Source organism: Dermacentor variabilis, chromosome 8 (genome assembly GCF_050947875.1).
Source record: "Dermacentor variabilis isolate Ectoservices chromosome 8, ASM5094787v1, whole genome shotgun sequence".
Taxonomy (NCBI): Eukaryota; Metazoa; Arthropoda; class Arachnida; order Ixodida; family Ixodidae; genus Dermacentor; species Dermacentor variabilis.
This window is the reverse complement of record NC_134575.1, coordinates 56,868,842-56,940,930: the sequence shown is the minus strand read 5'-3', so window position 1 is coordinate 56,940,930 and position 72,089 is coordinate 56,868,842. Positions and strand designations below refer to the sequence as shown.

At 43.0% G+C, this 72,089-nt stretch overlaps 1 long non-coding RNA gene across 1 annotated transcript; it reads right to left on the bottom strand.

Moving 5' to 3' along the window:
* Nucleotides 1–19,817: 19,817 nt before the first annotated feature.
* LOC142591040 (uncharacterized) lies at nt 19,818–46,130 on the bottom strand. Its single transcript, XR_012830313.1, has 4 exons — nt 46,082–46,130; nt 38,937–39,035; nt 33,305–33,410; nt 19,818–19,942 (listed from the first exon to the last, which is right to left on the bottom strand). It is a non-coding gene; the product is annotated as an uncharacterized LOC142591040 (long non-coding RNA).
* Nucleotides 46,131–72,089: the final 25,959 nt, after the last annotated feature.

Sequence of the window (72,089 nt, the reverse complement as noted above, 5' to 3'; positions counted from 1 at the left end):
TAATTTTTAACAGTCTCGGAAGAGAAGAGCTACTTGCGATAGGTAGCGAGGCACTGGAAGTGGTGAGGGATTACATCTACTTAGGGCAGGTAGTGACCGCGGATCCCGATCATGCGACTGAAATAATCAGAAGAAAAAGAATGGGCTGCGGTGCTTTTGACAGGCATTCTCAGATCATGAACAGCAGGTAGCCATTATCCCCGAAGAGAAAAATGTATAATAGCTGTGTCTTACCAGTACTCAGGTACGGGGCAGAAACCTGGGGGCTTACGAAAAGGGTTGTACTTAGACTGAGGACGACGCAACGAGCTATGGAAAGAAGAATGGTGGGTGTAACGTTAAGGGATAAGAAAAAAGCTGATTGGTTGAGGGAACAAACGTGAGTTAATTACATCTTAGTTGAAATTAAGGAAAAATAATGGTACATGGGCAGGACATGTAATGAGGAGGGAAGATAAACGATGGTCATTAACGGTTACGGACTGGATTCCAAGGGAAGGGAAGTGTAGCAGGGGACGGCAGAAAATTAGATGGGCGGATGAGATTAAGAAGTTTGCAGGGACTACATTCCCACAATTGGTACATGACCGGGGTAGTTGTAGAAGTATGTGAGACGCCTTTGCCCTGCAGTGGGCGTAACCAGGCTGAAGATGATGATGATTTATTCGCTCGAAATAAAAGATATTATGACATGTATAACCTTGTGAAATGTGGCGTGTATGCAAAATCAAGTCGGATAGCTGATGTTATGCTTATTGTTATGGTTGCTGCGAAAACGATATAAAAAGGACTGTATGCTCACCGATTCCTCGGAGTTGTGATGCTCATCTTGATGCGCCCTCGCTGAATTGTCAGAACCTGATGGGACTCCGGTCATTTCATTGCTTCGAGGAACGTAGATGATTTCTTCAGGATGCTGTTGTGCTTGCCTTTATGAGCAGTTAAGTTTGACATGGAATCGGTCTTCTGAATTTATCATAGTGTCAACACTGCCAGTTCAAAAGCAGAATGTTTTCGCTTGCCCGGGAGAGAGGGGGGGCAACCGGCTATATATATATATATATATATATATATATATATATATATATATATATATGTATCCTTTACTCAGCTCTTCACTTGAAGAAACTTCTCGTGACCTCGAATCTCCCATCCTTTTTACTGCCTGAAAAGATATGTGTTCCCACGTTGACGAACAGGTTTTAAAGCACTCAGCGAAAGTATTTGCCCTCTGAAATACACACATTTTCTTCGCGCAGCAAGTTTTTCACTAGCGGACAATCAGGACATGTGTCCGGCTTCTCCCCTGAAGTTACGGCTTTAGATAAGTATTTACGAGACATGTTAGGTTTCATATCTCGCGGGGTTTAATTATAAGTCGGAAAAAATTACGTCGCTGAAAACACCGGACATAGCTGTCCGTTGGCTGCGCCTACAAATGCCTCATTGAATTGACGGTTTTACATTGATAGTACTTCTGAAGATAGATTATTAATTATAATTACCTAATAAAATAACAGTAACGAAAACATTAGTGGCGGCTACTGTGTTGTACTGGAAATAATACGCGCTGGGTTTTGTTGGCGTAACCCAACTGCCGTTTTTAAAGTCTTGGTGCACTGTAGTTATTTGGGAACACTATGTATATATTTGCAACCTCTCTGTGCCAGTGACAATGTTTCCATCGCTAATAATTGTTTTAAATTATTAGTTTCTTTTCATAAGTCGTTATCATTGCTTACTGGAAAGAGAAGCAATACTAAGGCACATATCATTTACGCGCTATTCACAAGCCTCTGATAAAAGGCTGCCGAAGGAGTCACTGATGCCTGCAGGTTTTTTTCAACGTCAAAAACGCACGCAAACAAATTGGAAGGGATGTAAAAGTACAGGAACATACTCATTCTCTAAGCAGAGACTATCCATAGCTTTACAAGTAATTGGTAATTTGCTACCTCATTCTCTTTCAAATGTATACTGAAGTTCGACCTATGCATATATTTAGAGAGAGAGAGAGAAATTTATTTACAGAAAGGCAGAGAGGTCGGCCTGAGCTATAACTTGCTCTGGCCTGCTACTGTACTCTGGGGAAAAGGGACGGGAAGGGAAAGGGCTGATGAATGATGATGGTATAAGGAAGAAATGCGTATATACAAATTCACAGAGTTGTGGTATCTCTAAAGGCGTGCGTCCAGCCCAGTGGCTTGGAGGAAAGCTACAGCGGCTCTTGTTACCAGGGCTGCGCTGGTTGCATTAGGCCAAGGACCTTAAAGAAACTCGTCCGATAGCGGTCTCTCATGGATGTTTGCTATGGAAGAGACAAGTTGCTGTCGTTCTTGCGCGTACGCGGGACACACGCAAAATATATGTTCAAGTGTTTCTGGCACCTCACAGCATTCACAGTTTGGGCTAGTATCACAGGCACCTATCATATTTCTATAACGGTTGGTGAATGCGACACCAAGGCGAATCCGGTGCACCATGCTCGTGTGGTTTCTATTGAACTTGTGAGGCATACGAAATCTCATTTCTTGGTCCCATTATTGTAATCGCTTGTGTCGTCGATCTGGTTGGGCCCAGTGTTCCAACGTAGAGTTGCGGTTTACGCGACGAAGTAGGGCGTTTGTGTCTGTTCGTGAGAACGGAATGCGTACTTCACAAGCATTATCTAAAGCAGTTTTTGCTTCAGCGTCTGCCTGTTCGTTCCCTATCACGCCACAGTGTGATGGTATCCACTGAAAGGTGACATTGTGACCATTTCTAGTTGCGTGGTCGAGATACTCTGTAATTTCTATAGCCATAGAATAATATGGGCCCCGTCTGAGGACACAGTCAATCGTTTGCAGAGCTGGCTTGCAATCGCAGAATATCGTCCATGCGTGAGGACGCTCCTCGCGCATGCGCATGATGTTTACAGTGGAAATCTAAAACAATGTTGAAGTGAGAAAATACGAATGATACAGCCGCCAATGCATCTCCTTATGCCTTTGTCCTCCTATTGTCAGGATACCTGAAATACAGCGAAGTATCAATTAAAAGCCGTGCACGTCCGCACCAACAATAATGCAGTAAGCTATTAGCCACAATGAAAGTTTAAGTTAAGAGGTAAAGGCAAGTTAAAAGAAACCTCAAGAACATTACTGGTAACAAAACACCAGTAATGACACTTTGAGCAGCGGGTGGGCATATAGGCTTGGACATCGCCTGGGGGTGGGGGACTCAGCCCCCTCTGCAAAACTGCGAAGGGGGCTCGTTATCCAGAGGTGCCCCGACCCGCCGTTGTCGGCGCTTATGTCACAGTTAACAAATCACGTACTTTGAAAAATGGATGTTTACATATTATGCAAACAGTTTTCAGAGCTCATATAAAAGCGCAAACGTTCTGCTGCGTGGATGCAAAACGAAATTTTGCTACTACATGATTCGTCAAGGTACAACCAAGGATCAGACCTTACGGGTAAACATTGTCATAACCACGATCACAATGATCGTCATCATCATCAACATTAGAATAATGTAATGTTCACCGTAGGACGAAGGCCTCCCCCAGGGATCTCCAATTACTCCCGTTTTGCGCTAGTGGCTACTCAGTTATACCTAGAAATTTTTACATAGATAACTCGTAATTTTCTTCTTCCCTCCACAGCGCTCCATCTATTTTAAAACCTTTTTTATAATTTTCATTAACCACAGGTTACCTTCCCTACGTGGCTCCCCAAATAGTATACTGGGAATCGCGAACCTGTAACCACTGATTGACCGAAGGAACACTTCCTTATTAAGTTTATTCATCTAGCTTTAATACAGAAAACAAGGAATACAGCCGCGTAACTACTGTATTAAGGAAGCATCTCAAATTTCCCGCCTCCAACACAGCAGCATATTAGACCAATATTTACACGGACAAACTTTTCCAAAAACTAATATTTCTTTTGTGTGAAATAATGTAATATTTTTTGTGTGTGGTTGTGCACTTTCTTGCAGATATGAATGCATTTCCCGCTGCAATTATTGCGGCATTTGCACATAGGCAGCGTCCGAAGGTTTCCGCGTCGTGGGTCCTTGAAAATACAATAATTCGATCATATATTTAAGGGAATATATTTACACCGGCGCATTAAAATTACACAATTTTACGCGTCTCCCCTAGTGCAGATAATATATTGTCACAATACAAGATGCGTAACTAAATGTCATTAAGCATAGCCTGGGCCGTTCGCCGGAATGCCAAAAAGATCGAAACCGCCCAACAATGTCACATAGCACCAACCCCGGCCGCTTAGCGGCTATGCTGTGTTGGGCTGCTATGCACGAGGTCGCGGGATCGAATTCTGGTAGCGGCGGCCACATTTAAAAGGGGGATAAATGCACAAGCGCCGTTTTCAGGACATTGGGGGCACGTTAACGATCCCCTGGCTGTCAAAATTAATCTGAAGACCTCCCACTACACCGCGCCTCATAATGAAATCATGGTTTTGACACGTAAAACCACAGCATTCAACCGTCACATAGAGTTGAACTTACGCCTCGTCCTAATGCCTAGTTGGCAACCCGACAGTCTACCGGAGCGGGCTTTTGCTCAGGCTTCTATGCACCACAGACTCCGAGTGGTGGCTTTGGATAATCTATGCCAAAAGCCAGAGCAGCATTATATATACTGCCGCCTATCAGAATGAGTTCCGAGCATTGCTAAAGGGAAGCTGCTTTTGTGAGGATGGCAGCATTTGTTGCGGGAATCTGCTGATGTTATCCAAGTGGTTTCAGAATCAAATGAATGACTGTGTTTATTATCTTGATGAAAGGTTGTTCACGATATTGATGAAAGTATTTATTAGTTCCCTTGCTTATCAACCTATGTTCAAGGCTGTGTATCTACATATTGTGAAATTTGTTTTGGGATTACCAAACCAGGAAAGCATATACCTTTCTGTACTGTCAACATGCTGAAGCGACATGCTGAATCTCACGGGACACAAGGATGAACGCGAGAAGTATCATGCTTTGGAGGAAAGAAAAGCTACAGCCATGTCGGAAAAGGACAGACTAGCTGTTGTGAATGCTGCCTAGCCTTAGCTATGGTACTATTTTGTTCAGTATGAGTCAGAATGTGTGAGGCGTCGCCAAATTGCGCTTCTGGTCTATCATCTGGTAGCACATGTATTTGTGTGACCATTTCAGGCAAAGGATTTAGGTTTCACGATGGCCGCAATGAACACACCCCCTCCCTTTCGTCTTCTTCATCTGCAGCAATGGTACACTGTTAGCAGGATGGAGACTGCAATAACAAGGCATGCTGCCCTAAGGACACAGAATGTCCCGCTCCTTGGCAGAACAGTATATATCACTACATGAAAGAGGCACACAACCAAAAGCATGTTTCAGGAATTTCTGAAATAATAAAAAAATATTCTTTTCTTCGTCCCCAATTTTCGCAGCAACACCAGCTCGACCAGGAGGGAAAGCCACAACGGCTCGTTCCTGTAGCTCATATTGAATGCAATAGAGCACAAGCAGTGCATGGATCGGCAACGGTAACCAGTGCAGTAATACAGGACCATACATTTACCTGTGAAGCAGACAGTTTTCGCCCTGTTTTAAGCACAACGTTTATACCTCTATTCATCAAAGTTGTCATTGATCTCTACGAGATGCTTCTACTAGTACCTTCACATACATAACGGCTTAGAGATAGCACTGAAAGCCAAAGAAGAAAGTGCTACAAAGCACTCCCATTTAAAATAGTGTTTCAGCATGTACAAAAAAATAACGGCTTGTGTAGCTGTGCTTGCGGTTTCGTATATAAGCATGCACTAATTCCTAAATTTCTGTATGCTCAATTTATGGTCACTCACCTGCTTATACCCAGCAATTTATTTTATTTTTCACTCTGTGCTTGCACTGAATATCCCACAGGCAATGTAAGGTAAAATATCAGAATAACAATCAGCAAATCTAAGGTTACCTAAATGAACAGAATCCCTGCAAAATTTGAGACAAAATGTCAGAAGAAAAATATTTATTATTTTATTGCAGAGAAATGGTTACATAATAAACGTTGCACATTTAAAAAATAAAAATGAAGATGAGGAGTAAAACCATACCAATACAAAGGCACAAGCACCGAATAATGGCACAGGCTTGTTCAACTAAATTTTAAGCTGAAAAGTTGGTTTAAGTAACCTCACTATATACTGTCGCATGTTTTCATTCGAAAAGTACTGAATCTTATCATAATTTACGAAACCTACCTACCACACCTACCTACGAATAACCTACCATATAAGAAAGAACAAATCTGAGTGTGTCTATGTGAATAAAACATCACTATTAATGACTAGTGAGCACTGCACTAAAAGTAAACATGAAAACTAGTAACAGTAAAGACATTTCCTTGTATAAGCTGAAGTAACTGCAAAATATTGCAAATATCACAAAAACAGCCTAAAAAGTTGGCAGGTCAGAGCACTGACTGTTAGCTACAGTTGCACTTTACACAATAAATCAAGACATAAAAAGTCAAAACTAAACTGCAGGAAACTCATGTCTCTGCAGAGAGACCACTGAGGAACAAAAGGTATACCTTTCATCAATCCGTCTCATAGACTACTGGGCCTAATTAAACTTTAGACACATGACCCCTTGTGTGTCACAAACGCCCTACCATGTTCCCAATACCAATGCACGATAACCAGCCTTCGTGAAAGAATGACTTGCACTAATCTTTTGAAGAAGCACTGGTAAAAATGCTGCTTGTTCTCAACTTTCTGTTGTAACAGCACAATTGTGTGCAGTTGTGAACGTAGTTGTCTCTAGGGCTTATCACCATGTTTTAGCTGCACAGCTACCGTCTACCGAGCATCTGGTTCAAGACAGCTTGCATGTCAGAGTGTGTAGCCACACTGATGGCATAGCATTCTTTTTTCACCTTGCCAGTTGACAAAGCTTCGGCAGCTGCAATCACTTGCGGCTGCTCGTCAGAAATCACGTAGCAAAACTTTCAGAGTGCAGTGTGTGAGTCGAGAAGTGTAATTTGTGCTTTAATTCGGCAGCACCGCCGCAGTCACAACTGTTCATTGCAGGTCCTAAAGTTTCAACCACATCGATAAAATAATTTTGGACAGTTCCTTCAGTGCGATGGCAGGTGCTGAGCTGAAAGCTTTCTAGAGCCATGTATTATCAGCAGACAGTGCCACTACAGCCTGTAGCATATCTTTCAAGTGCTCCAGACAAGTAGACCGATTACATTGTAAACAGAGCATCTGGTGTCCATTTACCTAGAGGCAAGGCAGTCAATAGAACACATTTTGAGACAGGCATGCTGGAAACTCTGTCCCCTGAATTGCAAGTGCGATTTGGTATTTGAACAGCTGTAGTGTCCTTTACATCTAAATGAATATTGAATACATGGTAGTAACATGAAGATGACAAAAAGCTATCAACTCTGTGGCGAATCTGGGTGTAAGCTATTCTGTTGTAAAATATAGGTATATTTTAGGTAGGCATTGCGGCCAAGGCACTCCCAGGATGTATCAAACATTATTCATTGCAGAGCGGTAAGCTGTCAGCATTTCATATGGAGTGAGTAGTAATGACTCACTGTACTTTTAGGCTCAAGTGAATATGCACCTATTGTTTACGAAAGCTCTTTTTTACTCGGAGATGACAATTCTAGGATGGTTATATTTTTGAGGCTTTTTTCCCGCTATCGTTATTTTGAAGCGTGTATACTGTAGTCATGAAAACAAAAATGCTACAACTGGCGTGTGGCAAGTTTTACGTGTTATTTCCGGATGAGGAAACACATGATCAGACCATTTTAGAAGTGCTTCTTATGATCCTTCTATTTATTAGACTAGTCATATCTCCGTACACAAACGCTACTAATTAGGTCCCATTCTATGTCATCATTTTAACAAAAACTTCACTTAGTAATATACATGCTGTGATCAAATTTCTTTGTAAGACCACATTGAGCTGCTGTACAAGGTACCCACTATATTTAAAGTGAAGCTCCGGTTCTCCCAAACGAGAAGAAAGAAAACTGAGGGTCCCAGTTTTTATTAATCATAGGTGGAAGCAGCCAGGAAAGCCACATAGAAATTTATTTGTTATCTTCTACTGAAATCCTGTAATGGTAAATGGAAATAAAAATACTTAAAAAAACAGCCACAGGTGGAGAACGAACCTACAACCTATGCATTAGGCATGCGATTCACTAACCGCTGTGCTACCGAGGCAGCATTCAACCATCTAATGGTCCCTCAGATTGTCGACGCTGGAACGCGGCCGTAGTGCCACAGTGGTTAGTACATACATGCGTAATGTGAACGTTATGGGTTCGTTCCCCACCTACACCTGGATGTCCTTCATCCACTTTCATTTCCCTTCAATTTATCATTTCTATACTTCATATAAAGAAACTTAAAACATGTTCCTGTATGCTAACCTTGGCCTCATAATCTGCTGGTTTATTTCAGTTATGTTACTTCCAACACACATATACATATTCTCATCTGGTAAGTAAACAGCTTTTCCGTGATGCTGGAATGCAATATAAAACATTATTTCAGGGCCGTGTTATGTCGAAAGCCTTACATTGCCCAGGCAAGGTGTATTAAAGTTAATCTGAAAAAAAAGATCGCACTCTAGACAGTACTGCTGCGTGCAACAGGGTCTAAAGAAAACAACTTATTCAGAAATAAAGCCATCAAACAATGAGGAAAAAAGAAAACTAGATGAAAATTTCTGCAGTTGCATGTTGAAAATTTATAACAGCAACATATGAAGACCTAATGAAGGATGTGCGAGGATGATTTATTTTGGAAACAAGAGTCAATGTACTTGAAACATGCATATGAGCGCACATGTGGAGAAAAATTGTTTACATAGTAGCTAAACTACAAACAGGCCTAGAACACATAGATAAAAGGTGTCGAGCATGCAAATCTCATCGTGCCCTTAAGTCAAAGAAACATGGCTCTTTCTCATGATTCTGTACACATGCTGGATCACACAACTTACCCGCTTCTATACATGCCTTGTACGTACCAGGTGGCCTGTGTGACTTGCGCAAACTTTAAATGCGTACAAGTGCCACGTAGCTGGACAGGCCCAAGGTAATGTTGTTTGCCATCGTTTTGAGCAAGTCAAACCAATTCGTGCATTTCGCGTAATTAGGTAATTAGTTAATGATTATTTAGTTGCTCAAATGTTATCTTCAAAGCAAAATTTTCAGTGAGGAAATTGTAGAGAATCCTGGAAAATTCCCAATCCAGCTTTCTACTGCTCAATAGGCGCATCACAAATGTTTTTTTTTTCAAGCTTGAAAGAAGCCTGTGAGTACATGCAAGAAGAGTACATCTTTCAAACCTGTTTTTGTTTTTTTACTGCTCTTAAGTTTTTGTCTATTTTGCATATCTGTGTGTGCCCAATGCCCATTTCAATGCATTAATTTCTTCAGAAACTGCTTTGGTCTTTATTTGTACATGCAAAAAGTCCTCAGAAGGACTGCTTTCTGATCATTATAACAAGCAAAAAAAATTCTATGTAGGCTGCACAAAGAGAAAGGATTGTTTTTGTAAATATGATATTCAGTTCATTAAGAAAATAAGGCACCTGTCAGTATTCTGTCCGAAGTGAAAATTATCCCTACCTGCTCTGCTTAATTTTCTGATGTTGATGGTCCATTCAGGGGCACTCAACTTACAGGCTGCACTTTGGCCATGCCGAGTATGCTGTCACTTGGCCGACGGTTGATCGACATCCTCACCAAAAGTCAAGTCCAAACTCTATAAAAGAAATACCTCGTCAGGTTGCTATCATTTTTGTCATGTCGTGTGTTTCATACATGGTCGTCAGTGAAATACTTCGACACTTGGATACTTAAAAAATTCTAGCGTTTTCTGGCAGCCAAGCTGAATACACAATAAAGGCAGAAAATGAAAGCGCAAATACAGTTGTCACATTAGAATAATCAAATACAGCAGAAATGGAAATAACCCAGTGATACTGCGTGCGTTTGCTTTGAATACAAGAAACATAAAAAGAGGAACTTGCAGCCACGCCACATTGAATTTCCCGCATTCGCTACACCTCACAACAAATTTGGCTTCGTTCGGTACTCGGGGAGAGTAATCGCTAAAGATAAGATGAACGAGTGTCAGCATAAATTAACAGGATACTTAACCGGGAAATATTTGCGCATAAAACAACCCACGTGGTGAAGTTACTGTCAAATACCTGATGACGCATCTGCCAGGGGCGATGCGGTCTGGGTTACCAATTCAAGAAGGATTCGAGTTTCACTTGTCTCACGGCTACTAAGCAAAGATACACTTAAGAGTTTCCTACTTAACTATGCTGTATATCTACGCTCCGAATAAAACGCTGGAAATTTTGTTACATCCCATTGCATACGTATGAAAGTGAGGATATTGCTTTTACTGTATTCTGCCCAGGTGGCCGCCATTGGAATCTGAACCTGGCAACGTTTAACGTTAGAACGCTATCTAGTGAGGCGAGTCTAGCAGTGTTATTGGAAGAATTAGAGGGTAGTAAATGGGATATAATAGGCCTCAGTGAGGTTAGGAGGACAAAAGAAGCATATACAGTGCTAAAAAGCGGGCATGTACTGTGTTACCGGGGCTTAGCGGAGAGACGAGAACTAAGAGTCGGATTCCTAATTAATAAGGAAATAGCTGGTAACATACAGGAATTCTATAACATTAACGAGAGCGTGGCAGGTCTTGTTGTGAAACTTAATAAGAGGTACAAATTGAAGGTGGTACAAGTCTATGCCCCTACATGCAGTCATGATGACCAGGAAGTCGAAAGCTTTTATGAAGACGTGGAATCGGCGATGGGTAAAGTCAAAACAAAATACACTATACTGATGGGCGACTTCAATGCCAGGGTAGGCAAGAAGCAGGCTGGAGACAAGTCAGTGGGGGAATATGGCATAGGCTCTAGGAATAGCAGAGGAAAGTTATTAGTAGAGTTTGCAGAACAGAATATTATGCGGATAATGAACACCCTTTTCCGCAAGCGGGTTAGCCGAAAGTGGACGTGGAGGAGCCCGAATGGTGAGACTAGAAATGAAATCGACTTCATACTCTGCGCGAACCCTGGCATCATACAAGATGTAGACGTGCTCGGCAAGGTACGCGGCAGTGACCATAGGATGGTAAGAACCCGAATTAGCCTAGACTTGAGGAGGGAACGGAAGAAACTGGTTCACAAGAAGCCAATCAATGAGTTAGCGGTAAGAGGGAAACTAGAGGAATTCCGGATCACGCTACAGAACAGGTATTCGACTTTAACTCAGGAAGAGGACCTTAGTGTTGAAGCAATGAACGACTATCTCATGGGCATCATTAAGGAGTGCGCAATAGAAGTCGGTGGTAACGCCGTTAGACAGGAAACCAGTAAGCTATCGCAGGACACGAAAGATATGATCAAGAAACGCCAATGTATGAAAGTCTCTAACCCTACAGCTAGAATAGAACTGGCAGAACTTTCTAAGTTAATCAACAAGCGTAAGACAGCGTACATCAGGAACTATAATATGGATAGAATTGAACTGGCTCTCAGGAACGGAGGAAGCCTAAAAACAGTGAAGAAGAAACTAGGAATAGGCAAGAATCAGATGTATGCGTTAAGAGGCAAAGCCGGCAATATCGTTACTAATATGGATGAGATAGTTCAAGTGGCTGAGGAGTTCTATAGAGATTTATACAGTACCAGTGGCACCCACGACGATAGTGGAAGAGAGAATAGCCTAGAGGAATTCTAAATCCCACAGGTAACGCCAGAAGAAGTAAGGAAAGCCTTAGGAGCTATGCAAAGGGGGAAGGCAGCTGGTGAGGATCAGGTTACAGCCGATTTGTTGAAGGATGGTGGGCAGATTCTTCTAGAAAAACAGGCCCCCCTGTATACACAATGCCTCATGACCTCGAGCGTACCGGAATCTTGGAAGAACGCCAACATAATCCTAATCCATAAGAAAGAGGACTTCAATTACTTGAAAAATATAGACCGATCAGCTTACTGTCAGTTGCCTACAAAGTATTTACTAAGGTAATAGCAAATAGAATCAGGAACACCTTAGACTTCTGTCAACCAAAGGACCAGGCAGGATTCCGTGAAGGCTACTCAACAATAGACCATATTCACACTATCAGTCAGGCGATAGAGAAATGTGCGGAATATAACCAACCCGTATATATTGCTTTCATTGAATACGAAAAAGCGTTTGATTCAGTCTAAACATCAGCAGTCATGGAGGCATTACGGAATTAGGGGGTAGACAAGCCATATGTAAAAATACTGAAAGATATTTATAGCGGCTCCACAGCCACCGTAGTCCTCCATAAAGAAAGCAACAAAATCCCAATAAAGAAAGGAGTCAGGCAGGGAGATACGACCTCTCCAATGCTATTCACAGCGTGTTTACAGGAGGTATTCAGAAACCTGGATTGCGAAGAGTTCGAGATAACAGTTTATGGAGCATACGCTGACGATATTGCCTTGCTTAGTAACTCAGGGGACCAATTGCAATCCATGCTCACTGATCTCGAGAGGCAAAGCAGAAGGGTGGGTATGAAAATTAATCTGCAGAAAACTAAAGTAATGTTTAACAGTCTCGGTAGAGAGCAGGAGTTTACGATAGGTAGCGAGGCACTGGAAGTGGTAAGGGAATACATCTACTTAGGGCAGGTGGCGACCACGGATCCGGATCATGAGACCGAAATAACCAGAAGAATAAGAATGGGCTGGGGTGCGTTTGGCAGGCATTCTCAGATCATGAACAGCAGGTCGCCATTATTCCTCAAGAGAAACGTGTATAACAGCTGTGTCTTACCAGTACTCACGTACGGGGCAGAAACCTGGAGGCTTACGAAAAGGGTTCTAAATAAATTGAGGACGACGGAACGAGCTATGGAAGGAAGAATGATGGGTGTAACGTTAAGGGATAAGAGAAGAGCAGGTTGGTGTAGATTGTGATCGCGAAATTTGCGGGTCCTGTTATTTTTTTATTGCGTAAGCATTTCTATACCTACCCAACCAGAAAAACAATTCGTCAGTCAGTCTGTACCATATGATATCTTTCAAAATAAAACTCGCAGCAGCGAGTGAATTCACCTTCGTGCTAGCTCTCACTTCAACGCGACCGAAGTCGCGAGAACACAGCGCTCATGAAGCTCCCAGACAATGACGCACTGTGCACTTCTCGCAGATCACTTTCAAGATAGGTGTACGCGCGTCTGTTTTCAAATCGATGTAAACGCCGAGAACCCAGCGCGTGAAGTTTTCAGCAGTGGGCACACTCTGTCCGCATTGCAGCTCGCTTTCAAGATACGGTTCGCGCGGCCGGGCCACAAGCAGACGCCGCCGAAGAAGGGTCGATAATGGTTCGACGTGGATGATTGAAGCGCTTAAGAGCGACAACGGCTCAAAATGAACGGAACGTCATCAGCGCACCTGACACCGTGCCCTACAGTAGTTTGCTTGTTTCATTCACTTTGAGCCGCCAACCACCGCAGCTCGTGTCGCCGCAGTGCTATCGCTCTTATTCGTCGGATCAAGCGTCATAACACTGATGAAGACATTGGACTGCGTGTAGATGAGGAACTGTCACAATGCTTACGCATGCTTAGACAACTCCCAGAGGAGTTTCTGTGCGGTCGGTGGTGATCCAGAGCTGACAGTGCATGTAAGAAGGGTGCAAAGTTTTTCTTTTTATGAGGTTCTTGCCCAGCTTCCAAAGACCTGTTCAAGCTAAGACTTGCTTGTAGCTGTATCTAGTTCTTTTTTATTGTTGCATGGCCTCGAACTGCCATGATGCGTACGGTGTGATGACATTAGCGCAGTATTGACGTCCGAAAAGAAATGCAGCCGGTAATTGGGCTTCCTAAGGTTTGCGTCCCGGCGGCAACTCCCCTCCCGCCCCCCGCTTCCGTAGACAAGCTAACGGGAGGGGTCTAGCGCAACCTTACACTCCCTCTCCACAGTGGCGTAGACAGAAAATTTTCGCAAGAGAGGGGGACCTTTCGATCGTCCGTGGAGGGGGAAGGAGCTGGGCCAGTGTCATACTAGCAAAAATTTTACTATTAGTAAGCGTTAAAATTGTCCGGCGTGCCCCCCTTGGCTACTCCACCCCGTAATAGAGCTATCAGAACCTGCATGACACGCATGCATGCCATAAAATGAATGACATACCACGAAGCTGGCATGGACATCGCGACATCATCATCATCAGCTTATTTGGATGTTCATCGCAGGACAAAAGTTTCTCCAGCGATCTCCAATACCCCTGTCTTGAGCTAACTGTTTCCACGTGTCTTCAAATTTTCTTATTCTGTCACGCCAACTTTATTCTCTGCTGTCCTCGACTGTGCTTCCCTTCCTGAGCGCCCATTCTGCAACTCCAATAGACCAGCGGTTCTCTCCCTTACGCATTGCATGATCTGCCCAGCACGACTTTTTCCTCCTAATGTCAACCAGAATATCAGCTATCGCCTTCATTCTCGAATCCACATCGCTGTCTTCCCGTATATTATCGTCACGCCTAACAGTTTTCATTGCATCGTTTATTGCCTGGTCCTCAACGTCTTCCCAAGTTTCTTTGGTAACCTTCAAGTTTCGGCCCCATATATTAGTAGTAGAAAACAATGATTAGCAGCAAGCTCCATGGTCATGATTTAGTAATGCCTGCCACAACCTCTCCAACAATTTTTTTTTAAATTTTGCTCATTTCCTTGACCAGAGTACCTGCGAATAATTAACCTCAATAAACGTATTTGTGTGCAGGTTCTAGCGGCCGACTGCCGATCATGACATTTCGTTTGCTCTCCAAGCTGTGGAACATTCCTTTTCTCTTCTAAATACTAACCTTCAATCAGACTCTTACACTTTCTTTGCCAAGGTCCTCAAACATTTGTTGCAGATAGCCTGCAGCGCTGCTGAGTATGCCAATGTCATCTACAAACCGTAAGTTTGGGAGCTATTTACCGTTATCCCACACTCCTAACAATTCCCAGTCTAATGCTTCCACACCTTTAAGTATTCAGTGATAGCATTGTAAAGATCTTGCCATTGATCATGCTAAGCGTTTAGCAGGTATCTGGATATGCGAAGTCGGCGCGGCAGTGTCCTCCGTTCGAAATCAACACTCGTGGGAAACTTCATTCTTGACCGCTGTTCGGAGTCAGAGCGTAGCTGCTTAGACGCTCCGATCTAATCATTCCACTACGATTCAAGCGCAAGTAGCACGTGTTTCATGTATAGCTAATATCAAAGCGTAAACTGCCAATGTTAATTTATCATATACTGTAAGCTTGTTCACTTACCCCCGTAAAATAAGGGTGTATATAGGACTGCGGTGTTCCAAGGGTGTTTTCTTGTTGAACGCCCTTTTCTGTTCAAAATAGTGTTGCAAGCGTTTTACAAGCGTAAGATAAATAACGATGCATTACACCGATTAGAGTGTGAAAACCTTAATCGTGTACCCGTACGTAAAAGGCTTAGGTACCTCTTTCCTAGTTTATGTCTCGTCAGTTCTCTCTTGGCGTCCTATTTGCCTAATGTGATAATTTACCATAGGTCAAATGCATTATTTCGAAAATAATTGCATTGAATAAAAGAAGTGGTGCCGTTTAGAGGCGGCTGGGAGGAGTACCCTAAGTGACTAAGGGATGCGAAGCGTAGACTTCACCGGAATTATACACAATAGGGTCTTCAAATGAATAACACGCTTAGTACGCAGCTATCAAATGTAGCCGGAAAATGGCAAGTACATATGTGGATAATTTTTGTGTCTATATGTCTGGTTTAGGGAACCACGTTGTCCTTTTTTTTCTGTAAAGCATTTGAACAAAGTTTTCGCTCTCCTCTCCCCATTTTCGAATTAGGTGTCCACTTTAAATGTGAACGATGGCCTAGTGTGTCTTTAAGGCTTGGCGCCAGGGCTGGCAATTGGGCCCCGCGACAAGTAGGAAAGAGTTCGCTCGGCGAGCGTCTCTCTGTCGGGGTTTCATATTTAATTATGACACTTGACTTGATTGACTTGACACCGGATTTATGACTTATTTATTAACACTTTTCAGATTGGGTGTGTTTTTTATCTTGTTTGTGTTTTCTCTTCCTAACGTTGTTCCTTATACTATCTCTTGCTGCGTCCTCCAAGCCTACACTTTTCACTACACTACACTTTTCCTCCAAGAGGAAAAGTGTAGTGGCGCGCAAGACGCGCTTTGCTGCGACGAATCCTACGATTGGGCACCAGAGTAGCGCCCTTCGTCTGTATGGAAAGAAAGCGCTGCATGAGCGGAGGTCTGTGTGCGGCGGCTGCTGTGAATCGCGTCCGCGCGTCATTCACCAGCTGCTTCTCGCATTGTCCCGATTAGCGACGCAGTAGTGCCATATTTCGCTCTGTTTGCGACGTGCCGCAGCTACTAATTACCCGCGCCAGATAATATATCGCGAAAGAAAAACACGTACACAGCGGCGTTCAAGTTTCACATAACATATAATCATAATCGCCTGTGAATTTTTCGTGATTTCGACGGTAGTAGGTCGATTATTGTGAAGTTTATGTTAATTTTGTTAGATGCATTTATCTGTAACGTACTTAACGCATAGAGCCACCTATAGACGCCTCTTTCATTAAAAAGCCTGCCCTCAGCTACGCTTGCTTTGACTGCGGCCTATGTGAGCTAAGCACGTAGATTCTACTTCCTATTTATTTCTTTATTTATTGAGTTACACTAAAGGCCAGGTGGGTGCACAACATAGAGGGAAATAAAAACCAAACAAACATTTATCATAACTCATTGAATATAGCTTTGTAAAGGCAAAAAAAAAGCCAAGAAGAGAAAGCGCACTACAATACTATGAATCTCGTACATACTATAGCTAACATAAAACTCTCAGCAAATACACAATGATGCAAACATCAAAAAATAAGCTCCTATACTTAATAATGTTAATGGAAAGCAACGGAGCGAGAATTACAATGACCAAATAACGTATAACAGAGCCAGCACTTTCGAGATACTCGGCACTAAGCACACTGAACCAAAGAGAGGATCTGCGATTTAAAACTACAAGAAAGGAAAATAAGACATTAAAATGACACAAGTGAATCGAAGCTGAAAGGGATAGACGTAGTAAACAAAATGAATAGTGTTCATAAGAATGGCTCTTAGAATGGTTGCGAAATGTATCGTAATTAGTAACACGTGTAGCATCTTTAGAGAGCCCACTCCAGTGTCTGACAGCGGCAAGAAGTGACGCGTAAAAGACGTAGTCAAATCGCGCATCTATAGGCTGCACTTTAAAGGAACGGTCTGGTTGAGGAAAAACTAGATAAGCCGGCGTGACGTGACCGGTGGCGAAGGGTGAATAAATATATGATAAAGCTTTCGGAAAAAAGCATCAGTGCCTGGCGCCTGCAATCTGCACATTGACGCTAATTTGAGCGATGTTTTTATTTCCGCTGCGCTAAACGTTCGAGAGTACTTCCTTGTAATCAAACGAACGACTTTGTTCTGAAGCGATTCTCGTTTGTTGTTTAAAGGCATATAATTGATGAGGGTTCCATGTTAATGGTGCATACTCTATCTTCGAACGTGCTAATGTAGTGTAAACTAGTAGATTTGTGTCGGTGTTAGCAGAGACTAAGTTGCGCCTAATGAACCCAAGTGCGCGAGATGCATTGCTAGCCATACCATCTATACGGCGATTCCACGAACTATACCATGTCAAATTAATTCCTGCATATTTTACATTAAACACCGCTTCAATCAGCATGTTATATATAGTGTAACGGTAGTCGACGGTGGTGTTCGATGTAGTAAATACAAACGCTTTGTTTTTAAAACATTTATTTCGATTTGCGACATTTCGCACCATTTAGGTTGACATCAGAGGTACTAGTGACCGCTCTGTATATCGCACAACCATCTGCTAACAATCGTACTGTAGAGCATATGTTAGCGTTTCAGTCCTTCCGGTATTCTAGAAATGAAATTGGTCCTCGTACTTTTGCCTGGGGCACCGCAGATTTCCCTTGGACTAAGTGACATAGGTGTTGATTTAGAGAAACTGTCTGTAAGTGGCCCGCTAAAAAGCTTTTGATCCACTTGAGAATTTTCGTGTTGATATTTAGGTGTGAAAGTTTTTAATTATGCGGATATGTAAAACCTTACTAAAAGCATTCTCGAAATCTCGACACACGGCATGCACTTCCTATGAAGAATTTAAGGCTTTATGGATATCAGTAATTAGCTCGAACAGCTGCGTTTCACACGAGCGTCTTCTTAGAAAGCCACGCCGATTATGGCTGAAAAAATCCAGCTTCGACAGGTGTTTCATAAGTGCTGATAATACTATATGCTCTAGAAGTTCGCAAGGTATGTTAGCGAAATAGGTCAGTAATTAGAAGCTATGGAAGGGTCCACCGGATTTTAGATCCTTCAACATCATCTCATTTAGCACATTTGACGACGGGAACGTATGCGTGTATGATGTCTATGTATACTGAACACTGTACTCTAAAGGCAGCGCGAAGCCTCACTGAAGCTGGTTGCGGAAGAGCTATTTCTTTATGCACACACCTAGTCTTCAAAAAGACAAACTGTATTGCTCTCGTTTACGTCTGACGTAGATTCAGAGAGTTCTTACAGAAAATGCAGGAAGTTGGAATATAGTTATTGCAGATGGAGGGACGATTCATTCGCGTTTACGTAGAGGCTTGCTACGTTACTTGTCCTGAGGCTGCCAGTGACCGAGCGTATGCCTAGATGGGGAACGGGATCCAGTGTGTTTATGAAGCTTCGCGAAGGAGGCTAATACACAAATCATCAATAGTCTAATTGTGTACGTGTGAGGCTCTTTTACAGGCCCTTTAAAGACAGTTTTCAATATATTGAGTGCAACAAGATGTTAGCAATCTTCATTGTGCAGACAATTGCTATTATTGTAATTTATGCGTATGACGAAACTTACTTTTTGGACTAGTATCCCGACTAAGAATTGGTGTTTTGCGTTCATAGGTGTGTGCAATTCATGGACTCATACATTTTGATATGCATTCAGACCTCTATTTCGTTTTAAAGAAACACAGGACAGCTATTTCTATTGAGTTTAGAGCCATGTTCGTTGTCCATTTCAATGCATTTTTCAGTACAAGCTGAATTCATCACCCACAGACTGCAATGTTACATGACCTAAATGCTATCTGTCAGTCATCTGCATTTACCGAATCAAATACACTGCATGGTATTTGTGAAGCCAAGTAATTCATTTAAATGACAATAGCAGTAAATAAAGGCATCCAAACCTGCGCTAATCGAATCTTCCTGTAGAAGTACCTTGGATGGAGTACTACCACTGTAGACATGAAATGTGCGAATTGATGAGCAGCTTGCAACTGCGTGAATGATCTTTCCCCCACACCCATTTCCGAAGTCAAGCAAAACTCCACACTGGCACGCACTATGCTACATATCTTTATATGGAGGCGGGTAAACAGAAATGTTTGTTGATGAAGGCTTCGCGGATGTATGCCTCAATGAAAACGATATCTTCAACTATATATCGGCCTTCTCTAAAACCACATGACATAAGTCAAGCAGCTTCTCTGATTAAACGAATTGGAAAATCCGGCGATTTATCGTTTTTCGAATAGATTGCAGACACAACTTGTTAGTGTAAAGTGTCGCACCTCGCCAATAGCCATTGAGGCGAAGCTTTTGTGGTTTTCCTTACAGAACGTGTCGCCGTAATGCTCAGAAACACAATTCGTGAGAGCCAATAACTTTATTAATCGAAAATAATCCTCAGAACTTGCAGGATTTAGCAAAGACGAAAGAATTTACAGCATTTTGGATATGGCCCTTTACCTCGATTCATACACTGGCCTTCAGGCATCTTATATGGACACCTGCGGGAAAGAAACAATGTATACTTTAATTGCCAAGTGTAAATTGATGAAACATAATTCTAATTAAGCAATATTACGTAGCTGTACTAGCGCATAGGTATTCCAGGCAATGGAGCGCACACAAATTCCTGAGTACCGAAACGGGACAGGCGCCTAATAAAGCTACTTTTTCCCACCGATAAAGTCATCTATAGGTTGTTTAACATATACAATAAACCATCAAATGAGCGGAAATACCAGTATAAATGTTTGACTACATTTTGGACTCGACGGCAGTTGATTTGTAACATCCTATGTTTCAAAGCGAAAGCTTTACTAACTGCGTCGGGCCGAGTTTGACTGACATGAGAAATCCGACCTTCATTTAAGCGCACTGCGCCGTAGCCTTCACAATGAATCACGTGACTCGCCGCGCCGAACTCCGCCGTGGCCTCCGCCGCAGCTGGGTAACATCGTGACAACGTGACTTGCCGCGCGCCTGGTCAAGAGGAGCGCCGCGCGCCTATAGTCAGTGTGAGATTGGCGATGGATGAGAACGAGGCCGAGCTGTCTTCTCTGAGCGTTCCGCGGGAGCGGGAGGCTTTGAGCCATCGTCGCCAAGCGGTGTCTGACAACCTCGCGAGTATCGCCCGGCGAGCTGCTTCACCAGAGAGGGTCCGAAATGCAACAGGCGTCGCACGGTCGCAGCTCTTCTGATTTCTCACGCCGGAATTGACCAGCTCACTGCTTTTGAATCAAGCGCCACCGGTTATATGTGAACGAGCATGCTGCCACAACCCTAGTCTTCTTTTCTTCTACTGTTCTTAGTATGACGGAGCAACTTTGTGATATTGCTGAGTACAGTATTGGTGAACTAGGAACGTTTCTCGGCTACATAAATCATCTCTTTGACTTAGTTATATTATGTCTAACTTGGTACTCAAATGATGTAACTGTCCTTCGAACATCACAAAAGAAATTGTTTAACATAAACATTACACCTCGACTTGGTGGAAGTGTCTCTGTGCTGGTAAAAACTCCATACCGTTTGACTTTTTAATTATACCGCATAATAGCGAGTCATTCTTCTCTTGGGCCGATGCAATTATATTTGCCGCGTGCTAGTGGTCACCAGACGGTATCGTGCTGCAGTTTGCCACATTTTTAGATCATCTCTTAGCGCGCGCATGGGAAAACAAGCACGAAGTGGTCCTTGATGGCAATTATATTATCGACATGAGTGCATGTTGCGCTAAACAGCCTGATTTATCAATTATAATCGGGTCGGATGGTTGCATAAATGTTACAGAATCAAGCATTAAAATTAGAATTTCTGCGTTAGATCTATTCATTACAAATTACGACCCTTCAATCCCTCACATGTAAAAAGCGCTGCATTAGGCTAGCCTGCTGGCGACCATAAATCAAGATGACTTTTTATTGTTCACTCTATAAAATAATCTAGCAGAAATATAACTATGGGGACTCATGACACCAATAAACGCGCAATGGCAGCGCTTCAAATCGAGTTATAACAATTAAGTCTGGAGAAAGTGCTCGAGCAAAAGAATGCCAAAAGAACATGCAGCATTTTCTTGCGAAAATTCGTAATTTTGTATAAGGAAAAATTTACTGTGAGACAAAATAAACCGAAGCCATCTCGAAAATCATCGTTACCAAGAGAACTCTTAAGCAAAATCGAGGAACGAGAAAACTTGTACGCCAGTTTCCTCAAAAGTTCAATAGAGAATAGGTTTGGGCATGCTGGTTATTCATCGTGATCCAAGTAACATAGGACTAGTAACATAGTAACATAGGCCTTAAGGACGAGGGACAGGTCGAGACAGGACAAGCGCTTACTTTCCACAATAATGTTATTATGAATCCTGAGTCTATATTAACACACATCTACAGAGAGGAGGATGGTACACTGCCACGTGCCCACCATGTCACAAATTGAAGCTCTTTTTTGGACAGAGCAATTGACGGGCAACTGATGCAATGATATCCTGCCCGTACGAAGTCGGTAGCTTCTATGATTTCCCAAGTTAAGCTATTGCGATGGAAATACACAACAACAGTCTGATAATACACAGTGTGGCAAGGTGGCTGTGCTTCACATTTTTTACAATGAGAAGCCAGTTGGCCGTTTGTGGCGATATTGCACACTTTTTTGCTGTACTCTTGCAGGCGGACAATCAAGCACCTGCCAGTCTGATCAATGTAGTGTCTACCACAAGAGAGGGGAATTCTGTAAACAACTCGCTTTTTGTAATGATGATGTCATATTTGTGTACGATATTGTTCTCGTAGGGCAGCTCAACTTGCACAATCTCAAAAGCTTATTTGGCGCCATGAACAATTTGACGCCTGAAAACTGCCCCACTTTTCGTAAATTTGTTGTCTTCAAACATGAAGTGTTACGTGATAAGGCATCTGCATCTGTCCATCCCGTCTTTAGACAAACACGATGAGTGCCGTTGAAGAAAAAAGGGCAGCGATAGCGACTGTGTGGAAGTATTTTTTTCACCTAAGACTGGTAAGATGGAATGTCCTTCGTGTGTGATCGTCTTTCAATCTAGTGCGGAGCAAAAGGGCGTAAGGACTTCTTGCAAATCATGTTAAAATTATTTGACAGGGTCGACCTGTTCCTGACGAAAGATTCTACCACCGTTATTGATTTCTTAAGGTCAGGTGGCCACAAAAGCTTAGCCGCTTTTTCTGTTCATATAAATGATTTGTTTTATTCTTTGCATCATGAAGGACTGCTGCCCTGTGTCGAGGCCGCAATGGATGAGCACAGGGCTGTAGATTTCTCAAACACCAGTGGCGTGAGTGCCGATGGTATTTTTATAGCCGTTATTTTGCTATTTGACGTGAACTTCTCTTGCTTTTGACAAGAGCATTTACCTGCAAAAGCAGAGTGTTTGCATAGGGTCTTGCATGGTACCTATTTTAAGTGATTCGCTTTTAGCCCGATGTGACAAGGCTCCTTTTGAGCTGCTGGCCAAACTTAAGGGCGTGAAAATTTTCCGGTACGCTGATGGTTGTTTAAATTTTATAAATACATCTGTTTCATGACCCATACAGGCAAAACTCGTTTAAATCGCTCGTTAGATTATACACACCCTATTGTCCCGCGTATTTTAACCTCTTTTAACGCATGTTTAAGGCGACTCACTTTTACCTTTGAATTGCCGCAGCAGGAGAGCATTAGGGTTTCAGATTTAGGTTTAGATTAGGTTTTTAGAAGCTGATCACGCGTGTTGGATGTATGGGTCAAGCGTAAATAAGCCCCCTTTTCCGTACATCTCAGCGCAATCGAAACTACTGAAAATAAATATAGTGCGTTCTACCTTGTCTGGCCCTCTTTTAAGTCACGTCATCATTCCACAGTAGAAATATTTCAAAGGCAAATAGTTCGCTTGGAAGCGGTGGGGTAACCGAGGCACGTTATAGCCTCAGTTGTTGAACGCCTGCATCGCAGGAGGAAAGCTTAATTGCGCATAAGTTACGAACAGAGAGTGGACGATTCGAGAAAAAAAAATTGAAACACACATAAGGTAGTGGTAAGGCCGGACAGGCCGCCATTAGAATCTGAACCTGGAAACGTTTAACGTTAGAATGTTACTTAGCGAGGCGAGTCTAGCAGTGCTATTGAGGGAATTAGAGGGCAGCAAATGTGATATAATAGGGTTTAGTGAAGTTAGAAGGACAAATGAAGCATATACAGTGCTAAAAAGCGGGCACGTCCTGTGCTACCGGGGCTTAGCGGAGAGAGAAGAACTAGGAGTCGGATACCTGATTAATAAGGATATAGCTGGTGACATCCATAAATTCTATAGCATTAACGAGAGGGTGGCAGGTCTTGTTGTGAAACTTAATAAGAGGTACAAAATGAAGATTGTACAGGTCTACGCCCCTACATCCAGTCATGATGACCAGGAAGTCGAAAGCTTCAATGAAGACGAGGAATCGGCGATGGGTAAAGTCAAAACAAAATACACTATACTGATGGGCGACTTCAATGCCAAGGTAGGCAAGAAGCAAGCTGGAGACAAATCAGTGGGGGAATATGGCGTAGCTCTGCGAATAGCAGGGGAGGATTTTAGTAGATTTTGCAGAACAGAATAATATGCGCATAATTAATACCTTCTTCCGCAAGCGGGATAGCCGAAAGTGGACGTGGAGGAGCCCGAATGGCGAGACCAGGGGCCCTATAACGTAAAACTATTCCAATATGTTTCTATTCTAATCTCCTGACGTCAAAATTGCGTAACCATCAACGCAAGCACCGGGCGGTCACCCGCAGGGTTGTCTAAATAGACCAATCAAACGCTCTCCTCGTTCAGAGGAGGTCACTTTTGTTTGCTTGAAAAACGAATAACGTTGCCTACACTGAGTGGCTTCTCGTATCTAATTGGCTGACAAGAGGCGAGCAGAAGGCTCAAGTGGAGAGGGACTCGATGGCGCCGAGCCACTGCACTGAAAGTCGATAACCGGATGAAGAGGGTGGTGCCGGCGGCTACGATTGGTCGGGTTTCCCTTACTTAGCTTGCGGTGGCTCGACGAAAGTCGCGGCGGCATGCAACGGAAGCTCAAGAATGACGCTAAAACGGACCCTCACCAAAGAAGAGTTCGCAGAATGAGGGGGTAAACGTGCCGAAAGTGCTTGAAAACGTTACACGGCCACGCAAGAAGCGTTATTATACGCAAATACACCCATGCTCTCCGGCAGGTGCGAGTAGCCAGCGTCTGAGTGATCGGCGGCAGCCAGCTTCTATTCCATTCGGAACGGGGCAGCTTGCGGCTATTCGGAAGCAAATTCAGTTTTGTTCGGCGTATTAATGCATCTTTATCGCGTACACGTCACTTTGACGCGGGGAGTTTTTGCGGTTTTGTGACGTCGCGTGCCAGGCAGGTGAAGTGGGTGCAGCCCGAAAACATTTTACCAATAGCCGAGGGCTAATGGCGAAAAGGGGTCGAATCAGAAACATCTGTTTTTCTTTTTTCTGTCAAATCATGCATAATCAGTCTGTACACATAACATCAGATGGGGAGGTATCGCGGTTTTCGTGACGTCGCGTGACAGACAGGTGAAGTGGGGGTGGTCGAAAAAAGTTTTTGACCAATCGTGGATGGCTGATTGCAGAATTGGAATAGAAAAGTTTCGAATAGCTTTACGTTATAGAGCCCTAGAAAGGAAGTAGACTTCATACTCTGCGCTAACCCTGGCATCATACAAATGTGGACGTGCTCTGCAAGGTGCACGGCAGTGACCATAGGATGGTAAGAACTCGAATTAGCCTAGACTTGAGGAGGGCACGGAAGAAACTGGCACAAGGAGTTAGTGGTAGGAGTGAAAAAACAGAAACTCTGGATCAAGCTACAGAACAGGCATTCGGCTTTAACGCAGGAAGAGGGCCTTAGCGTTGAAGCAATGAACGACAATCTTATCGGCATCATTAAGGAGTGTGCAATAGAAGTCGGTGGTAACTCCGTTAGACAGAACACCAAAGCTATCGCAGGAGACGAAAGATCTGATCAAGAAACGCCAATGTATGAAAGCCTCTAACCCTACAGCTAGATTAGAACTGGCAGAACTTTCGAAGTTAATCAACAAGCGTAAGACAGCTGACGTAAGGAAGTATAATATGGATAGAATTGAACATGCTCTCAGGAACGGAGGAAGCCTAAAACAGTGAAGAACAAACTAGGAATTGGCAAGAATCAGATGTATGCGTTAAGAGACAAAGCCGGCAATATCAATACTAATATGGATGAGATAGTTCAAGTGGCTGAGGATTTCTATAGAGATTTATACAGTACCAGTGGCACCCACGAAGATACTGTGGGACAGAATATTCTAGAGGAATTTGAAATTCCACAAGTAACGCCCGAAGAAGTAATAACACCTTGGGAGCTATGCAAAGGGGGAAGGCAGCTGGGGAGGATCAGGTAACAGTAGATTTGTTGAAGGATGGTGGGCATATTGTTCTAGTAATACTGGCCACCCTGTATACACAATGCCTAATGACCTCGAGCGTACCGGAATCTTGGAAAAACTCTAACATAATCCTAATCCATAAGAAAGGAGTCGGCAAAGATCGGAAAATTTATAGACCGATAAGCTTACTGTCCGGTGCCTACAAAGTATTTACTAAGGTAATCGCAAATAGTATAAGGAACACCTTAGACTTCTGCCAAACAAAGGACCGGGCAGGATTCGATAAAGGCTATTCAGATATAGACCATATTCACACTATCAATCAGTTGATAGAGAAATGTGCGGAATATAACCAACTCTTATATGTTGCTTTCATTGAATACGAAAAAGCGTTTGATTCTGTCGAACAGAAGTTTACGATAGAGAACAGAGAGCAGAAGTTTACGATAGGTAGCGAGGCTCTGGAAGTGGTAAGGGAATACGTCTGCTTAGGGCAGGTAGTGACCGCGGATCCGGATCATGAGAATGAAAAAATCATAAGAATAATAATGGGCTGGGATGCGTTTGGCAGGTATTCTCAGATCATGAACAGCAGGTTGCCATTATCCCTCAAGAGAAAATTGTATAACAGCTGTGTCTTAGCAGGGCTCACGTACGGGGCAGAAACCTGAAGGCTTATGAAAAGGGTTCTACTTAAATTGAGGACGACGCAACGGGCTATGGAAAGAAGAATGACTGGTGTAACGTTAAGGGATAAGAAAAGAGCAGATTGGGTGAGGGAAGAAACGCGAGTAAATGACATTATAATTGAAATCAAGAAAAAGAAATGGGCTTGGGAAGGACGTTTAATCGGAGCAAAGATAACCGATGGTCATTAAGGTTACGGACTGGATTGCAAGGGAACGGAAGCGTAGCAAGGGGCGGCAGAAAGTTAGGTGGGCGGATGAGATTAAGCAGTTTGCAGGGACAACATGGCCATAATTAGTGCATGACAAGGGTTGTTGGAGGAGTATGGGAGATGCCTTTGCCTTGCAGTGGGCGTAACCAGGCTGATGATGATGATGATGATGATGATGATGATGACTGCTTAATTCATTTCATGACACCGCTATTTGAGATCATCAACACAAGAAGGCGAGAACTATATTCACTTATCTGAACGTACTCCCGAATAATGAATAAACCATACATTTCTTCTCACCTGTATTCCCATATACGTATTGTTAAGCTCACCTTATTTTTTCTCCTGATCATTCGATTGTTAGTCTAACACAATTTCTTTTTAACGTTTAATTGCGTGGTATAAAGTCTGCGTAATTTGCACTTCTATTTACGTATTGCCAAATGTATTTAATATGATTGTTCGTAATGTCTGCATTGTTTCTTGTTGCCATTGTTACATTTCGTTGTTGCACTGTTGAAAACACTCTTGCAATGAATTATTGTTCTGTAATATATTTATGTTTACTTTTCATATCATTTTTAAAGTTTGTTGCGCGACTCACTGTCACCGTGTAACACGAGGGCTACGAGCACCTGAAGCTGCCTCAATGCAGCTTTTATCTTACCCTCCGCAACTCTGTGATTTTCGTAATGGAAACAAATAAATAAATAAATATAGTTTGCGGTAAAGCGAGAGGAAGCACGAAGGTCAATTCCTTTGCTGCTGCTGCCGCGCATTCTCAAGCCAGCTGCGAGCTTCCGCGGTCATCGAGTGAGATGCGTTCATGTGTCATGTGCACACATGACACCATACATGTCTAATTAGCAAGCGAATGTTCACATGTTCACACGGCCGAAAAAACTGCTATCGTTACTCCGTGTAGCTACATAATACTTTGCTATCGCAATGTATGATTGAGCTTTTGGGTAAAACTTCGACTTTTTAATGTGTAAGGATCACCTGTGCTCGCATTCTAAACGTTTCAGGCATCTTGCTTGTGCCTCACATGAATCAGGGCAATGTGCTCTGATTGACGAGTTTGTCTTAAATTTCAAGGCATGAGGTGTGCATATATCAGAAAAAATAATGAGCAGGCGTGACTAAATAACCAGCACGGTAACTGCACTGGAAACCTTGGTCATTAGCGATGAAATCTGTTGATGTATACGAGCTTTAATAACAGTGAAGTAGTCGAAAAAGGCCCTTAGCAAGAAGAACAGGAAGACATAGAAGACCAGCTTTTGAACATACGTGCATACTTCAGAACCTGCCTTGTGAAAGGTTTTTCCCAGCTGGGCCGCTCCGTCATTTCGTGTAAACACACTGCTTGCCTTTTCATTCTTACATCTTTTCATGCTGACACGTGCTGAGTCGCGTTAAATTCAGGTCGACTGCATATAAATTTTCCACAATTTTATTCAGTGTCACTCTCAGTATGCATAAATAGGTTGCACTTTTCTATATGGTGTATTTACCGACGGAATGCTTCTGATACTGGTCGTCTTCGTGACTGTTCTTGTTATAACCGATGAAGCCTTGGCTTCCCTGTGTCTTGCAAGCGCCGCTCTCTGGATAAACTAACAATAGCGTATAATCCTTTTCTAATTGTTCTTTCGTGGTGGTAATACATAAAATCTGGCTAATCTCAGAATTAGGTAGCGCAGCCTTGTGTATGCAATATTAAAGAGAGAGATTGCTTTTAAACCGACCTCACGATCAATGTCGACGGTAATACATTAGCGCTGATTCTATCTAGCAAACACAACGCATTGCAACCGTCAAAACGAGCTTTGTATGAGGCGTGTATTTCAGCGAAACTCCTCTTTCGCGTTTCCCTAAGAATACTCACTGCCATCTAACGCCGCTGCTGCGAAACATGCGCGTGGCTCACTGAATTCATGGCGTCCCAGTGCGTGTGACCTCTCGCGCTAATTTCTGGAAACGCTCCCCATCTTGTGGCGCTCCCGAGAGACGAGAAGCGGCGCGCACCGGTGCCTGCGAACGCTGAGATTCGTACCCTTGATTGCCACACACTGTGTGGCGCATGCTCAGCCACATATGTTGGCGAAAGGTTCATTGAAGAGCGGCACATACCGAGTGAGTTCATGGCGTAACTTGCTAAAGCTTTAAAGAGACAGCCGTTCACTGAACAAGGACACACACCCTGTACAGGGGGCTGCAGTCCTTGAGGAACCCTTATGACGCGAGTTTAATTCCGCTCAGCATCGGACATACTTGAGGCACCTTTTTTTCTAGAGTGCCCCATTCCCAGTGGCACATGCCTATATCAAGATATTGCGTCAAGGACGTTCATTGGAGAGTGCACGTAATGGCGTATATCTAGTGACCCAAGACCGAATGGCACATACCATGTAGTATAAGTCAGCGTAGATAGCCTTAGAACTTTGGTACTTACCCAGTTTCGCGTCTGAGTGAGCTATGTAGGCGTGAAAATTGTTCGTTGACGAGCCTTACGTGTTTACACATTGCCACCTACACATACTGAGTGACCCAATTTGGTCGGATGATTCGTATCGACGCCTGTTAGCTGAGCACAGTAGCCTAATGCGATAATCATTCAGTCACCTATTACCCAGTGAGCCAGGTAGGCGGGAAACAGTAAGGCGCAAACATATAACCATAATATATACATGCAAAAAAGGCATACAGATTGATTGATGGAGAAATATATATATATATATATATATATATATATATATATATATATATATATATATTGTCGGGCCCTTGGGCCCTCTCTGCAGCACGCTCGGGGGAAGCCTTTGAAACTCGCGCCACAACGGGACTCGTCGCATGGAGCATGCGCACCGATCGCGTTATTGTAAGAACTCGCGCGGAGACTGCCGGGAAGGGAGCTGCCCGATACGAAGGCAGCGAAGACGGCACTCGTTTATCTTCGGGACGCGGGCCTGGGGAGGCGCAAGTGGGGCGTGGCCCGTCTAGGTTTCTTTCCGAGCGTGCTGCAGAGTAGGGGGAAAAGCCTTTCTGCATTGTGTCCGCGGAAAGAGTGCTCTTGTTGTTCGCTTTTGGAACTGTGTCTGGGCGCCTGGTTCGGTGCTTGCTTGATTTCTGCGTGTTATGCATTATGTTATCGACCGAAAGATTGTGTTGGTTGATGGTTTGGAACGGCCGTTCTTTCGTCGCCCTCTTTGGCTTGTATATTTTGTTGCCTCGCTGTTTTGCTGCTTGCTTCTTTGCTTTTGCTGCTTTTTGCTGCTTTTTGCTGCTTTGCTTCTTTGCTGCTCGCTTCTCTGCTTCTTTGGCCGCGAGGATGCGGTAATTGTTTCAGTGTTTCATTATATCGTAAATCGTAGTCTAGCAGTGCTATTGGAGGAATTATAGCGCAGTAAATGGGATATAATAGGGCCTCAGTGAAGTTAGGAGGCCGAAAGAAGCCTATACAGTGCTAAAAAGCGGGCACGTCCTGTGCTACCGGGGCTTAGCGGAGAGAAGAGAACTAGGAGTCGGATTCCTGATTAATAAGAATATAGCTGGTAATATACAGGAATTATATAGCATTACCGAGAGGGTGGCAGGTCTTGTTGTGAAATTTAATAAGAGGTACAAAATGAAGATTGTACGGGTCTACGCCCCTACATCCAGTCATGATGACCGGGAAGTCAAAAGCTTCTATGAAGACATGGAATCGGCGATGGGTAGAGTGAAAACTAAATACACTATACTAATGCGCGACTTTAATGCCAAGGTAGGCAAGAAGCAGGCTGGAGACAAGGCAGTGGGGGAATATGGCATAGGCACTAGGAATAGCAGGGGAGAGTTATTAGTAAAGTTTGCGGAACAGAATAATATGAGGATACAGAATACCTTCTTCCGCAAGCGGGACAGCCAAAAGTGGACCTGGAGGAGCCCGAACGGCGAGATTAGAAATGAAATCGACTTCATACTCTGCGCTAACCCTGGCATCATACAAGACGTGGACGTGCTCGGCAAGGTGCGCTGCAGTGACCACTGGATTGTAAGAACTCGAATTAGCCTAGACCTGAGGAGGGAACGGAAGAAACTGGTACATAAGAAGCCAATTAACGAGTTAGCGGTAAGAGGGAAAATGGAGGAATTCCAGATCAAGCTACAGAACAGTTATTCGGCTTTAACTCCGGAAGAAAACCTTAGTGTTCAAGCAATGAACGACAATTTTGTGGGCATCATTAAGGAGTGTGCAATGGAAGACGGTGGTAACTCCGTTAGGCAGGATACCTGCAAACTATCGCAGGAGACGAACGATCTGATCAAGAAACGCCAATGTATGAAAGCATCTAACCCTACAGCTAGAATAGAATCGGCAGAACTTTCGAAGTTTATCAACAAGCGTAAGACAGCTGACATAAGGAAGTATAATATGGATAGAATTGAACACGCTCTCAGGAACGGAGGAAGCCTAAAAACAGTGAAGAAGAAACTAGGAATTGGCAAGAATCAGGTGTATGCGTTAAGAGACAAAGCCGGCAATATCAATACTAATATGGATGAGATAGTTCAAGTGGCTGAGGATTTCTATAGAGATATATGCAGTACCAGTGGCACCCTCGACGATAATGGAAGAGAAATTAGTCCAGAGAAATTCGAAATCCCAAAGGTAACGCCGGAAGAAGTAAAGAAAGCGTTGGCAGATATGCAAAGGGGGAAGGCAGCTGGTGGAGGATCAGGTAACAACAGATTTGTTGACGGATGGTGGACAGATTGTTCTAGAGAAACTGGCCACCCAGTATACGCAATGCCTCATGACCTCGAGCGTACCGGAATCTTGGAAGAACGCTAACATAATCCTAATCCATAAGAAAGGGGACGCCAAAGACTTGAAAAATTATAGACCGATCGGCTTACTGTCCGTTGCCTACAAACTATTTACTATGGTAATCGCAAATAGAATGAGGAACACCTTAGACTTCTGCCAAGCAAAGGACCAGGCAGGATTCCGTAAAGGCTACACAACAATAGATCATATTCACACTATCAATCAGGTGATAGGGAAATGTGCGGAATATAACCAACCCTTATATATAGCTTTCATTGATTACGAGAAAGCGTTTGATTCTGTCGAAACCTCAGCAGTCATAGAGGCATTACGGAATCAGGGTGTAGACGAGCCGTATGTAAAAATACTGAAAGATATCTATAGCGGCTCCACAGCCACCGTAGTCCTCCATAAAGCAAGCAACAAACTCCGAATAAAGAAAGCCGTCAGGCAGGGAGATGCGATATCTCCAATGCTATTCACAGCGTGTTTACAGGAGGTATTCAGAGACCTGGATTGGGAAGAATTGGGGATAAAAGTTAATGGAGAATACCTTAGTAACTTGAGATTCGCTGATGATATTGCCTTGCTTAGTAACTCAGGGGACCAATTGCAATGCATGCTCACTAACCTGGAGAAGCAAAGCAGAAGAGTGGGTCTAAAAATTAATCTGCAGAAAACTAAGGTAATGCTTAACCGTCTCGGAAGAGAACAGCAATTCACAATTGGCAGCGAGGCACTGGAAGTCGTAAGGGAATACATCTACTTAGGGCAGGTAGTGACGGCGGATCCGGATCATGAGACGGAAATATTCAGAAGAATAAGAATGGGCTGGGGTGCGTTTGGCAGGCATTCTCAGATCATGAACAGCAGGTTGCCATTATCCTTCAAGAGAAAAGTATGATAGCTGTGTCTTACCAGTACTCACCTACGGGGCAGAAACCTGGAGGTTTACGAAAAGGGTTCTACTCAAATTGAGGACGACGCAACGAGCTATGGAAAGAAGAATGATAGGTGTAACGTTAAGGGATAAGAAAAGAGCAGATTGGGTGAGGGATCAAGCGCGAGTTAATGACATCTTAGTTGAAATCAAGAAAAAGAAATGGGCATGGGCAGTACATGTAATGAGGAGGGAAGATAACCGATGGTCATTAATGGTTACGGACTTGATCCCAAGGGAAGGGAAGCGTAGGAGGGGGCGGCAGAGAGTTAGGTGGGCGGATGAGATTAAGAAGTTTGCAGGCATGGCATGGCCACAATTAGTACATGACAGTGGTGGTTGGAGAAGTACGGGAGAGGCGTTTGCCCTGCAGTGGGCGTAGCCAGGATGATGATGATGATGATGATGATGATGATGATGATGATGATGAAAGCGGTTTTTGTTCTTTGCGCCACTGGTCCACTGTCGTGCTGGTAGCGCCTATATAATTCTTTGTATCACTCAATCTGTATGCCTGTTCGCATTTATATATGTTTATATGTTTGCTCCTTACTGTGTTCCCGCCTTTCTGGCTCACTGGATAATATATATATATACAGAAATATATATATATATATATATATATATATATATATATATATATATATATATATATATATATATATATATATATATATATATATATAGGGAGAGAGAGACCGCGAGAAAGATAGATAGATAGATAGATCACAGGAAGTGCGTGAAGAACGCAAAAATTCTACCATATTGAAAATGCTTACTGTACAACTGTCGCTGTTCCATTCTTGCAGAGCACAAATACACAAGGAAACTGGGATTTCAAGTTACTGCCATCAGGGATGCTTTGATTATTAAACGTGCATGAAGCTGTAAGATAAGAATAATAATCAACATTTTCTTCTAAATCTGTGCATTATATTTATTGTCCTCCTGAAAAAAGTTCGAAAATACACACAGGGCGCACGCTGGCCTGTTTTTTCTTGAAGGAAATTCGGTAACTTCTTCGAGAAAATAAAATTTTCCTTGACGATACTTCTTTTCTATTGGAGCGGGCAGTTTTCCACACTAACGTCACACTACACGATAATGCGATGGTAATAAAGCTTGTGAATAAATAATAATAGAACAGATGCTAATAATTGCAAGGCGGAACGATAAACACGTACTAAAGAATCGCCTCCACAGCTACTGCGTATCGTCTGGGCGTATTTTGTTTCTTCGTGTATTTCGCGCTGTTTTTCATTTCGAATGTAGAAGCGTGAAGCTCAAGGTTCTACCCTCGTCAATTTAATTACTCACGAATGTGAACTACCACAATTTGAGCGCTTGCGATAGGATCTCCATAATTGTCATGCTAACGCTGTTTTGAAGGTCGAAACGGCACATGAACAAACCTATCGTTATATAAACATGCAGGAATACGTTGTAAACGAATAGCGACCGGCTTATAACCGGATATGCTTCTTGCAAAAAGAGAATTACGCAATCTTAGTGGATAAAATCACCACGAGCATTGTAGCCCCACCGCCATCTGCCATGAACCTGCTCACTTACACCGCTTCCGTATGATAAATTCCCACGTAAAAGTAACAGTACTGGTGCTGAGCTACAAAATAAAAAAAATTAGTAAGATTCGATACGACCACTAATAGGTAGTCTAAAGCTCTCACGTTAAGACAGTGTTCCCGCGCGGCTGAAGTAAAGGTGCTGGCTTTGCGGTCAAATATGTCGAAAATGAAGGACACGCGCTGAAAATACGGCGTGAACAGGCTCTGGTGAGTCTGCAAACACGTATATACTAGGACAACGCCAATAGTTGGGGCGCTTGTGGCATTTCGAGGCTTCTTCTTTTGCTGCTGTTGTTGATGGAACGCGCTGTCCTTTGTATTTTGAACAAGTAATACCTGCTGAACAACATTGGTCTACATTGATCGCTTTCCATAAACACTCCATTCACCACTCCATTTCCTAGATTTAGACTAGCATGGTTCATTATGTACCGTAACCCGAACTACCATGAAATTTAGTAGTGCACTCAACTCAGGACATCTCAGTAGTGCACCCAACTCAGGACTCAGGCCATGTAACGAAGTCAATGCATGGCACCTTTTACACAAAGGACACCAACACGCTTGACAGGTGCCACATCTGAGCTTACGTTTTTAATTTCCTGGCCCGACAAAATAACTGGCCAATGTTCGCTCTTGCGAAGTCTCGCATAGAACTTTGCGCTGCGCGGTACCACCTTGACCTGGTGCGTTGCGTGCATGGCCCGATTTCCAGCGATTCAATCTCCAGCTACTTGATCTTTGCAGAGGGCTGGGTGTTTCTTTTCTCAAAAAGACCCAGGATGATCCCGGTGTCTGCGTTTGTGGCCGGCGGGCATAACCTATAACGCTTCGCTTGCCAATTTCCATAACGTCGCTGTCGACAATCAACGAATCATTGATAAACAGCACACATGCCTACTGGCGCTCGTCTGATTTTACAACGTTTGGCACATTTTCATAAAATGAGTAAACCTTTTAGTCGTAATCAAAATAATAAGAAGTATACATTAAAGGTAGTGTAAGCCTACGCTCCAACCTCCAGCCATGACGATGAGGAAATAGATCAGTTTTATGAAGATGTTGAATTAGCGATGGGAAAAGTGCAAACCCAGTATACAGTAGGGATGGGTGACTTCAATGGGAAAGTGGGAAAAAAGCAAGCGAGCGAACAGGCAATTGGCAACTACGGAATCGGTTCTAGAAACGCTAGACAGGTGCTGCTAGAATTCGCAGAAAGAATAAGCTGAGAATAATGAACACCTTTTCCAGGAAGCCTAGCAAGAGAAAGTGGACCTGGAAAAACCCTGATGGTGAAACAAGGAATGAACTTGATTCAATACTTTCTGTCAATCCCAGCATAGTGCAGGATGTACAATTGATATGAAGGCTAAAGTGCAGTGATCATAAATTAGTGAGGGCTAGGATCCACCTGAATTTGAAGAAACAGTAAGATTGGTCAAGAAGAAACAGGTAAACTTATATACAGTAAGGGTAAAAGCAGACAAATTTAGGCTGTTACTTGCAAACAAATTTGCAGCCTTAGAGCAGAGACATGATGATGATTACATAGAGCTCATGAATGAAACGGTAACTATGCTGGATTCAGAGGCCGCAACAGAAGTGGGAGGTAAGGCACCAAGGCAAGCAGTCGGCAAGCTCTCTCAAATAACAAAGGACCTCATAAAGAAAAGACAAAGACTGAGATTGTCCGACTCAAGAAATAAGATTTAATTCGCGCAAGTGTCAAAACTGTTCAACAAGGCGAAAATATGTGATATTCGCAATTATAACGTGACAAGGACGGAGGAAGCCGTAAAAAATGGTCGAAGCCTTAATCAGTGAGAAATAATCTTGGCATAGGACACACCATGATGTATGCACTGAGAGATAAGCAGGGCAATACCATCATAATTCCGAAGGTATAATAAACGTGAGCAGCATTCCGGGCAAGTTGGCAATTCATTATTCAAGTAATATTGCCCAACGAAATAAAAAAACGACAAGAAAAAAACACACTAGCTGCGCTTTGTGTGTCTTGTTATCTTACGTTCGTGTCGTTTTTTGTTGCGCAATATTACTTGAGTAATATTAAATGTAGAGGAAGAATTCAATATTGACCTGTACTGTACCCAGAGGACTCAGGAGAAGTCTATTCGGAAAGATAATGAACAGGATGCAGAAACTCCGCCTATGACTAGAGGTGAGGTCAGAAGGCCTATCAAGACATGAAATGGGGAAACGCGGCAGGAGAAGATGGAATAACAGACGATTTAATCAAACATAGAGGAGACATAATGCTTGAAAAACTGGCGGCTGTCTATACGAAGTGTCTATCAACTGCATGGGTCCCAGAAAACTTGAAGAAAGCAAAGAATATACTAATCCACAAAAATGGAGACATTAAAGAATAGAAAAAAAATGTAAGCCCATTAAGGTATTCCCAGTATTATATAAAATATTTACGGAAATAATCTCCAATAGGATACGGGCAACACTCGACCTTAGTCAGCCAAGGGGACAGGCGGGCTTCACGAAGGAATTATATTCAATGGATCACGTCCATGTCATTAATCAGGTTATCGCGAAATCCGCAGAGTACGATAGGCCTCTCTATATGGCTTTCACAGATTAGGAAAAAGCATTTGATTCAGTAGATATACCAGCAGTCATAGATGCATTGAGTAATGAAGGAGTACTGACCGCTTACGTAAATACATTGGAAAATATACACAGAGATTCCACAGCCACCCTAATTCTACACAATTCTGCCGATAAACCTTAATTCTCCCTATAAAGAGAGAAGTCAGACAAGCAGACACAATCTCTCCAATGCTATTCACTGCGTGCTTAGAAGAAATATTCAAACTAATCAACTGGGAAGGTTTGGGAGTAAGGATCGACGGCGAATACCCCAGCAACCTTCGGTTTCCCGACGACATTGCTCTATTCAGCAGCATTGCAGATGAGTTACAAGAAATGATTGAGGACCTTAACAGAGAGAGCGTACAAGTGGGGCTGAAGATTAGGATGTAGAAGACAAAGATAATAATGAATAACCGGGCAAGGGAACATGAATTCAGTATCGCCAGTCAGCCTATAGAGTCTGTGAAGGAGTACCTTTACCTAAGTCAACTAATCACAGTGAACCCTGACTGTGAGAAGGAAATTCACAGAAGAATAACAATGGGTTGGATCACATACGGCAGATATTGTGGGCTCCTGACTGGAAGCTTACCGTTATCATTGAAAAGGAAGGTATACAATCACTGCATTTTACCTGTGATGACATATGGGGCAGAGACGTAGAGACTGACAAAGAAGCTTGAGAACAAGTTAAAGACTACGCAAAGCGCAATGGAAGGAAGAATACTAGACATATCTTTAAGAGACAGAAAGAGAGCGTTTCGGATCAGAGAGCAAACTGGTATAGACGACGTTCTAATTGGCATGAAGAGAAAAAAAATGGCGCTGGGCAGGCCATGTAATGAGTAGGATAGATAACCGTTTCACCATTAGGGTTAAAGAACGTGTACCAAGAGAAAGGAAGCGAAGTATTGGACGACAGAATACTCGGTGTTGCGACAAAATTAGGAAATTTTCGGGGGCTAGTTGGAATCGGCTGGCGCAGGACAGGCGTAATTGGAGATCTCCTGGAGAGGCCTTCGTCCTGCAGGGGACATAAAATAAGATGATGATGATGATTGATGGTGGTGGTGATGATGATGATGATGATCATGATGACGACGACGACGACGACGACGACCAGTCTTTGCCTGTACGTTTTTAGCCATTACCATTATTTTAAAAAAATGCGTCGCTAGCATTGGCTGTGTCGCAGTCTGCGGGTGTCAGCGTTCTTGGCGCAACACTAAGCGCGCATATGCCTCACAATTACAGGAACGCGGTCACCTGCACACTGCAGCCAATCCGGATCTAGTCAGGTAGAATCTCGCAAAAGTGAAGGCATCTTTAATCCGAGCATGAGAGAATAGCGTGCCAGCATGAAAAACGGTAGTTTGAGCGTCCACTTCGTCAATGACTGACTGTAAGCAGGGGCCGTATAACGTTACGCGGCCACGCAAAAAGTTATACTACACGCAACTAAACCCATGCTCTCCGGCAGGGGCAAGTAGCCATTGCCGGAGCGATCGGCGTGAGCCATCTATTATTCCTTTGGGAACGGGGCAGCCTGAGGCTACTCAGAAGAAAATTCAATTTTTTTCCGCAGAATAATGCATCTTTAACGTGTATACGTCACTTGGCCGCGGTAAGTTTTTGCGGTTTTGCGACACCGCGTGAGGGGTAGGTGCAGTGGGTGCAGCCGAAAATTTTGACCAATAGCCGAGGGCTGATGGCAAAAAGGTGTCGAATCAGGAATAACTTTTTTGTTTTGTTCGGTCAAATTACGCATAATCAGTGTGTACACGTCATATGAGATCGGGGGCTATCGCGGTATTTGTGACGTCACGTGACACACAGGTGAAGTGGGGGTGGTCCAAAAAAGTTTTGACCAATCGCGGTCGGCTGATTGCAGAATTGGAATAGTTTTACGTTATAGCGCCCCAATTCAGGTAAAGAATAACAAAAAGCCATTTTAAATTACAACAATTTTACTTCCTTGTTTAATTATCAGCAACATTGTGCACTGCATCTGTCTAGAGGAATAAATGAGAGGTTAAAGCCGACGCTATTGCCGTAAACATCGTAAGTCAGCTAAACTTAGTTTGATAATACAAAATCGCAGTATCGATCAATTACCCCAGCATTATGAATTGAATGTTTTGTCTACTTTGAAATAATTTATATATTCCACGAGGTGGTAACGCATCAATACACCACTCACCGTTTACCGTCTCTAGTTCCAGCATAGCCGCAAAGAGAATTACAATAATAGCTGTGTGAAGCTTTGCCATGTTTTTCGGAGGGATGACTGCTTATTTGGCTGAAAGAAAGCATTACATCATTACTAACTATTTTACCACAGTGCATCAAATGTATTTTTATTGTGCCAAAAATAGTTTTTATATATTGATAATATGGATAATCAGCGGACCAGTCTTCTCGTACATAGTTTAGGTTCTTCTGTAAGCTTCCAAACGCGTTATTTCTGGTGACAAATTCGCCAGTTTAGATTTTCGCATTTTTGACACATTCGCAATAACTGCATAATGTTTATTTAAATACTGCTTGTGATGAAAAATAGTTCCAATCAGAAGAATTTCTAACTGCACCATTTTATAGCAGTGGCTTGTTTTGGAGCTTCCAATAGGGGAAGATATGTACAGGGTGTTTCGGCGAATACATTCAAACATTTTTAAGGGTTGCCTTTGGCAGATAGCTCAATTCTAGTTTATGAGCCGGTCTACTCGAATCGGCGGACACTGCTTGCACGAAAAGAAGAAATGCGAAATCGACTTATTATTAAGAATTCACTAATTAACATTTTAGCTAATTATCCTATGACCCATATTGCCATTTACAAATTATAGCAGTGGGTATAACAAGGCGGGTCCACTTCTAACGAATTCTCAGGACGACACCAGTTTCGTGATACTGTTACGGTGAAGAGAAGGAAGAAGTTGAATTGGACTAGAGGAAGACGACGTCTGGCAGTTGCCTCACCGCCATATACCTCAGTTGTAAATATACATTATTTTAGACCCGTGGGCCTGCTTTCTTCCTGCAACATTTTGGTGGAAGGTGCGGGGTACAATCACGGAACTTCACAGCAGACGTCATCTACCTGCCGCCACAATGGCAAATCAAGCGACACAAGCGACATCTCAGCAGCCCGTGCCGATGGTCATCCTCACTCATCCGCCGGACCCAGGGACATATTGTGGCACGGACAACGCCGACGTCGGGGACTGGCTTACGATGTACGAGCGAGTGGGCGACAACAGGTGCGATCCAACAATGATGCTAGCAAACGTGATATCTTATCTAAGAGGAACTGCGAAGCAATGGTCCAACACACACGGAGCTGACCTAACGAGCTGGGATGTCTGCAAAGAAAAAATGCGAGACCTGTTTGGCAGACCTCTCGGTCGTCAGCTGGCAGCAAAAAAACAAACAACTTGCGTACCGCGCTCAGACGTCCACCGAATCCTATGTCATGTACATACAGGATGTGCTGGCCCTCTGTCGCAAGACTGGTAACAACATGACCGAGGCAGACAAGATTGGTCACATACTGAAAGGTATTGCAGATGATGCCTTCAATCTACTGATGTGTAAGGATTGTGCCACTGTGGATGCAATCATAAAGGAGTGCCGGCGCTTCGAACAAGCAAAAGGTCGCCGCTTCGCTCAAACTTTCGATCGATTGCCCAATACTGCAGCGACATCTTCTTGCGAAGACCCGCAGCGGTTCGTTCAGCCCGTAGGCCCGCTAGATATCACGCGCATCGTTCGCCGTGAGCTTGAGGCCATGGCATCGGCTCCAGTTAGTTCCGATCTTCGGGAAAGCATGCCCGCTATCTCCCTTATACAAGTGGTTGTTCGGGAGGAAAAAGCAAGTTTGGGCATTACGTCTCTCTGCTCGGTCCGCCATATAAACACCTACCAGATTTCTCTTGCCGCTCGCTCCCAGACACGCTTGGTCGACGAAGCCAGCAGAATTGAACCCGGCATTGATAAGTCGTCGCACAGCGGTTAAAGTCCATCGCTACCCCAGCTGAACGATCGCCGCGACGGAATGAATGCACCGCTTGCGTTGAATCGGTGTAGAGGATCATGTGTCTTAGGTATTGCACCTTAGCGATGGGCAACAGCGCCGTGAGGGCATCGTGGAATGCTACTAGATCCGCCAGTAGCAAGATAATCAATTTGTCCACCTCATATGGATAGGTAGGGCACAATAAGGATATATAAAGAATTGCCGAGCTCGACCCACCATCCACATAGGCATTTAATGTCTAGTTACTGTAACTCTGAACCGGAAGGCACACGCACAGTAGTGCTTACAGAAATTGAGTTTCTATTAGTCACCCGCCGAATGCAATCATGTGACCTGCTAGTAACTTGGCAGTGGTCCGAGATGCTAGCGGCGACAAATATTTATCCACTAAGGGGAGAAATGGATTCATGTAATTCTCTAAGGAAGCAGTCGCAGGAACACCACTGTGTTTTATCACCAACACTTCACCTCTTTGATTGATTAGCTCATCAGTTGTGTTCAACTCAGCATCTGGCCGAAGGGTCGTAATAGTTCGGAGCCAATCCTGACGACATGTTGATGAGGCTGGGGCTTTAAGGAGCACGAGGTGGGCGTCTACAGAAATGTTCACTACAATTTCGCGCCAGGCACCAGTAGCGGAATACCCCCAGGCCATATGCGGTGCAATAAAGTTATCCGCTACTAATTTAGGGAGGCTGGAGTAGCCTTGACGCAGGTGACGCTGTCATCCGAGACGGATTTGCGTCTTGCTCCCACCATACACCTGTGCATAGCAGGACAGCGAATGACATCAGTGTGCGAAAGGTGAATCAACAAGGCCACCACTTCCTGGCACTGATTGCACCACTGTGATACCTGGACAGGTGTCCGTGGATAGTTGTTCAAATACACTGCCGCTTTGCCAGCAGTACAAGCATAAGCACCACAGTAACGGTCTACGATAGAAGGGATAGCATAAGAGGTGAAACTGTACATGCGTTGAAGCGAGTTAGTCTCCTGAAGAAGCCAAACGCCCACAAAAAGTTTGTTCAAACTCAGCAGATAGTGTTCGTGGCTGTGTGGATTGCAAAGCGTTGAAAGTTGGTTGTTTTGAGGCGCAAATTCAGAGCACGTTGGAGCGCCCGGTTTTAGAATGACGTAATGTGAAAGCAAGCCACGGGCTTCATGGTCACTCTATACAGGAGCTCCGGCGCTAGCAATGAGGGGAAAACGTGCAGCGGTAATAGATTTATAGGCGTCTCTACCGGGGTGGAGCGGGGGCAACGAGGCGCTTGCCCAATCTCTAAGAAGGGAGGGGGGAGGGGGCAAAGTAGGTCATATGCCACCCTCACTTATATCTGGGTGTGCGGCGCCTGGCGTCTCGACGAACATCACTCGAGCCTACATATAACCGCTCCAAGCCCTGATAATTGCTGTCGGGCCTCTTCACCAGCTGCACTCGGAATCTCGGCTACATTGCTTCTACTGGGTACTCATCGCCGGTATGTATGTAGCACAAAGGGTCTACTCGGTTCCAGCTGGTAAATGTCCCCACCTCTGAAGGTCTGCAGTATAGTCTTTAAAGTCTTGATCTTGCCATTGATTCGGTTTACTTGGTGTGTCATATAAGGAACCCAAATAGTACAATTCAGGTTTCCAGTACTTTCAAGTCTGCTTTCGTTTATTTCGCCACGCAAGGTGTTCTCCCCGTAAAAGTGAGGCAGCACCAAGCGTTCGCTTCTCGCTGCCAGTGCTCTTCATCACGCCAGTGCTGTCTCAGCAAGTGTTCATGGTTATCGAGTGACATGTGTTTATGTTTACCTGTTTGTGCATGGCACCATGCTTGCCATAGGCGCATTTACCAGGTCGGGGGAGGCATACCATTCCCCCACAGTGAGAAGCAAATTCGAAAAGTAGGCCACTTGCTGCCCCTTCGCCCCACACACAAGCACATACACACACTTCTGAAAGCGGGCACTGTCTGCTGCACACTGACAAATCCAACAAAAGCACAGCTGATGCCAAATTTTCTCTCATAATTTCGCCCCCATACGTAGGACTCCTTTATGATGCATCCCCTCCGTGCGTCGCTAGGATTGTTTTTTGGGCGTCGCCACCACGTCGTCACCGCATTGTCACCAGCACATGAAGCTCGAGCGGCGAAACTAAGCAGAGAGGGTTACCACATTTTAGTGTGCGAGACGCCTGCGGCACGTGCCTTGCAAGCCTGAGTTGCTAGAAAGCTGTCGCTAGGAGTCCAAAACCATTTGGTTCTACCATCCCTTGCATCATCCCATATTTGTTGGGGCCGTCTTACCTAACCCTCTTCGAAAGCACAAAATCAGATTTGCGTCTTATAATTTACCGGTATTTCATTAGCGTTGCTATTTAACGATTGTGGCATTAGATTTAATGACATTTTTGCTATTTCTTGCAAAGTTTTCTATTTGGCAATTAGCGACTTTGTATAGGGACCGAACCTAAAGAACAAATCGCGATATATTAACGACTTATAAGTTACAACGGTTGCTAGAAAAACGGCCTTGTAAAAAGCCGTTTATTATTCAAAAGTATATACGTAAGCGGCCGAAACCAGCTGTGAGTGTTTAGGCTCCGTGGCCATGATTAACCAACGGTTGCCTTCACATTGGTAGGCCTCATAATTTGATTGTGCTTCAGAGCCCAGCGATCATCATGGCCTTTATAGGGCTCATAAAATTGAAGTTTCTTGATTATTTGCAAAACTCGTTTGAAAGGGTTCAAACATTGCTTGACCGATGGGCGGTAGCCGCAACCAACTTGCGCATTTTGAACGGCTATCAATAAGTCTGCCAAGGCATCTAGCCAGGAGCGAGTGCGTGTTTTAAGTTTCGCGCCGTTGGAGTCTAGTTGAGTAATCCAAGCAAGTCGGAATTAGTGAGACCCGATGGCTACATCACTGTTAAGCAGGGTGGCCAGATTTTCATCCCTACACTCACGGCGGCGGCCGAGCGTAAGCAGACCATATTCCGCTTGTTCCGATAGTATGCAATTACGTAAATTCAAAAGCATATTTCCACTTACTTCTGCCTGTTTATTAAACTGCAGCAGTAAATATACAGATTAAGAGCAGCGTCAAGCGCGATTATCTGAGCACCCTTCTTGATTGATGTCAACTATTAGCCAATAACAGCTGCGTATGGGAATCTGCCACATTACGAAATAAAGAGTCCGTAAAGGAGTGAGGAACATGACTCTCTTGAGAACATTTGAGAGAAAGGTGATTTCGAATTCCTTCCGATTCATGCGCCTCCCGCTACTGTAAAATTTGGCTTGGATGTTTACAGCAGCGTACGTCATCGGCGGACATCGTTTTTCGCCATGCCCGAAGAGTGCTCCAGGGCCCCTTTAAATTTTTTGGTTTAGCTTGTTCCAGGCGTTGGCTCGAGTACTACAGTACAGTACAATGGAACACAGCAATGTTCTTTTTGTCTTTCCATGATGCAGTAATCTTCAAGAAATATAAATGAAATGAATGTATCTCACATCGTTAGGCGCAAAATTGTATCATCATCATCATTTATTACTCCTTTAAAGACCCCTGCTTGTGGTATTACATAGGGGCGGGAGGTAGGTAATTTACAGAATACGCCAAAATTGGTTAGTAAAAAACGTCAGAAGTTATGGAATAAATTAAAATCAGTTAATAACCGGATACACGTGGTAAAACAGGGATTACTAAGACGTACAAGAAAAATAATATTACATAGCAAGTGTTCTTTATAAATACTACTTGCCCAATAGAACAGACCGGCTGAAGCAACCCAATCTTTGCTGTGTTGTAACCTCTAAAAAGGACACTTTTTATGAAGTCGACCTTTCTGAGCAATGAGACGTCAAATCAAATGCACTAAGACTTTTTATTAAAATCGATATTGCGTTGCAGATTGTTCGGCCTACAGCAAGCGGCTTATTAGGAATTACTGGTGTGCTTGCCTGTTTGACATGTACGCCACCACTGTGAGAACTTTTTTTCGCATGCTCGACCTTTCACCTATCGCGTAACAGGTTCTTTTTTATTTCTTCTTTCTATAACGCAAAGTAGCTACTCTCGTGCTGCATTGACAAGCCCTACATTCCGTGGATTTCGTGATGCTGGCCTAAACAACCTTCCACTCATGAACCCACCTGTGCCTTTTCGTGGGTGTCGAAATTCTGGCCACATTCGCTCGTGCACATTCCAATCACTGCTCTTTTCAAGCACGAGCCGCATCATTGCAAGCAGCGCCGATTGTGGGCGTTTATTCCACCACGTACGCTGCAGCCTTAATATATATCTTACTGCTGCGTGCAGCCCTGGTGAATGCCTGACTTCTGCAACATCACTTGCTTGCTGTGGTGCTAGTTGTTTTTGCAATGGCTCCGTTCTTATTCATTGAGGCTTTTACAATCGCGCTTCTCTTTTATCATTGCAATTTTGTAACACGATCGCATATTTGCCACGTACCATAAGGAAACACAAAGAAACACTTGACATTGTTGTTTGCTTGGCTAATCCGAAGAGCCACTGACGTCATGAGGAAAAAAACCAACGCGTCCGCAGAAACTGGTTTCTGCGATGGCGAATTGAGCATATGCAATGGCTGTATTACACTTTCTTTTCAAGACGCAGTGGGCAAGTGAAATTTTATCCGAGTTTATGCAATTCTGCTGAAATAACGCAATCCTACTTCGCAGATTGCAATTGCAGATCAAGAAAGAAAGGGTATATCCACACAATCTACCACGGTGTTATAGCCGGGGTTACCTTTCATCGTGAAGATCAATTTAGGAACGTCTTTGAAAGATTCCACGAGCACATGTTACTGGCGATTTACAGAAATTGCGTGCGCTAAAGTTACAACAAAATGGGGCTTCTGTCGCATTCAGGTAGCAGAATAAATGGGCACGTCTATTAGACTATGAGTTTCTGCATGCATTATTCTGCTGTAACATCCTTTACACCGATAGCAATAAATATTATTTCCAAAGTAGCAAATAGTGTTTAAAACGCCCAGAGAGAGTGTTGGCCTGCAGAAATACACAAATTTTCTTTCGGTGGGATGTTGTATAGTAGCACACAGGCACATATGTCCGTGTGTGAGTCACGCAGAAGTCTCATGACTTAGAGTCATAATAATTGGAATCAATTGGAATCGTAATAATAATAATTTCTTCACGAAAAATAAAAGATAGCATGACAATCATAACTTTTCGCAGTGTGATATGCAAACTGAATCAAGTTCTAGGTGCGTTTCTAATATTTTCATTTCTAAGGCTGCTACAGAATAAATGTGATGAGAACTGCGCACTTGCCAATTCCTGTTTCGAGTTGTGATGCTCAGCCTGAAGCGCCCTTGCTGCCTAGTGAGAACACTATAGAATTACGCTGCCTTTATTGCTTGGAGCAGCATAAATCATTTCCTGTTGACGTCACTGTTGTAACCATCGTGAAATGCTAAAGTTGACATGTAATCCGTTATCTGAAACAATGATACAGAAAGCAGAAACTAAACAGTATACCAAATTTGAAAAAGTCTAAAAGAGCTGTGTTCAAGAACGCTTGTTGCATAGCCGAAACCTGAGCATACTAAGACGGCGGCGGAGGAATGGCACAGCTCGAAGCGCAGGTCATGGAGGGCAGCTCTTCTTTGATGATGTGGCACAAGCCAGGAACTGAAGGTTGAGGCTGCGCAGGCCGTACGCTTGGAGCTCTTCGCGAATGAGAGTCCCAAACGGCATACGCAGGCCGTATCTGAGGAAGGAGGCGTGTAACAGGCGACAAGTTGTAAATGGATGGCCTGCAGTGCGTCCACATGTTGGCAAGTCACAATCACATCGGTAACGGTATCAGGGTTTTCGATTGCCAGTGCGTTGAACGCGACGTGGGCAATGCCATTCAGGATGGGACGAACACGATCAGATTCCGTCATGCTGGCGTCAAAGTGGCGACAAAGGCGAGGACGTCCTCGATATACCAGGTGCATGTTTCCCCGGGAAGTTGCATGCGTCCATCAATCTTTTCCTTTGCGACCTCACAGCGGACATTGGGAAAGCCAAAAAACCGGCGAATGTGGTGTTCGAATGCCGCACAGTCAGGCCAGGTGCTCTCGTGGTTAAGAAACGAAGCCCAGACAATGTCAGTGAGGTAGAATGCGACGTTGCGAAGCTTGTGCATATCATCCCGCTGGTTATCCCCACTCACGTGATCATAATTGTCCAGCCAGTTGTCAAAGTCGTCACGATGAAGCCCAGCGAACATTGTGGAATCACGCTGCCGCGTGCTGACGGTCCATGAAGGATCGGCCTGTGGGGAAGAGACGGTGACGCCGGAGACTCCTGGTGCAGTTTCTGGGGCAAGGGGGTGGAAAGGCGGATCCAGCGGCGACCTGAACGAAGCTCCAGGAAAACTAGAAGGCGTAGGCGTCCAAGGGACCGAGAGCAGCCTCGATCACTTGTGAGACAACTTAAAATTCGACGGTTGATTTCCCAGGCCGCACGCTGAAGACGATGACGCTGGCCACGATGATGAATATATATAGATGAAGAAGATGAAGGAGTAATACAGTGCTCACAGTTTAAACATGTTGTGTGCAAAGCGCAAACGTCAATTTAAATCGTACAGAATTGTTCAAAGTACAACCACATATCAACGGAGGTATATATATATATATATATATATATATATATATATATATATATATATTATCATCACCTTCGCCAATGCCATAACGATCATCATAATCATCAGGTTAGTTTTATGCTTACTGTAGGATTAAGGCCTCTCTTAAAGACCTCCATTTAGCCCTGCACTGTGCTAGTGGATTCTGTGTTCTGCCTGAGAATTTCGTAAGTTATTCACACCTGCCAATTTCTTTCTTGCCTTGACAGCGCTTCCCCTACTTTCACCGCCAATTTAGAAATAAAACAGACCACAGATTATCTTCAGTACACATTACATGTCCTGCCCAACATCATTTTCATCTTTAAATGTCTTCTAAAATATCGGCTGCGCTCGTTTGCTCCCTAATGCACATCGCTGTCTGGTTGTCTCAACGTTACACTTGACATTTTTCGTTCCATAAGTTGTTGCGTAGTTTCCAACTTGCTTTCAAGCTTGCTTGTTAATCTTCAAATGTCTTCCAATATATTGGTACTGGTAGAACGAGAATACTGTAAACTTTTCATTCCAAGGATAGCCAGAAGTGGCCGCTAATAATTTATTAATGCCTCCTGTACGGGTTGCAGTCTCTATCCCCTTGTAAACAAACGGTGAAAATTCGACGCCTGTGCTTTTCGTTATTAGGGAATATATCGAATGGAGGAAATATTGAACGTAGCTTACTTTCCTTAGGTTGAGTGAGTGAAAACTTTATTCAAATTGTCCGCGATTTGGGCGGGGTGAGGCCATAAGCACCCCAGCCTATATGATGGCCTCGAGTCCTTGGATACGGGCGCCTTCCTCAGCGTGCCACACGGCCCACAGTTGATTGGCGAGGTCGTGGCTGAGCAGTGCCACCCCCCATCGTGCCCCACGGTTCGAGAATGCCACGTCTACCGCGCTCGTCGGGTTCTCCTGCTGCTCGCTACCGGTGCATACCTACAGCATGTGCTGCAGCGTTGCTCTGGCTCCGCACGCTTCACACTCGTCGGATGAATAAAGGACGTGGTAGCAGATGCGAACGATGGGCGTGTTCAGATATTTGTGTGTCTGTAATCGCCTCTGGCAGCCGCCAATTTCTTGCATAGCTTGACGTGCCGGGATGGGTATTTCAGTCTGTCCAATGTGTAGTGTTGGGTGATCTCCCTAAAAGTGGTGATAAGATCCCCCCACGTCCACTCCCGCACCACTCCATTAGATAGAGGAAAATTATGTATCTAAGAGAATGCTGCTTACGCGCATGTCCGAGACATTTGGGTAAACGAGGTATATTAGTGAGGGCTAAAAACTAACTCTCATCTTAGAGTTATCTCCGTTTTTCTCCTCACTTCTCAAAATATTTCGGGCATTTGCACGTCAGAATGGGGTGCAGCCACCGATGAGCTATTACCACCGTCATCAGCCACCACTTGTAGCAGTCATCCCATGCAATTTACGCCTGATGTAGGACGAAGGCGGCTTCTTCTAGTGACGTCTAACCTACAATGCTTAGTGTCACCCGATAGCCTCCTACGCTTCCTAATTTACGTATCTCGGCTTCGTACTTATTCCTGGGTTCCATTAGGCTGTTTCCAATGAAATAGTACTGCACTGTTGTTCGAACAGACAGCCGGTTACCTATTTGAAGCAATAAACCAACTGTCTTTCTTTTATTTCTCGCACTTTCAACTAGAATATCAGTAATAGGTTTCCGCGGCTTTCTCCGAAATCGTGCCTATCTCTTTCTAAGCAAACTATTGCTTTTTGATCTATTGCTCGCTGCCCCCTACTAAGCTTCTTCTGTGTTTGGTACCTTCCAAATTACGGCCTCATTTCTTCCATGGCACAATGCACTGCTTGTAAACTTTTATTTTAGGGACGTTGCAAAAAAAAAAGAAAGAAAAATGCTTAGTTACACTGCGTGCATGTGTGCTTCAAAACACAAACCATTTTGTTTCGCCTGTCATTTGAAAACCATGGTTCCTAGTTTGTTTTGAACTGTGCCGAACACAACAAATAAATAATCTGAGAAACACATGCATATATTTCTTCCGGCAGGTCTTATTGCGATAGCAATTACATGCAGACTCCAGGTGCATTTTAGCCATCAGCGTCGGATTCATCGTGACGTTGCGTGTAAAGTCCGTGGGTGATAAAATCGTCGCCGTGCGTCGTATGCTGTATGTGCGAGTGAAAGCATGCGAGGTCTAGCCACTGATTGTGGCTCCATTCCACGCAAGCAACGGATTTAAGCTTGGAGGAAGCGTGCCGCTTTCCGTTGACGCAAGACTTCGCGGGGAGGTTACGGAGAATGGGGCGGTGTTCAAGTCAGGGCTGGCCACTCTATCTTGAAAATCAACTGCGACAGGTATAGAGTCCGCGTTGCGCAATGTTTTTGCAAATTTGTTTGCATTGATGTGAGAGGCTGCACGAATGTCAATTCGCTCGCAGCTGCCGCCGCGTTTCCTCACTGCAGCGTTTGGTAGCGAGTTTCCGCGGTCGTCGAGGGAGATGTGTTGATGTTCGCTAGGGCACACGTGTCACCATGCTTTTTACTTTAGTATGCCTATATATCCAAGTTTACACGGCCGATAAAACTGTTATCCTTACTTCGTGTAGCTGTACACTGATTTCCTATTCCACCTTTCGGGCGAAACTGAGACTTCTTCAGGTACAAGGATGTGTCAGCGGATGCCTTGAACACATTATGACTTCAGAAGGAGCATGCGCAAACGCACGTAGCGATTGGATTCCATTCTATGTGCAAGGAGCGCTAGTTTCCTCATTACCGTGCAGCCGCCTATGCGAGAAGCAGAGATTTCTGGTTCTTTGTAACTTTCCTCCGCACGGCCGGCGCCACCGCTGCCACGCGTATGTGGAGGAGAGCGCCGCCTAGTGGTAGTGCAACGAACCGAGGGCCCCGCGCGGCGCGCCTACTTTGCTATGAGAGATTGGCCTATTTGGCGAGGAACAGCCAGGCCGCAGTTATGGTCACTAAACGCGGCGGCGTTCGTAAGGACAAGCTTCGATTTTGAAATTCACTAAATAAGATTTTAAATAATGACGCTAGATAGATAGATAGATAGATTTATCTCAAAACAAAGTACAGAAATGAGAGAGGACGGAAGGGAAAAAGCTGCCGAGTGCAGCTTGAGGACCCGCTACGCCCTACGGAGCAGTAGTGTGGTATAAAACAAAGGCAATGCGACAGGTTGCAAAGTGTACATAGAAACAGAATTAAATATCACAATACTCGTAATCAATTGCATAATTGTAATTTTACACGTAATCTTTTACATTGTCATGATTTTACACAATTACCGCAATTACACAATTTCTTCGCCAATTCCCATTACACAATTCTAACGCCAACGTAGAAAAATATACCGATAAATAGAATTCATGCAAGTCCGCTACAATGCATTTCCTATGTTTTCCTATGAAGGTATGAAGAAAAATAACTAGGTGCATCAAATTTATTTTCATGTGCTGTGTTGCTTCAGCAACCACTAATTTATCAAGGCAAATTGCTTAGTTGGAGTTGCTTTGCTTTACATTTTTATTTAATTACACCTCAGCGTGATGCCTTGGAGAATCTTGTAATAAACCTTGGAAGTCTTGTGGAAGCTTCAACAAGTTCACAGCCAGTTGCACCCTCTCATCCTCCCGAGAGATACAGCACTTCCTGAAGAAGAGTTATTTTTACTTCACCGGAAATTATTTTATAGCAAATATGTCTATGGTCGAATCGCGGAATTTTTCCATCTTCGTCTGCAGAAAAAACCCATTGCATGAATTTCGAAGCTAAAAGTACTTACTTTCTTTGTAATCGCACGTACAATATGCAGTATAGCATTTGTTTCAACAAAGAAAATGCACATGATTGATGATAGGTGCGCGCACGCGATGCAAAGCACATAACAATACCTCGCATGTTTTCCCAGTAAGGCTGCTGCTACGTAAAGTGCCGCGGCAACAGCAGAGAACAACATGGGGACTGGTGTCACTAGCCTGGTAACAATGAGAAGCAAGTAGAGCACCACGCATATCTTTCTCGATTGTGGCTGCACACCTGCCACGGCACTGGAGGCCTACGGAGTCTTTCATACACAAAATCTAAAAAGCAGTTTGCAAGTTGCTCTCCACAGCTTCGATGATGAACCACCCTCCCTGAGAGGATTGGCCTGCAATTTATCCTGACACCAATAAAAATTGTTTCATGTATAAAGATTACCTTAATACCACTTTTATGTCATGAAGTACTGGAAGGAAAGATAAGTCTAAACGTGCAATAAATAAAAAGACAACGAGCGGGCACGGTACAGTGGCATCAAAATAGAGGTTGCAAACACAATTATATTCAACACCTTTGCTTGAAAGTAATTTTTAAAGAGCTTATACAAGCAAAACGTAAACAGTTTCAGTGAGCTCAAGCAGAGTATTTCAGCAAGTGCAGAAAGAGGTGCAGGTTGTGCTGGCCAAGCGGCAGTGCTCTCCTATTATGTAGAGCTGATCGCACTGGCAGCAATACTTAAAGCCAAAATACAGTTTGTATATTTATAATATTTGTCTTGTGCAATTCATTTATTCATTTATTTAATATACCTGAGAGGCCCCAGAGATGGGGTATTACATGAGGGAAGGGCTTAGTTTAACAAAACAGTGATTCGAGAGCAGCCTTGAAGCGATGTGCGTCGGAGTGGTGCATGACGTCGGCAGACATTTCGTTCCACTTGCTTGCGGTTTTCACAAAAATCAGCATAGATGGGAGGTCTTCTGCGCCGGGGGAGGATACACGGCTTTTATGTGGTTAATGCGGCTGGACTGACGATGAGCGGGTAATATAGCTGAATTCTAGAGTGGTGAATGATAGAATTTGTGAAAAAGACACAGTCTAGAAATAAGACGTCGTGATTCTAGATTAGTAAGACCGACACGGGTTTTAGTTTAGACACGCTTGCATGATAAGAATATTGAGAGTAGATAAACTGGGCTGCACAGTTTTGAACTGATTCCAGTGCATTGGATAGGTTATGTTGATTATGATCCCAGACAGAGCATGCATATTCTAGCTTAGGGCGGACATATGTAACATAAGCTAATAATTTTACTGATTGGGGAGCAAGTCTTAGGTTCCGGCGGAGAAAACCGAGAGCTCGATTCGCGGCATTGATTAAGTTAATGACATGATGTGACCAAGTTAGAGTAGTTGAAAAGTCAATGAATGAGATTTCGGATCCATATATGGTGTATTTCCCTGATTGGTGATATTGTCTGCGATGGAAAGAAACTAGTGAGGTTTTTTTTAGTAATTAAAGACATCAACCATTCGTTACACCATAATTCAATGCGTTTTAGGTCATTTTGAAGTAAATCCATGTCAGAAGTGTGAGTTATGGGTCGATAAACTACACAATCGTCTGCGAACAATTGAATATTAGAAGAAATCTCAGTAGGAAGGTCATTATTGTAAATTAGAAAGAGTAGTGGTTCGAGAACTGTGCCCTGTGGTACGCCCGAAAGGTCAGAAGATCGTTTAGAAGACTGCATGTTAGCAAATACAAACTGCTGTCGGTTAGTGAGAAAGCTACGTATCCAGTCTAGTATAAATGGATAAATCTTGAAACGGGAACGTTTTAGGAGAAGCGTTGGTGTGGAACTTTGTGAAATGCCCTTTCAATGTTTAAGAAAATCGCATCTACAGGTACGTTCAAGTCGAGGTTCGAACTTAGGTCATGAATAAGTAAAGCTAGTTGGGTGTCACATGAATGACCTTTACAGAAGCCATGTTATACAGGATGAAATAGGATATTGGATACAAAAAAGTTTGCGATCTTAGAGTAAATAAAATGCTCCATTAGTTTACAACAAACGCTGGTGAGTGAAATGGGACGATGACTAGAGCACAGCGATGGAGGACCTTTTTTGGGGACTGGAACAATTTTGCCTACTCTCCAGTCTTCCGGAACCACTCATGATGACAATGATTGCGGAAAAATAGCACCTGACATCGCGCTCACATTTTTCTGGTGTGTTTTAGCATTTTAACATTTATTTCATCGACACCAGACGATGATGCAAGTTTTAATGAATCAATTAGTTACTCAATGCCACAAGGAGAAGATGTAACATCAGGCATGACTGCATGTTCCGGAAGAGGGAAGCGAGATAATAAGTTAACAGATTCCATTGTGAAGACGGAAGAAAACTATGGTTAAGTAGTTCATCAATTTCGCTATCGCGAATACGATGGTGTTGTTCATCAAACAGAGCTAATGGCTGGGAGTTATTAGGGTTAATAACCTTCTTGATATTTTTGTGGTTATTTCTTAACATAGACGGCCGCGTTTTCTAAAAAAGTGCGTTTTTCTTTATTTGCTAGAGCTTCGAAATCTTTTTTGGCAAGGTATAATTTATTCCACCCGCTTGCGTTGTTCAATCGTTTAGCCGAGTGAAAAATTCTTTTATTTTTATTGTTAAGACGCTTTGGTGTGATATTAAACCTTAGGAATGACTGTTTTTCGGTTAATAAACGAGAAGAAAGGGGGTTAACCGAGGGGCCCGATTTTTATTAGTCATATCATCAGAAGCCAACAAACACTGAACTGTTTGTTGGCTTCTCATGATATGTTTTTCGGTTAGGGTCATAACGGGTACGTATCTCGCGAATACATCGAGCATATTGTTATTAAAATGCAGCCAGTTCATTTTGACAGAACCCATCAAAAGAACTAGTGTGGAATGAAGCAGTAAAATGTGCGAGTACCGAGTTAATTGCCGAGTAATTCCCTTTGTCAGACAGTCTGATCACTTTGGTTATCTTTGTAGGTTGTGTAAGCTGACAGGAGTACGATGCACGGATTATGGAATGATCACTAAGACCAGGCAGATGCTTCATTGCACATACTTTGTCAGTATCCGAAGCAAAAATGAGGTCAAGTATGTTAGAAGAATTAAATCTTTGACGTGTAGATTCAGTGACAAGTTGCGTTAATCCAAAGGTTAAGCATGAGTTAATATAATTGCTTTCGGTACTGTGTTGCGAAGTTTCTGATATCACGTTAGTTCAGTTTATGGCGGTAAAGTTAAAATCACCGAACAGTAACATAGGAGAGTGGTGATGTAATTCAGTTACCGAACGCAATGTTTTGTGGAATTCTGCAACAAAGTTAGGATCATTACCGGGAGGCGATAGCAGACTGCGATTATCGTGGGTGGGTAAGAGGCGCTACACAGGACGAACAGAATTTCTAGGGAGGACGATGTCTTAATTTCAGTGCATTGAAGGTTTCTGTGCGCGCCAACGAATACGCCGCCACCACCTTTAGCAGTTCGATCATGCCTGAAGATATTGAAATTAGAGAAAATGGCAATATTTCAGCGTCTTCTACTGTAGAGTCAAGCCATGTTTTAGTAAATACGATTATACCAGACTCTGTTGTGTCGGAAAGATTACTGAGAGCGTCAAGCTTCGGTAAAATGCTTCTAATTTTAGTAAAATGAAACGAAAAGAAATTCTTCTTGGAGTTACCATTGCTGGGACCTAGGCATTTAAAGTACGAGGGACAACCTTTTGGGTGTTACGATCGAACGTGTTAGCTTTGTTTCCAATAGTTAGCTTGTCGTGTCGGAGCTTGAATGGCTTCTGTTGTGTCTTGTCGAATTCGACTAAACGCCTTCAAAGCATTAGAGGGTTAGGAGAGTAATCTTCCGAAATTCTATATTTAGTGCCCTTGAGTTTCCTACACTATGAAAGAGTGTCTTCTTTTACTTTGAACTGAGAAAGTTTTACAATATTTGGCCTGTTGTTTACTTTCAATTTGCCCAAACATTGGGCACGTTCGATATCTACCGACAGAATAGTTAATATTTAATTATTCACGGCATGGTTCAGTTAATAACAATTCTGGCTCGGCCCACGTTTCACGTTTGCGATCTGTTAATCCAAAGCAGACTAGGTTTGAGCATCGCGCGCGGTCTTCCGAGTTGTCGAGCCTGTCCTCAATCAATGAGAGATCTGTTGCATTTTGATCCGCAAGCGTGCGGATATCGTTAACCTGTCCTTTTTTATTACTATCAGGGATATGGCATACGGATACAGATATGGATATGGCATAATAAGAATATGGCATACGAGGTGTAGTTCAGTCGCTTTCGCAGTCGTATATCAGCGATCGACCGCAGTGCGTAGTGATATACGGCTCTACGTCATCCTTCCACCCATTACTGAGTGGCGTACCACAGGGAAGCATTTTGGGGCCCTCTTTATTTAATGTATATGTGAACCACCTACCTTCTATTGATAAGTGTACAGATATTGTTTTATATGCAGACGACACTAGCCTCTTTGTTTATTCTGATAACGAGTCAGACTTGTTATTACACGCCAATAATGTGCGGTCCAAAGAGTTTTAGTAGTTATTATATAACAGCCTACAAATGAATGTAAAAAAATTAAAGGCCGTTGTTTTTGCTGCGGAGAACAAAATCTGTATCCGGTGTCGATTCAAACATAGGTTCCTACTCGCTTGATGTAGCACAGGAACACAAAAATTTGGGTGTTGTATTTTCTAGTCACGTGATGTGGAACTCACTCATAGACCATGTTGCAAAAAAGTTGCCTGCTGCTTTATCTGTGCTATTTAGATGCCATCATATGTTCCCACCTCGTGTAATGTTTCAGCTTTATCATTCCATTATTCGGTCGCATATAAACTTTGCCCCTTAGTATGAGCTACTACTGCACAACGTTACATTAACAGGCTGTTGCTGCTCGGAGAGAAACCTATTCGTTGTATTCACAATGTTCACGATTTCCATCCTACAAAACCGTTATTTCAAGAAATCATAATAATTAACGTCAAAGCTCTTTACGCATATCGTCTCCCACACCAATTACAATTTGTAGATAAAAAACCATAGAATTCCTAAAAAAATTTGTCAGCCCTCGTAGAACAACCCAGCACTGGTGTAACACGAGGTTCGGAAAAATGAATGATAAGGCACCATCTAACAAGTCACTTTATGCAAACACTGACCTACAACGTACCCACGCAAATAAATCAACTGCGTAAGTGCGTAAATGAAGATACGGTTCTATCGCGCACGCTATCGTGCGATATCTTTGTCTTTGACAAATTTCATCTGACTGTTTGAAATTGGTAAATTCGTTTCTGTCCATACTTGTTCAGAATGTACGGATCACATGTATATTCATTTCATTTCGTGTAAGTTGCACGTGCACACTCTTTACTGTTGCTTAACTTCATTTTAATTGTACCTTTTAATAATGTTCATTTTCAAAAGCGTAGCACAATATCTTCCCTGGCGCTTATGTTACCCGAATTTCAATGTGCTCCTAATGAGTATACATGTATGTAGACGTATTCATGCCCAGCGAAGTGAATGTATACCACGTTTTCCATTAATGGAGCTACTTACGAAAGCTTACAGTTTGTATTACGGATATGTGCGATGCTGATGTTGCCTGGTGGTGGCCCCCTGGCCTCTTCAAGCTGTATGTTTACTGCTTTCTTGCCATGGTGGCCTTCAACACTGTACTTTGTGCATGTTGTAAATAAACTTGACTCCATTTGAATTCTTCAATCAGGCTTCCTGCTATAAAAACCAACAATTCTGAGCGAAAGCCAGCATCAAGCAGGTGCAGCACTCCGCAACTGAAGACTACACGGAACCTGATGGTCACGAGAGTTCTTGCGAGATGTTGCAATACCCCTTGTCAAAATGTTCGAATGGGCCAAACTGCAGCTAAGAACTAGTTTTTCGGACACTGGTTGGTGCCTTCTGCATACATGACCGTCCTGTAAAATGTTACTGATATCGAGAAACTGGAGGCGTACTTTCAGGGAACTCAAAGGTGAATTTTAGCCTTTTGCCTCAAGAATGAGAAACACCAAGCAGTTCGCTCACAGGCTCTTCAAGTTGCTCAGACAGCACATCCTGTAGGATAACTAAATAATCGTCAACATATATGAAATTGTGTAAAGCCGCATCTGCACTTGCTGTGTCAAGGCATGTGGAAATGCGCGTGTCACAAAAAGTATAGAAGATCACTTAAAACAGGAGCAGTACATCATCTCTTACAAAGGACAGATGTGTGCTTAAGAGCCAGTGTTGTATAGCACACGCAAAATATTAGGTTTTACCAAATGGCCAATCTTTAAATCAGAATTTTCAAAGGCAACAACCAAAGCTATCGAAACTGTGCGGACAGCGCCAGTATGTTGGCTTTTTGGAAAAGAATAAAAAAAGATCTACTACATCAACACAAAAGGTGTATAGTGGCTGCAGAGGATACTCATACCTGGAAGGATAACGTAAGACACTCACCGAGTTGGGCACGAGGTAAGAGTCACAAGGCTTGAAACAAATTCTGATGGATTTGCAATAATCTATACAAGGTGCATTGCAATGAATCATTCTCAGTCACAACCAGCCTTGAATGGCATCCCCTTTTTGTGAATTTTTATGGAGTAAAACATCCGGGACATCTTTTTTCAGACCTATGGCCTCCTTGAGACTTTACAAGTTGATCTGAGCGAAAAGAGCCAAAGCTTTCTGCCCCAATATTTTCTGTGAGCACTTGACGAGCAATAAGTTCTTTGATACTCATTGTTGAGCTTTTATGAGAAGACTGCCTTAAGAAGCGTCATGAGGCCACCCTCTTTACCAGACACCAGAAGCGCTAAGTTAAATTTCTTGAAAAATTTGATATTGTCCCAAACCAAAAAGCTGACGTTTTAGCAGTCATCTAGCCATATGACAGTCAGTGCCGTCGGAAAAAACTCTTCATTTGTCATTACTGATTTGAAAAAAAAAAGCTAACTTAGCGCTACTGGTGTCTCATAAAGACGCTGCATTTGTGATGCTTCCCGAGCTAGCCTTCTCGCAAACAGCTCATCAATCAATATCAAAGAAATTCTTGAGCGACAAGTACTCACAGAAACAATTCAGCAAAGAAAGATTTGGCTTTATGTGATGAGGTGCCAGCGGTGGTGCAAGAAAATATCACCTGAATGGTTTCTTGCCGTAAAAACACACTAACAAGGGATAAAAACTATCCACGAGTTGCTTTCGGTAGAGCTTATGATGTGTCGTCAACATTGGAGAGACAGTCGGAATTAGCAAAAGAAGCAGCCTACAGGAGAAAATGACAGACCGCCAGCCTTTATAACAAAATATCCTAATGCACACGCAAACGTGAACAACACCATACGAGAACACCACCGAACATTATAAAGTAACGAACATCACAGAAAAGCATTCCCGGCTGTAGCAAGGTTTAGCTATCTATACAATAGGAACTTAGAAGAAATTAAAGACACTGACAGTGAAGTATGTCACTGTATTCCTCCTCTACCGAAAATCGAACATTATTGTACAGTTTCAATCTGGAACCAAGCGTGACGCTGCGCTTAAGAAGACAAGGAGAGCCCGTCTTGTCAACAAATACATTGTTTTTGATAGCTCACAGAAGATATATGTGAACGGGCACTTGTGCCCTAGACTAAAGGGCCTCCTTGGAGTTCCTATCGGTAGAAAACGTTATCATGAATGGCAATCCGTCTGGTCGTACAATGGCAAGATTTTCGCGACGCAGTCTGATGACACACCAACCATAAGGATAGAGCATGATGAAGATCTTTCTGAGGTATGCAAAATGTCGCGTTACATGACTGTCCCTTCTGTTCAAATGAAATATCTTGATTTTGTATTACGGCAAAATGTTGATGTGTCAAATACTACACATACCTCTGTTTTGCATTTGAATTCCCGTTCCGCTGTTGGCAAGGGCGACAGCATTACTTATTTACTCAATGAATTTTCGTTTCAGTTTGACGTCATAATGATATCTGAAACTTGGTTTCAAAGCAGCTACGATGTTGTTCAACTGGAAGGCTCTACATCACTTTACATGAAACGTCATAATAGGCGACGAGGCGGTGTCGCCCTTTATGCTAAAGATAATTGCGATTATGAAATGGTGCCACATTTTTCATTCGTAAGTCATGACTACGAAATGCTAACTGTCAAAAACACCAAGAAGGTGTTGTCAGTAATATACCGCCCTCCGAATGATAGTATCGAGAATTTTTTAGGTTGTTTTAGTAAACAACAAATATGTTGTAGGATAATGAGTATGTACACGATATAAACAGCCTACTACCTTCATCTGGTTCTACTAATCAGATTACTACACCAACCAGGGTTACTCTTTCTACTTCACCTGCCCTGGGCCTTCTCATTGCAAATATAGATACACCTGTATGTACTACGGGTATTTTTTCTTAGTATATTAAAGCAATTACTTATCAACACATTTCCAACGATGCACTGGATGTATTTATTCAGGCTGTAATCACGCACGACTGGAATTTCGTGATAAGAAAAAAGAACGTAAACTAAGCATATAACGAGTTTCTTGAAGCTTTTGTGCGCAACTACATTGCGCATTTGCCATTCAGACAGGCCAGACGTTGAAAAAGATACGAAAACCGTGGATCACCAACGAGCAAGGCAAGCTGATAAAAAGCAATAACCGTCTTTATCATACATTCCTGCACTCGAGATCAGAAATTAAACTTAAGGAATTGAAGAGAGAAATCTATTCAATTAACTACTAAGGCAAGCGAAAATAGATTAGTATTATCCTGTTTTTTTCTGAAATTAACCAGAAGCGTCCGGATGCGGTTCGGAAAGTAATAAATAGCGGCTTAGGTCGCAGAACTAAAAGCAATTTACCCAAATCGATAACTGATAATAATTGTGAACTTAGCGGTTAAGCGCTGACAGACCACTTTAATACTCATTTTGTGAACGCAGGCGTAGCGTACAGCCATGACCCCCGAGTAGCTTTTTCACTGAATAATAGTATTGCGAATGCTATATTTACGGAACCAACAAACGAACATGAGCTGTTTACAACAATAATGAACGTAAATAACAGCAAAGTATCAGATATAGATAATTTACATATCAAGCCAAAAAATATTTTATGGAACACTTGCCCTTTACTCGTGCGTTTGTTGACACATGAAATTTAGCAATAGAGTCGGCTACTTTCCAAGATCGTATGAAACGAGCTAGAATATCGGTGTTATTCAAACGCGGTGACGTAAATAAGGCCTCCAATTACCGGTCAATATCTGTACAACCAATTTTTTCTAAAGCACTAGAAAAAATTGTTTTACACGCCTAACAAAATTTCTAGGCAAACATGACGTTATAACAAATTGGAAATTTGACTTCAGAAAGAGAAGAACTACGGAGACAGCTCTTTTATTCACCAAAGGAAATATTATGTTAGCTATAGACGGCGGGAATTTCACCCACGGTATTTTCGTTGACATCAGCAAGGCGTTTGATTGTCTCAGTCATGACATTCTAATATCTAAACTTTCTATCTATGGAGTTCGCAGTGGTGCCCTCTCCTTGAAGAAGTCATACTTGAAAAATAGGGATCAATGCGTGTGTATCGATAATGTCCAATCTTCTTTCTTTTCAATAAAAAATGGGGTGACACAAGGAGGTGTTTTGGACCCACTGTTATTTAACTTGTCCGTTAATGACATACTAAATATTGATGCTACACTTGATTTCTTTATATATGCAGATCATAACACCTTATCAGTTACTGGAAAGGGTGCGAACGAACTAATTATTAGGTGTAATGCACTGCTACATATTCTGTCTGAGTGGTCACAGTTAAATGGAATCAGCATGAATCCTGCCAAGACGAAAGCTGTTCTCTTTAGTGCAAGAAATAAAGTTTTTGAACTGGAACATTCAATAACTTATTTGGATAGCAATATTGAGCTAGTTAACCAACATAAAACACTTGGTATACCTTTTGCTATCGTCTAAATTGGGACGCTCATTTTAATCAACTTCGCAGTAAATTTCCCGCAGTAGCCGGGGTACTGGTTCGCAGTAGAGCTCTCATGCCGGCGAAAACCAAGTTACAAATTTATCTTGCAATGTTTACCTCCCAGTTTATTTATTGTAGTTTAGTATTGGGGACCACAACACAAACAAACATGAATAAAATATTACATTACAAAAGGAGCTCCTCCGGCATATTGCCAGTACCAACCCCCTATCGAAGACAAAAAACATTGTCAGAGAAATGCCAAGTTATATGGGCAGACTGCTATTACGAATATCGCATTTTACATAAGTTTTGTTTTGCAAAAAAAGAGTTAAGGAATTGGCTTACATCTATAGCGGCCTTGCAGCGCCATAAACTACCAGTAAATCTAAGAAACCCTGATCCTTGGTATGTACAACGTTTTCGCACTGAATACAAATTACAATCTATTAAACACAATGTACCAAATATCCTTAATAAATATGCTCACACTGCTTGTTTTTCTCGCAGGGAATTGAAGATTTGTTTTGTTCACATGTAAATATATCTATTGTATGTGTTATGGTTTGAATTCTGTAGTGCCCTTTGATGATTTTTTTCTTAAACTTAACAAATATCTTTGAGTGTTGTTTGTTACTGTATCACAAAACAATTATCCTGTCAATAGGCTTATGTTTGTATATGTTACAATTGTTTTTGTTTCATGTTTGATGTTAAAAAGTTCTCTCTGTCATCGCCCTGTCATTTACAACAACGTCTCTTGGGTCCAGTCAAGGAGCTTTTAGCCCAGGAGGAGGTTTCTAGTGTGTACTAGACGGATTAAAGGGACAATAAAGGTTAATATTAGGTCACCGTGGACTGTTGATATACCATCCCAGAAACCTCGAAACGCTTGTTTGATACGAAGAAGAGACTTATTTTAGGAGAAAATGCGTTCTGAAGCGTCCGCGTACCTCTAGCGCAGTTCAAGTCGCCCACCCTCCGATCGAGGAGTGGTGAGGTAATGGTCTCATAGTTGACGTCATCAAAAACAACGACAACCTCCCCGGACGTTCGAATACCAACATCATTGCTTTTATTTTGTTGTTTGGTCACCTATGCACTAAGAAGAATGTCGAAAAATATGCCAGATCGTTTACACCGGAGTGCGTTTTGGACACGGGTGTGATCTGTATGATAAACCTATCTTCCTGGTGTTTGCAGTGGTCCCAGTCTGGTGTTTTCGAAGTAGGGTGTTTAGGGGGCTCGCCCGGTGCTCTCTGCATCCTGTTGGGGTGTGTTTTGTTGGCGCCTTCTGGTGTGGACGTAAAATCCTAGCATGCATCAAATATCCATATATACGAATGCGTGGCTCCTGCTGCTGTAAGCACATTTACTATGGAAAGAAAAAAACTTTATTCTAATCTGCAGGTGACATGTCATTGTAAAATGGGAGGCAAAAGACCAAGGAAAATATTTGTTTACTCAGTATAATGACTGAAAATTATTTTCCTGTAAAACATGAACAAAGATAACTAGGTTCACCAAATTCCTTTTCACGTGCTCTATTGCCCAAGCAACCAACTAATTTGTCAAGGCGAACTGCTTAATTTGAGTTTCTTTGCTTTTCATTTTTCAATAAATGGCTCCTCAGTCTGACGCCTGGGATAATCTTGTAATGAACCTTGGAAGTATTGTGGAAGCTGCAACCACTTCACATCCAGTTCACCCTCTAATCCTCCCGAGAGATACAGCACTGCCGGAAGAAGAAAAATAGTTTTTTACATCACCGGAAATTCTTTTATAGCTAATATGTCTATGGCACAAATCCCGAGATTTTTTTTGTCTTCGTCTACGGAAAAAACCACTGCATGAATTTCGAAGAAATAAGTGCTCATCTCCTTTGGAATTGCACGTACAACCTACAGCACAGCAGCTGTTTCAATAAAAAAACCGCCCAACAATAATCCAAAACACTTGATTGATGATGGGCGCTCGCGATATGCAAAGCACATTGCAATCCCTCGCATGTGTTTCCAGTAAGGCTGCTGCTACATAAGCTGCCGCTCCAGCAGTAGAATGCGAAGCGGGGACTGACGTCACTAGCCTGGTAACAATGAGAAGCCAATATAGCTCCTCGCATACGTTTCTCGATTGCGGATGCACTCCTGCCACTGGCTGCCTACGAAGTGTTTCATAATTAAAACCTAAAAAGCAGTTTACAGGTTGATCTTCCCAGCTTCGCTCACAGAGTGGATTGGCCAGCCCTTTTTCCTGAAACCAACAAACGATGTTTCTTGTATAGAGATCACCTCATTACCGTTTCTATGTCATGAAGTACTGGTAGTAAACCTAAGTGAAAACATGCAATAAATATAACCGGAAAAAGGAGGTACGAACAAGAGCATAACTGTAGTGGCCGCAGGCCCAATTGGCTGTAACACGTCTGCTTGAAAATAATTGTTCATAGAGGTTATACAAGCAACACATAAGCAGTTTCAGTGAGCGCAAGCAAAGTATTTCAGCAAGTGCAGAACGAGCTGCACGTTGTGCCAGCCAACCAGCAGTGATCTCCTGTTTTGTGGACCTGATGACACTGTGAGTATTTCTAATAGCCAAAACACAGCTTGTATCTCCACAATACTTGGCTTTGCTATGAGGCTATCATTACATATACCCCAAATACAGAAGTAGATTAACTTGGACATCACAACAAGCACGAAGGAATGCAAACACAAATAATGGACACATCCACTGGACGGGCGCTAGGTAAGAGCTGATTGGTTTAATGATGAAAAAAGACCAACACGAACACTTGCGCATAAACATAAGCAAAGCAGGACAAGGCGCAGTTGTAACTCAATTGAATTACAGCGCACTTGAGATACCCTATTTCATTGGCATACGAGGTTAAGGAAGGAGTGCTAACACATTTGTAAATTTCGTTGCTAGTGCCCGATGCGCCAAAGATTTTTCTAGCTTGCTCGTGGCAAAGCTGTCCAGCACGCGGTCACCCAGAAGACAGGCATGCACGAGCACTGTCGGCAGCGATGTGCAAAATGTCCGCTCCTTGCCAATGAGTTAAAGGGCAACTCTTGCGATTTTTCAATATCCACAGATAATAATGGAATTTCGAACATATATTCTATTTTGTACTCTGATTAACTGTGCCACACTATCCGGCTGTAAGTCATTTAGTTTTGTTCAAAGTGAATTTTAAAGATTGCTTGCGTTCCCTGCCCATGACTTTCTACTGGCCACTCCGTCTTTGGGACGTCAGAGACGACACCAACTCTGTCGCTGAAATCGTCGCTTAAATTGTTGCTGCCTAGTTTGAAAACTCTGTAAAAGCTCCCTGTGACAACAGGAGATACCATCAGCTTCGCTTCTTTAGCGTTAGCGCCAAGCATACTGCGTTTTTAGCACGGTTTCTTCGTGTTTACAATATGTTAATGTAGGATCTGACGACAGTGACTCATCGTGATGCCACACGAAGCAGCTATCCGTGTTGATGTTGGGATCTCATTTAGTGGTCTTTTAAAATTATTCATGAATCTCTAAGCAAATTATACCACCACAAGGGTGGCATGACTGTCAATGACATTTAAAAATAAGAATATCCTAATATGGTTAAAAAACGCCGGAGTTACCCTTCATCAGCTGCGCGATGCTCTCTAAACCTTTCAATGACGCATTGGGTTGTCTGGGCAATATCACATTTTCTACATTTTCCACATTTTCCCGTTCCATTCCTGGGGCAATAGAGAACAAAACATAACGTAATCTTCAGCTTCAACTGTAGGAGGCTGGCCCCGAACATGGCGATGTATCCCTCTAGCACGCTGAGCAAAGAACACACCATTTTCCTTCTAGAAGAACAAGCAGCCAAAGTTCAAAGGAACGCGTAGCGAGCACTCTACTGCTTCACTCGGAGTTGCTCCACCGCGCGCGCTCTCAACATCGCGGAACAGCAAAGCACCGGGGAAAGGTGATCCGTCCAGCGAACTGCAACAAAGGCTACCCAAGGGAGATCGTGTGTCAGCCATCTCGCGTCCGCACGAAAACACGACAGTCGTTCGTCATTCTTTGGAAATAACAACAAATCCTCCATGGTAACTGAATTCTAACTTAGGTGCACATTCTGCGTATATGACTTGCTATCGCCAGGAAGTTGTCGCGGCGCTTAGCCGACGCGATCGACAACGGACTAGGCAAGCGCCCTGTATCTCGATGTCATTCGAAAAGCCAGTCGTCGAGATAACTGCACGTTATTTTATCACTTCCTGCTATCTGTAAAAGTATAAACCCAATATACGCGATCTTGAGCGCGACCAAGGATGCGATGGAGATGGCTGTGACCTTTGCTCATCGTCTACAAGTCGTACTCCGTGCGAGCGACGATTTCAGCGACGCCTCCCCGGTGTTGCCGGTATGAGGGCTGCAAATACACGTCGAAACTAGCGTGACACGTGCTTTAGTAATTTAAGGTGATGTATTTTACTGTAAAAAGTGAAATGTTTCTGAAGATGTTGCAGTAGGTTCTTATCCTTGCACGTATAAAAATTTAATCGTTTGCTCGTTCCGCGCTACAATCGCTAGTATTTAAGCAATGTACATCCAGTTCCGGCTTAGCGCTGTTGGCTAGTCGCTCATAGCAGTTCCGGGCGAGGAGCGATGAATTTTAGATTTAGAGAACCGAGCAATGTGTTCAAGTGACAGCCAGTTTTGTCGCTCGAAGCCGTCGCTAGTCACCGTCGCGCACTATGTCGCTCTCGTGGTGTTTAGCCCTGACTGAACTGTTTTTGCTCATGCACTGAAATGGTATGATTATATGTCTGATTTTATGTCTCGTTTTGCGGTTTTCGAGCACGGTGCGAATCTGAAAGGGTGATTATGTCTACGAACTCCGTGAATTGTCAAGCAGCGAGTTATGCATCAGCATGGAATATAACTGCTGCTGTGTGGAATTGCAATTGTAGGGGCGCTTTGCATACGGCTATTGTTTTGGACATGCCTATGCATTTGCTAATATGAGTTGATGTTTCAGAGATGTGATACGAACAGCTAAGTCACCCTTCCTATGGGGGTTGCAAGTGTAATGCGTGCATCTTACTACTACATGGCAGCTGAAGATGTGTTTATCGCTTTATTATTTTCTGTAGAGAAATAAAATATCAAAATAAAACATTCCTTTAATTCCGTGTTACTAGTCCTCTGTCGTACACAAATCAGCGAGTTGGTCTAATAAACTAATAACTGCGGAGTAAAATGCTAGATTTGAAACTGCAGCAGTAGTCGTGTTTGTCAAAAATGAACTCCACTGCGCCCCTCATAAATGAAAATGTGTTCATGCCGTTTAATAAGCTTAAATCCAGGCCGCAGTGAAGTTTCTTGTTATTATAGAAGTGTAGGTAAGCTTGGAATAACAAGCCTTGATGCACTTTCTTATAGGCACTGGAGGACCATATTTTGATCCCTACTGAACATCATGTTTGCAGATACGAACCTCAAATTATGGCTTGAGCAGTGGCACAACCAGAGATGGCGCGTAGGCACACTGGGCACGTGCTTAGGATGTGTCACAAGTGGTATTTGCGACGCACCAGACTAATGACAGGCCTATGACATCTGACATTGACGAATATTCTATTTATGAGCATAAGTATTTTAACATTCGTGCCGAACGAGGATGAACTGTCGGTGGTTTATTTTTTTTTGTTGCAATCTAAAAATTGAAGTTAGTTTAGCAGTGGGCTGTCGCACTCATTTGTAGGTTTTGCATGCATGTCATTAGGTAGACTAGCAGCTAAGACTTTCTTTTGGCGTCATGACCTTGACTGTAGTGATCTTGCTTTACACCATGTCCTCGTGTCGACCTTTGCACACGATATTTTTCAGGCACCCGCTTTAAATAGCGCAAGACGGCAGCTGCAAGGACACAAACATGTCAAAGAGCCAGCCCAGCGCGACTTCACGTAGTGCAGAGGAGCGCACGCCAAAAAATCTAAATACATTGCCTTAAAATTTTCACAAGAAAACTAGAATGTGGGCATATTGGGTGTACCACATGACTAAATGTCAACAAAATCAAAATACAGTATGCCATGGCAAGATGAAAATTCTCACGTGCTCCAGGCAGTAATCTGAACATGGTATATTTATGTAATGACTGATAAGAAGGTCAAAATCAAGTATTCTCTCTGGAGACAAACACGTAGGAGCAAGTGTCATTGATAAGTTATAAATGTGTTTTAAAAAAGCTGATGAGTTGGGAGAAGTGATAGCTTTTTTGTCGTGCCTCTCAACAGATATATCCATGTGATAAAAAAATAGTGGTACAGTGAAATTGCATATATTCTTAGTGACACGATACATACTTGCAATGAGCCAGTGCCTGTCTTCACTATAAAAAGCAGCAGCTCATGCTTGGTTATGTGCTTACATAGATTTAACAGCTTTAATGTCTTAAATTTAACAGCATGCGAACGCAAGGATGGAAATACAAACTATTATGATTCTGTATTTTAAATGCTGACATGGAACAGCCAAATTTTTATGCTTTCTTTTTATCTATTTTTACACGTAATTTTAGAATTATGGCTTCATTCAGGTTCCAGAAAGGCGAAGCAGTAAGGGAAGAGAATCCCATGTTTAAGAAGTTATTATCGTTTACGTGCATGCTCACGAAACCAGTTCACTAGAACCGCTCGTGTCTCCCGAAGCGAAAGCAACGAGCAATTAAGGCCTTTAACTGAGTACACCGTGGTGCACACCTTACGTCATAGAATCCAGAGAGTCACTTGGAATTAAAGAATATTTGAAAAATGGCAAATTGTGGTTTCTCCAAACTACTTGCCAACCAAGTATGCTCGTGGAGGTAGAGATGCGTTCTATGCAAAGAACTGAGGACATCTGAGTAGAGTACTTGTTCATCAATTGGCGGACGTGAACATATAGTGTTAAGCAAAAGCCCCTTAGGTTCATGGCTTCTGTGCACATAAGTCTTATGGACTTAAGATAGAGTACACAGAGAGGCGATGTATTATTCTTCCTAGACACATATTTACTTGTTTTGAGACGAAGATTCTGTGAAGGGCGATAATTTTTCATACTTTAGCTCATCTTAACCACTTCAGTAGGAAAAAAAGCTTTTGTTTCAGGCAGTTGGTTCATTGTGCAAGCACATGCATTGTCGCATGCAAAATCCACGTGCATGGGAAGGATATGTGAAACACGTTGGTGCGTTTCTCAATTTACATTTTGCTTTTTTGTTTGTCTTTTTCGTGTACTTCCCTGTCTGTACTTATGCTTATGTCGCCTTTGATGCATCATATTCATGCCATCTGATTTTTGGCTCACATCTGAAACCATGCTATACTTTGGTTAGATTGCATATTCAACGAGTCACAAGAATTGATGATGTAGTTATGCAAACTGCTCCTCAGAAGTATAGCATTCTTACCCTAATAGGAACAAAAAGCTATCATATATAACAAGAAATTTTATGCGCAATAGTTTAATACCAATGCCCCTTGTAGTTTTAAACTCATTTGCTGCACATTAGATAATATTATAAATATAATTTTATTTATTTGTGAGAAAGTGTAACGGATGAATCCCAACAGCACCAGGAATCTACTTTCATGAGGAAGCCAACTGAATAGAAAATATAATATGTTTCTGTAGCAGCTTGAGACCGGGCAGGATATTGCTGCAGAACTACAAGACACACTTAGAAACAATGGGGTGCAGCCCATACATGAATAACCTTACGGGAAATAAAAGCTAGCTAGACCTGTGGCCTCATATGAGAATATCGAACACATTTCTAAATGCACTTTACTCTCAGTCAGGAACATCCATACGCTGTACAGGACGTTATCAAATGAGCTGCTGTCTTAGAATATGGCACACAAAAGAAGTTTCTTGCACAATTTATCTACATTACCAGTCCCATGTTTAGCGGCTCATCTGGTAACCTCTGCCATATACGTGGACCCGTTTTGTGCCAGAAGTGCGTTTGCTGGCCTGTAACGTGGCGCATATTTCTCTTCGCTCATAGTGTCAATACATCTTGTGAGTTTCCACACGTTTGTTCTCTGACGTAGAAGTTCTGCGGAAACCCGCAAGGTGGAGAGAAGTAATGAATAAAGGGAAAATGAGACATCCACCCGATCGTAGCAATTGCTACAAAGGAAACCCATACGGGTTCCTCGAAAGAAAAGCCTCATAGTTGAAGAAAAATTCGTCCTGGTGCGGGACTCGAACCCAGGACCACCGCCTTTCCGGGGCAGCCGCTCTACCATCTGAGCTAACCAGGCGGCTAGCAGATGGCAGAGCGAAGTCGAATTTGTCGACAACACGAAGCAAAGGCAAGAGTTTGACGTCCGCACCAGGTCGTCCGCACCAGGACGAATTTTTCTACAACTATGAGGCTTTTCTTTCGAGGAACCCGTATGGGTTTCCTTTGTAGCAATTGCTACGATCGGGTGGATGTCTCATTTTCCCTTTATTCATTACTTCTCTCCACCTTGCGGGTTTCCGCAGAACTTCTACGTCAAACTCTTGCCTTTGCTTCGTGTTGTCGACAAATTCGACTTCGCTCTGCCATCTGCTAGCCGCCTGGTTAGCTCAGATGGTAGAGCGGCTGCCCCGGAAAGGCGGTGGTCCTGGGTTCGAGTCCCGCACCAGGACGAATTTTTCTTCAACTATGAGGCTTTTCTTTCGAGGAACCCGTATGGGTTTCCTTTGTAGCAATTGCTACGATCGGGTGGATGTCTCATTTTCCCTTTATTCATTACTTCTCTCCACCTTGCGGGTTTCCGCAGAACTTCTACGTCAAACTCTTGCCTTTGCTTCGTGTTGTCGACAAATTCGACTTCGCTCTGCCATCTGCTAGCCGCCTGGTTAGCTCAGATGGTAGAGCGGCTGCCCCGGAAAGGCGGTGGTCCTGGGTTCGAGTCCCGCACCAGGACGAATTTTTCTTCAACTATGAGGCTTTTCTTTCGAGGAACCCGTATGGGTTTCCTTTGTAGCAATTGCTACGATCGGGTGGATGTCTCATTTTCCCTTTATTCACGTTTGTTCTCTGTTTAACTCTTCAGTGAATACTTTATTTTTGTAAAGAAGGAGCCAATTGAAATTAAAGGATACATCTACACTGTAATACTGATGAAACTTTAGAGAATATACCTATGTTTTATTACAAGATATGTTCTACAGTTCATGGGCTGATTTTATGTGTTTTTCAGTATGTCTTTCTCTTAAAGTCCGTTAGAACTTCGGCTATCCCCGTTTGCTCTCTGATCCACAGTGCTCTCTTGCTGTCTCGTTAAACTTACCCCTGACATACTTAGTTCCATCGCTCTTTGCGCGTTCCTTAACTTGTTCTCAAGCTTCTTGGTCAGTCCCCAAGTTTCTGCCTCATATGTTAGCACCGCTAGAAATGCGCTGATTGTATACATTAGTTACATGTGCGGAATATTTCATTCCTTCTAAGCAGCTTGTGCACTTATGCTTGGTGAATTGTATGTATTCTGTAGTCGTCGAGTTACTCAAATGAAGCATTTTCTCTCTAAAAAGGTCAAGATCTTTATTGATCAGTCACAAGACAAATTGGAGCGGGACAGCTCATGACAGGCGTAGGTCAGTTAACCGGTGGACCATTAGATTTCGGTTCTAGATGTTAGTTTGATGGGATACACGCTTGATTTTATATTTCGTAGCATTAAGCTTGATAACGAATCACTTCACCTTTTCGGCGTATTATTAAGGTTATCGTAAAGGTTCTGGCTGGTAGCGACGGTAGTTAGCTTCTATTATGTACGTAGTCATCTGCAAACAGTGTGATCATAGGAGGTACATTGCTACGAATATTGTCAGTGTATATGAAAAGACGTAATGGGCCTATCACTCACCCCTAGATTACGCTTCAAGTTAGAGCAGAAGAAGATGAATGATCAATAACGGTAACCTAATTGGTTGGGTTCAAAAGAAAGTATCTCCTCTACGTAAGTATTAGCGGATCATTATTAGGCTCTATGGGCATCAAAATGAGTTAGTTGTGTGAGTGAGTTGAGTGTGTCAAATTCTTTGCATAATCAAGTCAACTTTATTTCCAACGTTGCCATTTCAAGACAAGTGAATACCGAACAATAGAAGCCTGGTTTCACAGGAGAACATTTTCTGAAAGCCGTGCTGATAACTGCTGAAATTATGAAACTAAACTTTCATAATTTTTGTTTCAGAAATACTATGGTGGGTTTCTTTCCCAACAACGCATCCCCACGGTAAAAGTAGCTCAGTGTGCTTTCGAATGTACAATAAATTTATTCCTTGTTAAGTGCACACGCTTATGTGGTTTGCGAACAGGTGGCGTTTCCGCTGGGGCATTTTGTGCCTTTCCGCTTATCGCTTCACATCAAGCGTTTGCGCATGTTACACAACCATTTTGCTACATAGCTTACCTAGCCTTTTCTCCTTGGCCTGTCGTTTCTTCATAAGGTGCGTTTGATCTCTAACTAATGAAGTGTGGACTGGTGATACCAATAAACAAATAGTATGCGTCTTCCCAGACCACTGCTACAGCGACCCAATACAGTACTTCACACGTGTTTCCTCTCCTGACGTGGGGGCATGCTTCTGCTTTTACCATCACCCACACCTCCCGTATAGTTTTCTACAGCTAGCGCTGCTTTCAAGCAGGGACCACGGACACGCGAAGGAAAGACTTGAACTCCCCCAGCTTTCGGGAATGGAAGAGGAGGGGGGCAGGGGAACTCAGTCATCCCATTCCCCAACCCACAGCTTGCTT